Source organism: Crocuta crocuta, unplaced genomic scaffold, assembly GCF_008692635.1.
Source record: "Crocuta crocuta isolate KB4526 unplaced genomic scaffold, BGI_CrCroc_1.0 scaffold77, whole genome shotgun sequence".
Lineage (NCBI taxonomy): Eukaryota > Metazoa > Chordata > Mammalia > Carnivora > Hyaenidae > Crocuta > Crocuta crocuta.
Genome location: NW_027532172.1, coordinates 7,414,010 through 7,482,768, shown reverse-complemented (window position 1 = coordinate 7,482,768; position 68,759 = coordinate 7,414,010). Strand labels below are relative to the sequence as shown.

Genomic DNA, 68,759 nt, shown 5'->3' with positions numbered 1-68,759 from the left:
TGGGTCGGCTTCCTGCCCAGGAAGGTGCCTGCACACGAGAGGGAAAGAAATACCTATTGATAAAAATAAGTATTATAATAAGTAAAACCCAGTCTGGTAGTCTTTATTCTTCCACTGATTTTTCTGTATTGACAATAAAATTGTACTTTTCATTTAAGAAGACCTCAGTGGGACCTCTTTTGAGTTTTTACACACAATTTGTCCCCTTTGATATTATTTTCCCCCACTTTATATCTGGGTCAGCGGGGGCCCAGTGACCTTATGTGGCCGAGCAAGCCCTGCTAGGGGACCCATTGAAGAGTCAGGGGCTCAGAGGTACAGAGAGCAGCCTTCCTTTCTTGTTACCTCTTGCTCCCCTTGGAGGATGGGAGGCAGGAGGTAAAGGCCAGCTGTATTGCCTGCAAGGTCATTGACCAGGTTCCTGCCAGGTGGGGGATGGTCGCAGAGGAGTGCCAGACCGGAGAGATGTGTAAACAGGAGATGTCAATTAAAGACTGGAAGTGGAGAATGCTGGGAGATGGGTGCTGTGGGGGCACCCACTCCTGGGGGCAGTGTCTTTTGAGAGGAGGAGGCCAACAGAGAAATCAGGGCCAGTCGTTCCAGTGAGAAAGTACAGGGAGTGCAAGGGCACCAGAGCGTGACTGGGAAGCTCATATTCCCTACCAGCAGCAAGGAGGCCTGGGGAAGAGTCACGCTATGCAGCGGGGCAGAACAGTGGAGTTGGGGATGGCGGCCAGTAAGCTGGCAGGGTCTGGCCTGAGGTAGGACCTGGTGAGGTTCTGGCACAGGCCAGTTGGGGTTGGGGGACCCTTTCCTCTCACTCAGGGTCCTACATACCAGAAGTAGATGGAAGAGCAATTAAAATGAAAACTCTCCATTATCTGATGGTCTGACTTCGTAATATAAATTTCACTGCAGCTTCACCTGAATAACTCACAGGAAAGCTCCTCTGAAACTCATTCATAGCCTTCTAACTCTTATTTTAGAAATAGACCAGGGCACCTGGGTGGCTCATTCGGTTAAGCATCTGACTTCGGTTCAGGTCATGATTTCACGGTTCATGGGTTGGAGCCCCGCATCAGGCTCTGTGCTAACAGCTAGCTCCAAGCCTAGAGCCTGCTTCAGATTCTGTATCTCCCTGCCCTCTCTGCCCCTCTCCTGTCCACGCTGTCTCTCTCTCTCAGAAATAAATAAAAACATTTAAAGAAAGAAAGAAAGAAAGAAAGAAATAGTGCTAACTTTCCTGTTTTCTTGGGCCTTAGATGATTAGAAGAGACAAATGCTGGCAGATTGAAAGCAGGAAGGTATAAAGACTGGTATGTTGATGACAAGGAAGAGGCAGGAAGGGATAAAAAGCCAGAACATTATGGGCATGGAGATAGTTATGGCAAAGAATAGAGCTGATACTGGATGTGAGTGAATAAGAGGTGAGCGAAGGCTGACTTTACTGGGACTAGTGCCCAGGCCCAGGTGCCCAGCCTGGCACATTATCTGTGGCTGGCCACAGAGTCCGGCAGCACGCCTCCTCCAGGTCATCATGACCCTGCCAGGGTTGTCTGCTGTTCCTCATTGCTTCAGCCTGGATCTCAGCCCCTTTGTAAGTCCCAAAGGGCCTGAGGCAACCCCTCTGTCTGCTCCACCCACAAATCTGAGTCACCAAATGGGTGAGTAGTAGACACAGAGGGGCCAAAGGTAGGGTGTTCCCCACTTGGCCCCACTATGGCCTGGACAGAAAACTGCCATAGCAAGAAGAAGCCCATAAACTCTTCAGGGGGGGAGGTGTCTTGGTGCCTGACAGATGCTGGCAATGGACAAGGGCTTTGCACCTCATGTACTGCTCACCACAACCGTGTGAGTGGGTCTAAATATGACCCATACACCATAGATAAGAAAACTGAGGCCCAGAGGGGGCAAGGCCCTGTCTGAGGAAGTGAAGTACAGAGCAGAGCTTACCTTGAGGGATCCTGCCTGCCCATCTGTCCCTGGGCTGCTACATGAGATAGCAAGGACAGGCATCTGAAGTTGGCAGCTTGCAGGCAAGTTGATTTTAGATGCTGGTTTTATCCCCCTATGTCCCTGCCTGCTAGGGTCTCTGGATCAGACATTGGTCTGGTCAACAGGGTTCTGTCCCCTTCACCTTTACTTCAGCTCAAGCCAGGGTCCATTCTTGCCTGGGGAGGGGCTGCCAGGTACCTCTGACACGTGGTATATTTTCTGCTTAAATCTTTTCTTGTCTCCCTATCAGGAGAGTTAGTGGTGCCTGCCCAGCATAGGGACAGTAGAAGGCATGTCATCAGGCCCAAACCCAAGTCAGAGACCCAGCCTAACAGATGCTGAAAACCCTCTGGTCAGTGCAGTCACTGCCGGATGGTTGCGGGCTAGTAAGGGGAGCATGCCCTGCCAGCACTGGCCAGGGAGAAATAGAGGAGCCATCTGGTTGGGTTTGTAGGACCCTGCACAACATACAAACAATAACTGATGGTAACCCCCCATTGGTTAAGTCCTTTACTAGCGCACATGCTCCTCAGGCACCAATTGGGCCAGACCCCATCTGGGTCTTGGGGACACAAGACGGACACAGTCCCCCTCCTCATGGGGCTCCTGGGCTAGTAAGCAAGAGACAATAAATAAATGAGCAAATGGGCACTCAGGACAAGTCTTAAGAGTGTAAAGAAAGCAAAGCAGAGGGGACAGAGCAGAGAGTGGCTTTGGATGTGGGGACACTGCTGCAGATGAGAGGGGCAGGGAAAGCTCTGGGGCCACTGAGCCGGTACACCCGAGCAAAGAGCAGCAGCTGGCTATACAGACAACATAAAAAAAAGACATCCAGGGAGAAGGAACTGCCAGTGCCAAGGCCCTGAGGCAAGAATAAACCTGGTACGATCAGGACAAAGAAGTCCAGAATGGCTGTCCAGGAGGGCTGGGGAGACAGAGGAAGGGTGGAAAGAGCAGAGGGGGCACGTGAATTTTATTCTACTGTGGTAGAGGGCCTCCTCAGAGTTTAGCAGGGGAATGCTATGACCCTATGTTCATTTCTCAGGGGCAAACCTGTCAGCTGGGTGGGGGATGGCCTCTGACAGGGCCTGGGGACAGCAAGCTGGAAAGGAAGCTGAGAGGTACAGGCTATGGCAGGGGAGGTTGTGGTGGGGAGCAGGAGGCAAGGACTGCAGCCTGGGGATCCTGGGCGGAGTTTGTGCCCCAGGCCTGCGTGGCGAGCCTTGAACACCGGCAGAGGTTGTCCCCATTTACAGCAGAAGAAGTAAAGCTCAGAGAGAGGTGCTGTTTTTTTCTCAAGTTCACAAAGCCTGTGAGAGGCAGAGCCAGGGTTCAAACCTTTATTCGGGAGCTTGTTGGTATGACCACTGTTCTGCTCTGCCACCCAGGGGCACCTTAGCAACTGCAGGGTGCTGAGGGTACACAGAAAGGAAGTTAAGGGGTCAGGAGCACTTTCTGGAGGAGGTGGCAGAGGCAGGGGTGGAAGCTGCGGCCCAGAGGATTCCACCAGGCCATAAGGAGGTGGGTTTGGAGAATGATTCTGTATGGTGCCCCTCACTAGATTCAGCCTTCTGGAATGACTTTGGAACAGAGATACCACTAGGTTATCCAGGTTCCTCTTGTCAGTAAGGTCTTGCTAGGATTTCTCTCTCATGATCACCAAGTGTCCTAACACCCCCTGGATCATCAGTGCCCCTGTACCTGGACTCAGCTTTTTATCTGCCAACTGAGCAAACCTTGCTGGGCCAAAGCTGAATGCCATTCTGAATAGGGCTGAGGGCAGGGCCGGGCTGCTTGCTCTCTCAGAGGGGAGCGCTCCCACCCTGCAGAGCTGCCCACAGTGAAGTGCAGGGGCAGTTGCTTGAAATAAGTACCGACCAAGAAAGCAGGAGAGGATTCTGGGGATCTTGCCGAGGACCTTTCCTCCAGAAGTAGAGCCTGTGCAGGCCTGGGCAGTCCCCTCATACCAACCTGTTAGACCAGTTTTAATATAAAACAGGTTCAAGCTTTGCCAGAAACTCTACAACCTCTCATGGTGAGTGAGTTCTCACCACCCCAACTGCATGGTATGGGCCTTCCTCCCCAGCTTAGGCCACACAGCCAGCTGCCCGAGGGGTCATTGCAATGGTCACCGTTGTGCGCAGGCTGAGCCTCCCATATCTGAGATTCAAGAAGAAGAGAATCCTGGAGGTTTAATCCCGGCTAGCTACCCCCCACACCCTGGTTTTACCCCAACCTCCCCTCCAGTCTGGATTGTATGCTGTGTACTTGGTTCTGGGGAATTTCCCTCAACCTCACAGACCCTGAGAGGATTCCTGGCTGTGAAATGAGGAGAGTGACAGCACCTCCCTCAGAGGGGACATGGGGAGCCCAGGAGGATTAATGAGGCGATGATGAGGAGAGCCTGATACAGTTCAATCTGGCAGCCGCTGCAGCTGTCATTGTAACTTTCTGTCCATTGTTTTCATCTTTCTTGAGAGGTTGGCTGGGTAGGTGTTGATGTCTGCTGAGGTCCATCTGGGCTGGAGGTGGGCTGGAACCACCTGGAGCTGTAAGCAGCCCTTCTCCCCATCAGCTCTGCCCTCCAAGCCCAGCCGCCCACCCTCATGTATCATTTGCCAATGACCTTGGGTTCTGGTCCTAGGGAAAAGACCCTTTGGTCTGGTCTCCGCATAGGCTGAGATGGAGGCGAAGCCAGCCCAACCTTCTAGCAACTGCTCTCACAATGAAAATAAAGATTAGGCCATCTGCTACCCTTGTCCCACACCCAGGGGGTGGTTTCCCTCAGGCCTGTTCCTCTCCCAGCCCTCAGTGGTCTCTGCCCGCAGAGCTACAGGTGATAGAAATGAGTGGGGGAGCTGCCTCTGGGTCTGCCCCATTTCAAAGATGCAAGCCTGAAACCTAGAGACGCAAAGTAGCTTGTCCATAGTCACCAAGAGAGGAAGTGGACACATGGGGTTAGAGCCCAGGACTTTGAGTCCCAGATGAGGGTTTGTCCCCCTCCTCCTAGAACTCTTGAACTGGAGTTAGATGTCTGCTAGCTGGCAACTTGAAGAGCCTGATTCATGGCCTCTCAGACTCCCCATGTCCAGATCTAGACTCTTCACTACTCCCTAGATACGCCTCCACTGTCCCTCCATCTTGGAGACAACCCCCACATTCACATGCCCATGTCCATCCATCTTGCCCCTTGTCCCTCTCAAGCTGCCCTCCTGCTGCTCCCCATGGCTGGTTTGCCCAGATCTAGTCTCATTCACTCACCCAGTTGTACCATCCTGATGGCTTCCTCAGCCCTACTGCCATCTTGAGTGAGGTGCTCACGAACCCAACTTTGCCCTGCCTTCCCCATTTAGTATATTCACAGGCTCCCCCTCCCCCACCATATCTTGCCTGTGCCTTACCCCAGGTTCCAGGATATGGCTTCCAAAACTGCCAAGCCATTCCATTCTCTTCCCTCTTAACAGCCCATCACACTGTATCATTCATATGGGAATGTCCAAGGCAAACTCTTACTCACCCTTCAAAGCCCAACTCAAATGCCCCTTTTCTGAGCATCCTTCCCTAACTTCCCCAGCATTTATTACTGTTTGCTTTAGACACCTACTGCATCCTGGGGAATCTCCCTGGAACTTGAGTCTTCCCAAGTGTCTCCAGCCTGGAGAGGAGAAAACACTTTTGATAACGGATTCAAAACAGCCATTCTTTGGCTTCTTATGAAACATCTCTCTCTCTCTCGCTCGCTCTCTCTCTCTCACACACACACACACACACACACACACACCGTACTTCCCATGAAAGTCCCCTGGGGATATCTTTAAAGTGGCAAATCAGCCAAATTGAAAGCAATAGATAGACAGGGTTCAAATCTCAGCTCCAAAATCACTCTGGGACTCCAGACAAATAGTTTAACTTCTAGGAGCCTTAGTTTCTCCATCTAACAGAAATACTGGTAGTGCCTGTGCCTCCAGGTGGTTGGAGAGTGGCTGGATCTGGCTTTGGGGTGACAGGGAGTAAGTGGGATGATGCTCACCTATGAGCAGATGAGGCAGGCCTGGAGCAGAAGAAGCCTTTTTGGTGTGGCCAAAGCTTCATGCTTAATGGAAAGATAGTTGCTTCCATGACCCTGGACCTGCTGATGCAGGCAGGGCCCAGAGCACTGGAAGTGGTCTCTGAGGCCTAAGGAAACTTGACTCCTCCAGGCAGTCCTCTAGGATAGTTCCACGTGTAGTCCCCACTAGCGAGACCCACACTAGGATGGTACTGCTGGAGGGGGAGCGGTGCCTGGCAAATGCTCCCCAGGCAGAACTCTGTTCTGAGGACTCTCCCTTCATCCAGCATCAGATGAGCCCGATGGGGCTCTTTATGTAACCAGAGCTGGGCTCCTCCTCCATCAGAGGTGAGAATTTTACTTGTAGTCTGGGTCGTGCTAAAGCTTTGTTCTTGAAAGTGCCTCTAGGCCCTCAGCCTCCTTCCAAAGAGTACTTCACTGCTCCCTACCCCTACCAGCCCCACTTCTGAGCGACAACACTGAGTGTGTGTGTGTGTGTGTGTGCGCGCGCGTGTGTGCGTGTGTGTTGACCTTTCCACTTGGCCAACATCCCTTTGTTTTTCTCAGCTCTTTTGGGTAGATGGCCATGGCAGGAGGTGCTGTTAGGAGAGCAGATTCTTAAGAAACCTTTTTTCCAAAGCCCCAGAGACATGGAGCTTGAGGAGACACTGGAAGATGAAGGCCTCCCAGGGCAGTTTGAGGAGTGTGGGTGAGAGACAAGGGTCTCCTTGCAGAGAGCACTCTAACCTCAGCATAGGTGACTGTGGGGCCTGCCCCTCGGCGTTATTGCCACTGCCTGGTCAGCATTGTCAGCCTGGCCAGCAAAGCTGGGTGACCCTGTACAGGTTGCTTTATCTCTCTGAGTCATAGACGTCTCAAAGAAGCCCGAGTCCTGGGTTTGCTGCCAGCTTGCGTGATCTCCCTACCCCAGGGGTGCCTCTATCCATACCCCTTTACCTCTTCGCTTAGAGCCAGAGCAGCACATCCCTGAATGGGGGCTGTGGGCTCTGGGGGCAGTGGCACCCTGTCAGCACCTTGACAATCACCCCCTTTCTCCTCTGGGTCTCAGTGGGCAAACCGGGATATGCTAGGCTCCAGGAGGACCCCTGGGCCTTTCAGAGTGCAGCGAAGGTGTGGTGTGGGCACCACCCCACCCCCACCCCGGGTGAGGTGTTTTCACTAGAATCGCAGCATAGCTGCGGCTGGAGGCCTCTTCCCAGGAAGAAAAAGCAGAGCGCCTCTTCCAAGAACTCAGAGGAGGCCCACAGGCAGGGGAGGGAGGAGCGGGGGAGTTAATTTTAAACCAAACAGCCTTCAACGCTTCTCAGGAACTGGTTGCTCAACGTGATCTGGCAGGTCCCAGGCGGCCAGGCAGGCCTGCTGCCAGCTCAGAGGTGGTGGGGGTGGAGGACTCGCCCCAGAGGAGAGGCCCAGTGACCTTGAGGGAAGTTGGGCCCTGTCCTTGTCCATGAATCCGGGCCTGTCACCCCAGATCCCCACCTACCTGACCTGATTTGCTGGAGTGTGGGGTGGGGTGACTTCCTCTGTCCTAACCAGGCTAGGTGAAATATAACAGGATTAATAATATAGATGTCATGTCCTTCCAAGGGCCTTAGGACTGTCCCATGCCTCACTCTTTGCTTAGAACCTAATACTTATGTCCCCTGGCCTGTCCCTCTGGAGGTTACCTGATGAAGGCCTGCTCTGGGGTCAGAGTAAGGCCTATGCCATTCGCCCCTGGGATGGGACCCGGGAATGCCAGGCTGGTGGCAGACTGAGGAATATGGAGGGTGAAGTTGCAGCAACCAGCAGAATTTCTGGGTCCAAGAAGCAAGCTTCCTGTGTGTGCAGGGAGGCTCTGAGCTGAATACACTGGGCTCACCTCCCCCACTCTGCCCCCTACAGCCAACAAATGAAAGGGGAGGAGAGTCAAAGCGCTTTCACACTCACTGACCTCCTGGCCCCTTCTGGGCTGACAGTCTGGGCCCCCCTCCCAGTGTCTGGTTCCTACAGAGGTTGCTCCCAGGGCACCCTGTCCTCCATTACTTCCACCAGCTGCCCAATGAGACTCCAGCAGCCTGGGCGGGGTGAGGCCTGTGTTCTAGGAAAGGATCCTGAGCTAGCGCTGCCAGGAGCTGCAGTTCTTGGAATCAGCACTGCAGGGTGAGAGGACGCTTCCTGGAACCTGCTGGCCACTCCAGGGAGAGAGGCTCAGAGGAAAGACAGTGACCTCGGTGAGGGGGAGGGTGCTGAGGCCTCAGCTTTGGTCCTTGCCTCCAAGAAGCCCTCCCTGACTGCAGGTGCCTCCTGAGACTCCACCATCTCAGCACTAAGTCTGCTGGGCCCCAAGGGAGGCCCAGGTCTGGCCCAGCCTCATCAGTACCCAGCATCTAGCCCAGGAATAGGCACAGAGTGGACAACCAGAAACAGTAGGGAAAGGAGACGGGGTGCAGAGGTGGGGGCAGCATGCAGGTGTGGGCACACAAGTAAAGGTGGGATATTGGGCACGAGTGTATTGCCCAGACCAGTGAGCAATCAGGGTGTAAAGGGCTCAGGAAAGTAGCAGGGAGAGCAAAGTGGGGTCAGCAATGCCAGGCTGACTCACAGTCTCCCTTCCTGATGGACAGGCAGCCTCTGGCCAGAGATCCTATCATTCCTACAGGCCAGTCTTTTCCTACATGGCCTTTCCCTCAGATCCCTGTCCCACGGTTGGGGTACAGGCCCTGGCTTCAGAGTCAGGCTGTATAGAGTAGAGCCAGCTTAATGCCCAGCTGTGCAGCCTTAAGCACACATCTGGCTGGCTGGAGTTTCAGCTTCCCTGCCTGGATAATGGGAGGAGATGCAACAGGGACCCCAGGAAGCTGTGGGGGCTATGATCTAGGTCTGGGAGAGGGCCGGGGTCCAGATACACTTCAAGGGTATGGCTCGGTGTTCCCATTACAGGGTCGCAGGGTCAGCACCATCAGAGCAGGAACCTGGAAACCTGGCTAAGGGGGCCTGGAGGGCAGCTCAGGATAGGCACAGAGGGCAAGACCTCCCTCTCTGGCTAGGTGACCTTGAAGCAGCCGTCTAACCACTCAGGACATGTTTGCCTTCAGAAGAATGGAGAATTCTCCCTTACCAGGGCTGGACAGCAGTGTGGGCAGGGACATGCCTCTCCCCTCATGCCCTCAGGTCACTCCTTGCCTCTCACTGATCACAGCCCCAAGCCTGCTACCACCCAACCCCAACACATCCCAGAGAATGGGGCCCCAACCCATCCTCTGGGGCCAGTCCTGGGATTGAGAAGGGCTGAGCTTCAGTGCCTGAATGGAGCCATGAGGCAGACCTGTGACAGAAAGATCCTTTGACCCCTGTAGGAGGATTATGGGGCAGCCTAGGGACACAGTTCATCACTGTGCCTGCGCTTGGGAGAACCGGTTCTCAAAGGCTCCTTGAGGCAGCTGGCAGTGTGGGGGAGGCTGAGTCGTCTACTACCTAGAGGCCCGGGCACTTGCAGCCAGGTCAGGCTGGCTGGAGAGAGCCCACCATGGGAGAAGTAGACCGGGAGCCCACCCAGCCGGAATGGGAAGAACTGCCGGGTAGTATCTACAGGGTTTGCAGAGGACACTGGGGGCCTGCTGCAGGTGGTTTCAGAGCCAGGCAACTGTATGACTTGAGCCAGTCACAAATTGTCTGTGAGCCATCCTCTGTAAAACGGAGACAACGTTATCACTTACCTTTATCATGGCAAGGAGTATATATGTAGCTTTCTTTCTCTTTGGGGTTTCCTCCCTAGTCCCACCCCACCTCTCTGCTTCCCCTTAACATGAGCCCATGTAGACATGAGCCACAGCAGTGCTCTTTCCCTTGTTGCAGCAAGAGGGACCCGCGGACACTTGCTTTTCCCACTGGAGCACAGGCCTGACGCTTGCAGTGCTCTGGGCAAAAGGACAAATGAGGCCCATGTTACAGAATCTAAATACTTAAAAATCATAAATCAAGTTATAAACTGCTAATAAAATGTGTTCTATCCTCCTACTCAACAAAGAAACTTTCATACCAATACAAAATCTGCAAATCTGTAGTTTTTCTATGTCTGGAAGTCACATAAAAATATAAGAAAGTCAGGGGCACCTGGGTGTCTCGGTTGGTTGAGCGTCAGGCTTTGGCTCAGGTCATAATCTCACAGTTCATGAGTCTGAGCCCTGTATTGGGCTCTGTGCTGACAGCTCAGAGCCTGGAGCCTGCTTCAGATTCTGTGTCTCCCTCTCTGTCTCTCTGCCCTTCCCCCACTGACTCACTCACTCTCTCTCTCTGTCTCTCTCTCTCAAATTAATAAACATTACAAAAATTTTTTTAAACATCAGAAAGTCAAATATCAAAGGTGATTGAGTTTCACAATTATTGCTCATGTCCAGATGTTTAGTGGTGTTAGATGAAAATAAATAAAGACATGCTTAATTCATAGAGTATTATATATTTATTCTGTAACATTCACTGTTCTTGTTTTATAACAGTAAAACTATTGTTATGTTATTATAATCAAAATTTCTCATATAATTTCTATCCTCTTGGCAGTAATGATTTAAAAGATTAAAGTGATATATTCAAAGAGCACAAAAATATAAATTAAATATATTAAAAATTGAAAAACATTTAAAATATGTTCCAAAAAGCTATTTTAAAAATAATCAAAATTAGTAAAATTAAAAGGCAAAATATACAAGTTATGTGAACTGATGTCAACATTTAAATAAAAAAGGTTTGAAACTAAAACTTTAACTTTTTGAAATTTCTATTCACTGTTAAATATTTCTATAGAAATAAACCTTCCCAATCCACATTCAAATCTTCTGTGAACTCTGAGGCAGGGTCACAACCTCCCTGCATTTCCCTGGGGCCTGAATGGTGCCATCATGAGTGGGTGTTTGGGTCTGTCTCACACTGTGCCAGCACTGAGTGTCAACTCCCCAGTGATGGTGATGCCCATGTGTTTTTTGGCCCATTTATTGTGAATTGGTTGTTTCTGTTTTTGTGATATGTTCTAAATAGCAGGCCCCAGGCAGATGAGAAGAGAGAGGTAACAGAACAGGCATAACTTCCACTAGATGGTATTGGAAAACTTTGGGGAAAAAAAGGAAATCTAGCGTCTCCCTCATACAGACAACCACCATAAATGTTAAATATTTAAACATGAAAGAGGGAACCCAACAAGCCTTTAGAGTACCTCCCTAAGGGTTACAACAATATCGATTCTGGGTGAGGAAACTTCTTCCTTCATGTGTTCCCCTGCATCATTTGCAGGGCAGGCTGGTCTGAGGAAAGGAGAGTGACGGCAGAAATCCATTAATGCCCATTTAGTATCATCTTCCTGTCTTGGGGGCAGAGGGTGGGGGGTTCCCCTAGAAGTAGGCCCTAAGACAAGTATCCGAATACAAATACCTTATTTGAGAGGTGATGCCAGGAATCACCAGTAAGGTGTTGGGAGACAATTCTCTATAGTTCTCTGAAAGTATATTTCTGTATACTTATCTGTAGGCTCAATGAGTCTCTTGTTCCAGGCAAGCCTTTCAAGGGTGATTATTATACCAAACAGCCTTAGAAAACAGAGATAGTATCTCCCTCTAGGGGAAAAAGGCAGATTTGTTCATTGTCCAGCATAACAAAGATAGTATCTCTCTTGGAGGCAAAGGTTTGAAGGTTTGCTTGCAGCCTATTATAAAAGATTTGGGCCCCCTATCCCCAGGGTTCCTCTCCTGTAATGCAAACCACTGCATGTGCAGGCACCATCTGGTGCTTACTGGGTCACCCTGTGGGAACTGGGCTTCAGGGAAGTGGTGCAAGAAAATGCTAATCCTGGGCCTTCCACTGTTACTGTAACAAATTAACTTTTATTTCTGAACCACGAGTCTTGTGCTTTCTGCCAGCATCCGTGGAAGTTTAAGGCGCTAACTTGTTAGCTTGCAAGTTGGGCAAAATCACAGAGCCTTCCCCATTCCTGACATAGAGGAGAAGGGAAGTGAGACAGGGAAAGAAAGGAAACTTAGGCAGGTATGTTAATGAGCATGTTCCCTCTGTAGGCAACCGAGGCTCCGTCCTCAGCTGAGAGATGGAATAGAACACACCTCATCGTTGTCCCACACTTGGAGTGAGAAAGCTGGGATGTGTATCCACCAGCTCCTACCTTCACTGGCTTAGGGCCACTCCAGGGGATGATCTTCCAGTCACTTACCAAGCTGTCCTGTACATCAGAGAAAGCCTTAGGCTGAGCATTGCAACTGCCATATGGGAACTTCAGTGGGAGAGAATATGACCCCACCAGGGGCTCCGAGTGAGCAGGGCCTTATAACTGAATATTGCCCATCCCCAGTGCCCTGCACAGTGCTGAGCAGACTGCCATCAAGTGCATGCCATGTGGCCCAAGGATAAGGACCTGTTTACTTCCCTCCATCCTCCATTAGGCCATGAACTCCTTATGGGCAGCATCTGCATCAATCTTTCCTTCAAACTCTGGTACCACCGGTAGGCCTGGCAATCAGCAAACACTCACTGAAGGTTTATTACATGAATAATGCAAATAAATAAGCTTCTAAAATAAAATGAACAAAACAGAGTCAGCAAGGATAAGATTGAGCCATCCTTAACTAGAGAAAGGATATCTTTCCAAAATCAAAGCAAGTGCACTTGATACAAGGCACTAGAGGCATCACTACATATGTGGGAAACAAGATACAAGTGCTCTAGCCATCAATATTTTTCAATATTATATTGAAGGTCTTAGCCAAGCTATGAGACAAGGAAAATAAAAATAAGAACTATAAATATTAGAAAGGAAAAAAACAAATTTATCGTTATTTTCAGTGGTAAAACATTGGTGTAGAAAATCTAAGAGAAGCAAGGACCAACGGAACTAACAGAAACCAAGAAGTGGCCAGTTATAGGATAAACCACATATATTAACAGCTTTCCAGTGCACCAGCAAGAACCAGTTAGACCATCTCCCTGTATAATAAACAACAAATACTGTATAACTATATAGTAGGTAAGCAGCAAAGCTGCCTTTTCATTAGGAGCATGGACCTGGGATAGCTAAGGGAGGAAATGAGGCGTGAGGAACTGAAAAACACCTCCCCCTCGGCTGTGAGCTTTACCCTCCTACCCCATCCCCCCCATAACCCACCAAACTTTCTCCAGGGCCCCGAGCCAGGGGCATGGGTGAGACCCTGATGACTTTCCCTGGCCCCTCTGCCCTAGAGGCTAGACACAAACTGGCTGTTTCAGAAGGCATGTTGGTTGTGTCCATTCCCTGAGACACAGCAAAGCCAGCAGCTGTAGCCCTGGACAGAGTTCTTAGTTGTTAGGGCTGAGGGCACGGCCAGGTAGCCATGGGGCTTGGAGCCTTGTGGGGCAAAGGCAGCCCCCAAGCTGCCTTCCCAAGACCAAGTGGAAGGGAAGAGAGAACTCGGTCTGGGGCCATTTAATGAAAGAGCAGCACCCGACAAACCTAAGGGCTCTCTATACTTCGTGCAGCCCTCACCTTTCATCCTGCCAAACAGGCACAGGCCTGAGGAGTGCTCTGGGTGTGGAGGAATAAACACAATCTGGAATGGCAAACTCTGAGGGGCCAGTCTTGCCTAGAGTGCAGTGCTCCAGGCCTTCTCTGTCAGCTGCAGTCTGTTCCACCCTCAGAGGACACAGCAAGACTTTGCTGCCCCCTCAGAGAAGGAGCAGAACTGGGGGCAGGTGGTGACAGCCTGGTAGAGGTGCTGTCCCCTCTCCTAGCTCCAGGCCCACCCCAATGACTGGCAAAGTCTAAAAGGCTGAGGTGGCCTGGGTATGGCTCCCACTGTCTCTGCCTAAAGGACCCTCCACTGCCAGCTTTGGCCTCTAGAGATCAATGTTATGTTTAGTAGGTGGGTGAGCAGTGGGTGGAAGTGGGAGAGACGCGCAAGGGAGGCCAGAGACAGGGAAAGTTCCGGGGGTCAGAAAAGATAGAAGAAGCACTTAAGTAGAATATGGAAGTCTGGATTTCATTCGCATAATAGAAAGGGAGAGAGAGAGGAAGATTAAGAACAAGAGCAAGAGAGAGCATTCCAAGCCCCTAAGACAGCCCAACCAAAGATGTGGCCTGTGGGAAATCCTTAGGAATGGTCCGTAAAGCTGGGAAGACCCTGTGGTTGGTCCTCAGGTGAGTTTGCTGGGAGAATCAACAATCTTGTCTCCCAGAGTTTAACGCAGTGTGGTCATCAGGGGGTGTTAAGCCCCAAGAGCCAGGTCAAAGAGGTCAGGGATGTGGACAAGGCACCCACGTTGGGCTCACCCCCCTCCCAGACCTCCCCTAACTTGCTGTGTGAGCCTGGCTGAGGTATGGAGTCTCTCTGGACTTCAGCTTTTTTCCTCATGAAATGGGGGCACAGTACTCAAGCTCCCATGGGCTCCCATGACTCAGAGACAGTGGTTGGGCCTGAGATGGGGTGATACCCTCCCCAACACACACAAGGTCCTGACCTGGCTCCCAAAGCATAGAGCTCCCCCAGCCATGGGAGGCCTTGCACAGACACCTGTGATCATGGACATGGACCCAAGTGCTCAAGTCCCACACCTATGCACGTTCCCATACACATGGGCACCTGTGTAGGGGTGTGCAGGTCTCTATCAGGTGCATGTGTGATGTGGCCTTGTTCCCCCAGAGCCTAAGGCCTCCCACGGCTCCCCGTTGCTGACCAGAGCAAACCTAAGGACACAGCCACTCACTGGGGATCTGTCAGGAGTCCCTGTCCAAATTCACAAGTTTTTCAATGACAGGACCCCCCACCTGAACCACGCCAATCTTGGCTTGATTTATATTTGGTGCTCAGTGCTTGCGGGTGAGCAATGGGCCTGACAATGGGAGGGGAGACAGGACAGATAAGGACCTCAGTCACCCCTTCCCCAAGCTTGGAAAGTAGCCTCAGCCCTCAGTAACTTCACAGAGGATGTTGGCAGGAAAAGAAGACTTGTCCCAGACGCTGCATCCTCACATGACCCTGAATTCCACCCCACCCAAGTGGCCCCAAGAGGAGGCTGAGGTACTGAGCTCTTGGCTGTGACTCAGCGGAAGGAAGGCAGGAAGGGGGGGTGGGGGGGGGGGGGCTGGGCCCTTGGGTTTTGCTTCTCATTTCTCTCTTTCCAAAGCAAGTTCTCAGAAATGAAGGTACCCAGAACTACAGAAACCCCAGGCTTTCAGGGGCACTGGGTTCCCCAGTTCTCCCAACCCTGGAGGCCCCACCACAGGGCCTGGGGAAAAGCCCCTAGTCCCTGTCCCCTGCTTGGTGCCTTCTTCCATGTCCCAGAGTCAGGGATTGAGTACCTGGAAGGTCCACATTGGAGTCGAGAGGGGAATGTGGACTCCTGAGACTTTTCAGAAGCATGTGGCCCAGATTCACTTGCTGAGACAGACACTAGATGAAAGGAGGCACTGGGGATCCCCAGGTTGTGGGGGTAGAGCAGCCCAGGGCAGGCTTCCTGGGAGAGGAGGAGTCAGAGGCTGCTGACACCAAGAACCCAAAGGAGCCGCACATAAGTTTCTTCCCCCTTCCCTTCCCTCATGCCCTTCTCTTCCCTTTCTCCTTTCCTTTCCTTCCTCTCACTTTTCCTCTCTGTTCTTTTCATATTTTTAACTATTGTAAGGAGCCCAATTTAAAAACACATGTGTAGACTCAAATGGGCACACCACCAACTTACAACACATTAGAAATCCTCCTTATGTGTCCAGAGAACTGGGTTTCTTTTTTCTTTTTTTTCTTTTAATTTTTTGATATTTATTAATTTGTGAGACAGAGCACAAGTGAGGCAGAGGCAGAGAGAGAGGAGGGACAAAGGATCTGAAGTGGGCCCTGTTGAGGACAGAGAGCCCAATGTGGGGCTCGAACTCACCAACAGTGAAATCATGACCTGAGCTGAAGTCAGATGTCCAACCAAGCCACCCAAACGCCCCAAGAGAAAACTGGGTTTCTACTGAGATTGAAATAAAGCTTCTCCTGCTGTCCCTGTGAATGAAAGAGACTGCAAAGTGGCCTTCAGATACACTGCCACCACTTGAAACCACTTATCTGTGGAAGTCAGGGGTCACTTGGTCCTGTGCCACTGAATCAAACCCTGAAAGAAGCTGGACACCGAGGCTGACCTAAGACTGTGATTCCTATCCCAGCCCCCAGTTCAGACGTGTGTTCACTGCTGTCCCCCTTGATGGACTTAACACTAAGAAAATGTTGATAATTTGAACTTTAAAAATACATTTATGTTTAAGGTACTGCTTTTATCTTTATAAAAATACATATTTGAGTTCCACCTGACGCTTGCTTTGAAGAAACAAACTCCACGGCTCTAAAGGGCAGGGCAGAATGAGGAAGAGATGGTAGGCTTCTGTACAGGCAGAGAGAGAGAAAGCTGTAGTTAGTTCTTGAGCTGTGGAATGCCTTCAAGAAGGGCTTTAGGCACATCTACCTGGCACCTCCTCCCAGGATCTCCCGGGCCTGGAGATCTAAAACGTCTCCCCCACCAGGCAGGCTTCACATCCCTTATGCTGAGATGGGACTCACCTTCCCACCCACTTGTCAGCTCAGAAACAGAATCTGATGTTTATCAGTCCCACCCCACATGCAAAGGACATCAGTCTACTTTCGGTAGTAGCCATTCTCACTGCCCTCCCCTCCCCCGCATGCAGGGGTTCTATATCTGGTTCCTCTGCTGCAGAGTGTGAAAGCCAGGCACCTGAGAGGGAAGGAAGCTTGCTCCACATCTGGTGCTTCCGTTTGATTTGCCACTTTCCCCTTTGTCTGGAAGCCCAGATCAGCCCTGCCGCTCCCCCCACTCCAGGTATCTGAGCCTCTCTAGAAATTGAGATCCTGGGCTGCAATCAGCCTCCCAGGGGCCTGCTCATGGTCCCCACCCCGCAGCAGGGACATGAGGACTGGGTTCAAACCCCAGCACAACCACTTCCTGGTTGTGTGATGTTGGGCAACTTAAGCCTTAGTTTCTTCACCTGTCTAGTAGCCAAGGAAGCCATCCCTGATGTGCAGACAGGATTTATGCCAGCAGGTGCAGCACCTGGCACCAGCTGGCACATGGGGATGCCTGGTTACTGTTATTGGCAATGTTAGGGCCTGGGAGGGTAGTCTTCCCAATTTTACCTCAAGGGCTACCTCTGATCTATGCCCCCACTGGTGGCATCTGAATCTCCTGACACCCCTGTCCATTGCCTGACACTGCCTTTGGCATGCCCTAACGGCATCCCACACTCTCAAGCTGACTATCCTTAGCATCCCACTCTCCAGTTTAGGGTGGCTCCAGGTTCTAGTCAGAGTCATGGGCCCCATTGTGGTCCTGGACACCTCCTCCTCCATCCAACCCATCAGCAATGGTTGAGTCAGTTCTGTTTAGGAGCTACCTGAAGAGCCATATGAAAGAGCCGCACCATCCAAGTAAATGACCACTGGCCCTTGGCAGCACTGGAGGTGGAGAGCACCATGAGTCAGGAGGCAGATGCTATGTGACCCTAAATGAACTCCTTCCTTGGAACTGTTTGGAAAGAGGGAGATCAAGGAGACCAACCTGAGTCTTGCTACAATTCACCCCTTCCAATATGATCAGGCCTTCTTGGCTTCATCGAAAACATATTAGAAGAATCCAGACTCTCAGACCCACCTTGAGGCATATCAGCCCATGCCTGGCCTCCCAGTAGCTCTCCCTGTGGCTCCTGAGTTGTGATCATGGCTTCAAGAGCCCCAGTACTTGGCCATCCTGAACAGGGACAGGGTCAAGGGCTCTAACTGGCCCCTTCAGGTTTGGTGACAAGGCTAAGAATCCCAGGAATGACTCAATTCTATCTGAGCCACAAAGCCCAGTCCAGGCCTATATCAGGAGCTGCGTACTGGCTGGTGGCTAGAAGGAGACAAACCTTCCACAACTTACACAGAGAGTTCAGGTCCATCAGCTTGAAGTGAGGGACTACTGTGCTCATTTCACAGATGTGGTACCAGCAACCCAGAGAGTGCAGGGTCCCTGTTCATCCTCACATACTCAAGAGGTACTGGATCCACTGCCTAACATCCTCTATGAAGGCCTGGGTGGTCCCCATGCCACAGAGATGAGCCATGGAAGCCAGCCTTGCCTCCTTTCCCCTGATCACAGTCCCATTCCCTAGCTGCCCCTGGTGCCAGGCCAGCCTCTCCAGGCCCACCCTGACCAGTCTTCCAGTCTTCTCTACCACGTTAGACCTGTGGATAGGGAGCCTGGGCAGCTCAGGTCTCCAGATGAAGGGGGGTTCCGTACCCCCTACCCCAACCTCTCAGAGCAGATGTATTCAAAGCAATCTACCATGCACCTCAAATTTCCTCCAGCTCCTGCCCATTTCCAAAGCCACTTCTATTTTTATGTATTTGTGACAACAGCACTTCACTTCAAGTACCAAAATCTGTACTAGTTTCCTATTGCTGCTGTAACATATCACCACAAATCTGGTAGCTTAAAACAACACAAATTTATTATTTTATAGCTCCAGAGGTCAGAAATCCAAAATTAGTTGTACTAGGCAAAAATCAAGGTGCTGGCAGGATTCTATTCTTTCTTGAGGCTCTAGGGAAGAATCCATTTCCTCGCCCTTGCCAGCGTCTAGAGGCTGTCTGCATTCCTTGGCTCATGGCCCTTTTCTCCAGCACACTGCCTCCCTGTGACCTCTGCTTCCCTTGCATCTCCTCCCCCGCCCCTGTCTTATAAGGACCCTTATTGATTACACTGAGCCCATCTGAATAATCCAGGATAACCCATTAGCCCATTCAAGATCCTTAACTTAATCACACCTGCAGTTTCTTTTGCCATGTGATGTAACATATCCACAGGTTTGGGGGATTAGGACACAGGCACCTTAGGGGCCATTTTTCTGTCTGCCCCAGGAGGGGTAAGGTTGCTTTGCCAATCCCAACCCCCATCCAGAGTCCTAGTCCAGGACTGAGGAGTCCTGACAGGGGATCAGGCCGGTGTTCTGGCCAAGACTCTGGGTGGGGTCTGGCCAGGGCCCAGAGCTCCAGGAAACCTGGTGCCTATCCCTGTTGCCGCCAAGGACAGCTTGTACTCCTGGCGCAGCCGCTGTGCACAGATCAGGTGCACTTGAGCCCATTAGCATCCATGGTTCAACTCGGACAGCTGCCTAGCTCGGATGGGAGGCCGGGCCATCATAGCTTCTTCTCTTCCTACTGACTAGAATATGCAAAAGCAGCTGTCAGATCAGACAAGAGCCACACAGGAAGTTCTGGCTCTATTCTAGAAAATACACACATTGTTGGTTTATGAGTGGACATTACTGACCTTAGGGTATGCCAGACCCATGTGGGGCACCAGAGAGATGAGGGAGACAGGAACGTTTCCAAATGCATGGGGCAGAATGTCATCGGCGCTGGCAGAAGTTCAGGCTAGCAGCATGGTATGTAAGAGGGAGGACAGAGGGGTCAGGGCGGGTGTCCTGGAGGAGGCAGCATTTATGTTGGAGCTTGAAGAAGGGATCATCTGGACTGGCAGTGGTGGGCAAGGCATTCCTGATGGGAGACACTGCCTGGGCGAAGGGAAGGAGGTATGTTTAGGGAATGGAGAGTTCTGCGAGGAAGCTGCAATCCAGGGCAGTGAACAAAAGAATCCAAACACGAACAGGGAAGGACATGCTGGCCTGAAAAGGTTAAAGCAGTTCTCAAAGCCTGTCAGCACTGGAACACTTTGTTCTGATGGAAGCATACTCAGAGCCCTGATGGGATTCTGAACAGGGTCCACACAGGGTCTTTCCCACAGCCATCACCCCCTGACCCCACCTCTTCAAGTCCTGGCCTCTGCAGGACACAGTGACCACACTCAAGTCATGAGGAGACAGTCAAGGGTTTAGGGCAGGGATTGGCAGCAGTCAATGGCCCAGGATCCAGGTACAGGGTTGTGGTAGAAAAGGGTTTAGGGGTAAGGCACCTAGGGTGGCTCAGTCAGTTAGGCATCCGACTTCGCCTCAGGTCATGATCTCACAGTCTGTGAGTTCGAGCCCCGTGTTGGGCTCTGTGCTGACAGCTCAGGCCTGGAGCCTGCTTCGGATTCTGTGCCTCCCTCTCTCTCTGCCCCTCCCCCACTTGCTCTCTCTTAAAAATAAACATTTTTTTAAAAAACTTTAAAAATTTTTATAAAAAGGCTTGATGGGTTTAGAGGTACATTTCAATAGGGCAGCTAGATGGGCCCCATGGAGAAACCCAGGGGCAGCTAGAACAAGCATCCAACTGTGAGACAAAAATCTTAGTTTCTTCAACTGTCAGCAGATGGGATGGAACTCCTTTCCGAGTACATCAGTCAAGAACTCCTACACCTACTTAGGGTCTGGCTGAAGGAAGCTAGGAGGGCAGTAGGCACATCCCTCAAGACCTCAGGGGGTCTCAAGAGCCTAAACTCTACCATCAGTTCCATAACACATGCTGGGCGTGGGGCGGGGAGAGGGCAACTCATGTCTTGCTCTGGCCCCAGGAAAGAGGGAGGAAATAGGGCAGGTAAGCCTGGCTTTCCTGGGCAGAGCCACTAGCTGTTTTGGCCTGGACCTCAGGGCATTAATGCCCTAGTGAGGAGGGAGAGGAGGTGCTGAGGGATATCTGGGCAGCCAGGCTACCAGCCTCTTGGGGGCTCTGTCTCCAGAGAGCAGGTAAATGTCAAGAGCCCAAGAGTGAAATCCTTGCCTTCCCTCCTTTCTAAACTGCCCTGTCTCTGCCTGCTTTGTTTTGGTGTCAAGCACCAGACAGATGCATAAGGGTACAGGCCCTCCCTGTGTCTCCTTACGTGTCTTCTCTCTAGAGCAAACAGTGAAAGCACAATGCCCCATGAAAGGTACATCCCACAGACCCCTCAGAACCATCCTATGAGATAAAGCACAGGGTTCCACTTATCAAGTATGAAAGCCAAGGCTGAGGGAGGTGAAGTCATCTGCCCAAGGTCATATCCTGGTGAGCACAGATGCCAAGATCTGAACTCAAGCTGGTGTAGCTCCAACATCAGAGCTCAATGTCCAAGGCCCAATCAAGCCAGTAGCTGCAGGCTTGAGGCCCGGCCTGCCAGTTCACTCGGCCTGCATCTCTTTATCAGAGGAGTCAAGCTTCATGTTTTTCTAGGAAGGGTTGTCCCCAAAGGTTGCTCCTGGTTCTGTGACCCCAGCTGCCCCTACACTGTCACTCCCATCATTACGTTCTCTTAGGGTGCCATATCCACATGCTTGCCAAGACCTTTCCTCAGTGATGGGTCCAAGGCCAGGAGGGTGAAACCATCAAGGAAGCCATTACTGGCTGAGGTGTGGTCCAGGCTGTGGGACAAGGGGACAAGTTGCCCTAAGATACTGCTGAAGACAGCAGGAGCTGAAGGGCACAGGCAGGAGTAGATGGGCAATACTGGTAAGGACCTAGGTGGGCAAAGGTTGGAGAGCACAAGGGGGCTCAGAAAGCTAGGAGCCTCTCTCTGGCTCTGCCCTACCCTCCCAAGTTCTTTCCAGACAGCCATGATGGGGAGTCCCTACCCCTCCTCAAAGGAAGTCAGGAGCAGCATGGAGTCCATGCAGCTGGCATTGGGCAAGGAGCAGGACACAGGAGTCCTAGGAGCTGCAGTGTGGCCCCTGCTAAGGCAGATGTGAGCCTCAGCCACAGTAGGGGAAGGAGTGGGTCACCCAAGCCAGGTATGAGCCCAGCAATACAGACTCTCCAAAGGCAGGGACCTAACTTCCCATCTCCACTTGGCTATCTCCCACCATGGCATGTTAGGCAGGCCACATCTTCTCTTGGGGAGTCCCTTCTGGAGGAGTGAGCACTCAGATACCAGCTCACATCCCACCTGGCTGACCGAGAATAAAATGAGGCTGCCACCTAACACTGGCCTTGGAGCCAGAAGAGCCAGCTCCTTGCAGGGAAAGGAGCTGCCCAAGGTCCCGGTGCAAGACACAGCCCTGGAACCTGAATCCTAGCTCTAGCAGAGGATGCTGCCCACCAGACCATACTGCCTCTGGCCACCGCACCACCAGGTCAGGCCCTTGAAAGTGCCAGTGGGCTGAGCCAGCTTGGTCTGGCATGTTCCTCAGGATCCGCTCTGATGTAGAGTCACACCAGCACTTGCCAACCTGGAGGTTTCCTGTCACTGTGGACAGAAGGGGTGGGCTTTCAGGCCTCCTAGTGGCCACAAATTTGCACAGACCAGAGCTCAGGTGGAGGTCATAACCTGCTACCTGCTCTGTCTGGGCTTCTTACTCTCCCCAGCTCCAACCAGGGACAGATGGGTTACCTGAAACTGCAAGGTCAACTTGGAAGGAATGTTTTAGCCAAAAGCTATGAGAATAAATAGTAAACATAAACGCTGATTACTCCTTACTGGCTCAAGCCCTCAGTGAAATAAATGTGGACAGGTGACACCAGAATGGTGCACGAAAGACCCTCAGCCTGATCTCCTCCAGCAAGCAGGCAGCCAGCTCTAAGTTGAAGTTCATATGACGCGCCTGTGCTCAGAGCCTAGACCCAGTCAGAGTGTGTGAGAATGTACCTAGGGCAGTTGAGGGCTAGGTCGAACCCTAAGAGTGAGCTGATCAGTCCCAAGCCCCTGGCATCCAAGGCCAAGAGGATCACCCATGTGCCTTTCTCCACACTGCACTTTCACACTCCCACCAGGTGGGAGACTGATGGCTAGTCTTGCTGGGGCAGAAGGAAGCTCTTACCCCCAGCACTGCCTGGGCACAAGGGGCCAGGGGACCCACAAATCACAATACCAAAACATTAGATGACTACTTGTTGGTCTCTTGACACTTTATTGGCCATATCTCCCAACATCCCCAAGGTAATTCCACCCACAGACACATTGAGCAACCTATCCTTGGCCACACTGATATGATGGAGCCCAGAATGGGAACCTAGGTGTGCTCAGTTCTGAGGAAACTATGGATGCCATTGTTCTTTGCCAACACAAGAAGGACATCCCACCCTTGCTTCTATCCCCAAGACTCCTAGAAATGTGGAGCATGGGTAATCACAGAGCCATAGGAAATATCATAAGTATCTGGGTTCAGGAAGGTGCCATCACCTCCCTCCAAGCATTCCAGGAAGAAGGATCAGCCAGCCACTCTGGCAGGCTGGGGCCCCGGCATGGCTTCTGCAGGCCAGCCACGCTGTGGCCCAGACCTCCGGATATGCAGGAACCTGGGCCTAAAGAGACAGGGACAAGAGGTCAATTATTGCCTGGATCCCACGGGATGAGCAGAGCATGGGAACAGCATGCTCTCCCTACAGCCAGAGCTGTGGATGGCCTGAGTGGAAGGACCAGTGTGGCTATGGAGGCAGGGGTGGGGCAGGTAGAGCTCACCTCCCACAGAAGTCCTTGTGCACAGCCACAAGATCAAGGGACAGGTCAGGCCGGCTCTGAAGCCAGCTGCCAACAAGCTCTGGATGTCTTGGTTCCACTTCCAAGAAGATGCTCCTACATGAGGGAGAAATGGGTCCGCTCAACCAGGCAGGGCTAGGACCTGCACTTCTGGGTTGCCTGGACTAGGAGGGGTGGGGGCAGAATGACTGTCAGGGCAGGCCTAGTACACACTGGGACAGATCCAGGAGACCCACCCTATCCATACCCAGAGTCCTTCAGGAGCCAAGGTGCCAGGGCCAAGATGTGGGTAATGATGTCCATGCCCTCCTCTCCACCATCCAGGGCTAATGGGTCTTCATAGCTGAAGGGAAAACAGTGGAAGGTGAGAGCCTGGGACAGGGGGTAAATTAAGCTGAGCAGGGCCCTCCACAAAAGGAAGATCTGAGGACATAGAGGGAGACCCCAAATGGCAGCTCTGATTCCCCTACTTCCTATAGGCAGCACCCTACCAGGCAATGCTAAGCGTGCTTAGTGAATCCCACTGACTGATAGCGAAGTGAGGCTGTTCCTATGCTTGGGCGGGGGTGGGGGCGGGTAACGGGGGCTGGAGCTGGCTAGACCATTCCTGAGAGTCTGGAAAGAGGGAGCTAGCACCTTGACCCACATTATCACTGCCTCGTTCAAGGGCTTCTGGGCTACCCCTAGTTCTCAGCCCTTGTTTGAGAACAGGATGGCTCACTACAAAGCCTGGAGAAGGGTCTTAGTCCCAGCCTTCCTGCTAAGCCCCTACATGACCTTGGACCAGGCACCTTCCCTCTTCGGGTCTCAGTCTTCTGTAAAATGATGTACCCATTTGAGCACCTTCTGTGTAATATGTTAGTCATTGCTAAGTCCTCCTCATGGCCCTGCAAAGGTCTACCACTCCCCTTTCAAAGGCAGGAAATGAGGCTCAGAGAAGTTTAGTGGTTATCTAATGGTCTTAAGTGGGAGGCAGAAGCTGAATCGAGTAGGTCTATGGGCTCCTGAGTGAGCCTCTCTTTCAACATCACTGCCTCTTTCAGTCCCCTCTCCCTCCCCGGCCCTCCCAATGCTGTAGTTCTTCCAAGGCAGACACATCCCCCAAGGCCTTCTCAGGCCTGGCCTCCCTCCTACCACACCCTGCACCTGCGGATTTCAGGGGCCAGCTGCTCCATGTCTTGCTGGAAGATGTAGGGAGGGTTGCTGATGATCAGGTCCATGGGGCCCCAGGGCAGTAGGTGTGCCCAACTCCCCTCTATGGTCAAAGGAAACACACAGCAGATAACAGGTGGCAACTCTACCTGCCACCATATCCCTTGGGTAGTCCCCCTCCCCAAGCCACACCATGGGCCTATCACTAGACCTGACAACCCAGACTTGCAGATTAGTGCCCAGGGTCTCCAGCCAGCAGCCTGGTCAGGAGTGTGTATACTCTAAGATGGCAACTCTTCACTTGGAATATCCTTGCCTTCTCTCCTTCCTGTCAAAAATCTCAGCTCAAGTGCCACCTTCAGGAAGACCTCTCTGACTGCGTAGTCAATACAAGAGCCTCTGTCCTGTGCAGCCCTACTGGCCATGCCATATGCTGCCCCATAGCCAACATGGACTCAGTGTGTGGAGGGCATGCCTGGTTTGTCAGTCAATTCCTGGCAACTCTGCTTATCAGCTCCATCCAGGTGCCAGGTGCTACACCAGGTGTGTCACACTCTGTGGAGGGTGCATATGAGGCTCGAAGATCTTGTGGATACATAATAAACCGGAACTGCAGCCAGAAACCAGGGACACTCTGCAAAGGTGTGGGTGAGCTATGCTATGCCTGGGCCAGGTAGGGGCAGGGTGGGTAGCCACTAAAGTATTAAAGTATTTTGGTCTTAAAGCTTTTCTCCTGAGCTTCTGCTCATCTCTTGACAACAAGCAAGCCCTAGTTAAACTCACTAATTATAGGGGTTCAGAAAGTAAGAAAGACCCTGTGGCTGGTCCCTGCATGGGTCAGGTCAGCCCAGGAGGCAGCAGAGACTTGCCTGTCCTCAGCAAGGATTGGTCTAAGATACCCCGTGTGTGTGTGTGTGTGTGTGTATGTTGGGGAAGCCCTCCATCCATCTCTGCAGAGTGCCTTATCCACCATTTAGCGCCCGTGCCCAGGATCCCCACCCCAGGGAACATGGGTAGGGAAGATACCTAAAGTCACATCCAGGGGAATGATCTGAATTCTGTCCAGCAACCGAAGCCTGGAGAGATGGGAAGTGAGGGTGAGCACAGGTGAGGCTCCTACTGGTGGCTACCAGGACTACGAGAATAAACACTTCTTGGACTGTCAGTTATATGGTACCCATCGTCCTTCATAACCCTGTGGGACCCATGTCAGGCCACCCCTCCCCACCTCCTCTTTCTTAGGAGTAGAAAGCAGACATCAGTGAGTTTGAGATCTGAATAGGGATTGAGATCAGGTCCCAAAGTCAGACTTCCCCAACCCTAACCCTCTGTCCTCCCAGCACACCTACCTCTGAGCATTCTCCTGGGTCAGGCAGATGGCAGCTTCTCCTTTATCCACAGCAATGACTCGGCTCTGCCCCAAGAATAAACGATGGGAATGTAGGGAGCAGGGTGCCTGTAGAGGCCAGGGCTGGGGATCAGAGCTCTCCTCCAACCCCCTACCAGAGAGGAGGGAAATACCCAACAGCCATTCCCCTCTCTGTAGCCAGGGTCTGGCCAGAGAGAAGGGGACAAGACTTAGAGGCTATGACCATGATGGGCTGGGGGCAGCCCTGTCTTTCCACATCTGGCCACCTCCTCAAGTGCTTCCAGCAGAAATGGGTGGGGAAAGGATCTGTGGGATAGTGAGTGGTAGTCCCAGTCTACTCATGGAGGGGCACAGGGATGCAGAGGGGGCTCACCTGGGGAAGCTGACTCAGCAGGCTAAGGGAGATGGCTCCCGACCCGCAGCCCACCTCCAGGATGAGGGGGCCACCTTGGGTTCCCACTGCACAGGAACTCTGGGTCACTTCCTCCAGCACCCATTGAACCAACTCCTGTGAGGCAAAGGGGTCTGGATTAGAATTAGAGACAACCTGGTTCTCCAGGGGGTCTTGGCACAGAGACCCAAGCATGGTTAGCCCCTATGTGAATGTAGAGGGGTGTCTAAAGCTAGACTGAACTTTATGTCAGGCCATGGGCAGGTCACTCTGCCTCTCCATGCCTCAGATTCCCCATCTGTAAAACTGGGCAGGTGAGATAACCCACCTCATCAGAGTGTTGGGGAGATTAAACAGAAACGCATTTGTGAGACATGGGTCCCATTCCTGGTACATGGTAAGTGTTCAATAAACCCCAGCAAGCCCTTTTATAGATAGCCTCCTGTTTTATGCTCATGACAATGCTAAGAACCATGCCTGATGGTCCTTAGCCACTTTCTCTATGACTGGCCCTGCTTCTAGAGCTTTCCCTCCATTAGTTTGTTGGAGCCTCACAACTGGCCCATGAGGAAGGCAAGGCCCAGGGGTCAAGGCCCTTCCTGGAGCCTGGTTTACACTCATGATGGTCAATTATCAGGGGCCAGAGCATCCCCAGCTTCTTTATAGAGCTGAACTTAGGAGGCTCCCAGGGAGGGACAGGGACTTGCCTCCATGGAGGTGGGGCATAGTAGGAGGAACACATTCCTCTCTAAGCCCCATATCCAAAGGGGGCTGTGGCATGATACATAGGGCATGGGGATAAGTGGGTATGGTGTGGTGGGAGGTGCCTGATTGCACCACACCTGCCTTGGGGGCCCCGGGACACTTCCATACATTGTTGTTTTGGAAACAGCAGGCTTTCAAGTCTTGTCTGCCCATCTGGCACCTGCAGGGACTGTGCATGGAAACCAATACAGGGTAGAGGTGAGGGTGAAGGGCTGCTGTTGTCCAGTAGCCAACCATTTCTAATGAGCAGTGGAGTGAGGGCCTAAACAGCCAGGCATGGAGCTGGGAAAGGGCAGTGTGCTTCCTTCTCAAAGGCAGCCCTTAGGAGAAGTCTCCTACTTGCGACTCCTGGGATCCTAAGCAGGGCTGGCTCAGGGAATGGGCAAAGGGGTCAGCAAGTGGGTGCTCCCTTCATCTATAAAGAGGTCCACCTCTCCAGGAAGGCTTCTTCACCACACCCCTGCCAGGCTCTCTCTACCATAAGTCTACCATGGCTCCTCTCCATGAGTCTAAAGTCCAGGATGCGGTTCGCCTCTCCCACCAGACTGAAGGCTCCATGATGGGAAGACCAGGAATCTAACCTATCACAGTGTGTCCTACAGGCAAAGCCTGACTCTCAGAGGGGCCTTCTGGCTACTTCCCAAGTACTGGGCAAGCCCTCATGGTTGTGGAAAACCATCCTCTAAGCCTCAGACCCCCCAGATTCCCCCAAATCCCCAATATCAACAGTCAAGCTCAATGGCTCCAGATCACTTAGACCCATTTGCCATATAAGCTCCTCAGTGCTGAGCCCCAAAAGGCATTTTATCCTTCCAGGCCTCCTAATACCCTGTGCCAGGGTAGCAAGTTCAAGGCAGAGAGGACTTAGCCAATGGGTCCAACCCTTCCTGTTTCCCTCACTTGCTCCCACCAGTACCAAGCACTACTGGAGAAAGTAGGAGTGCTCGCAGCAACCTGGGCCCACAGCACTGGGACTGCCATAGCGCGAGCAGTCTAGAGCTGTGGTGGAGAGACTGCAGGCTCAGCACTGAGGCCACTTACTGAGCAGCTGGTAGGACAGCTGAGGCTTGTCAGGGGTGTAACGTCTCTTGGTTTCCTGGCCACAGACAGACCTACTCTGGTTGGAGAATGACCCGTTGGCCAGCCACACTGGCCAGCCGCCTCATAGAGACACCCCTGAACTCAGAGAGACATGTCACATATGAATGGCCACACCAGGCAGCGTGTGAAGCTGAGAGACTGGGCCCCACTCCCACCAGTGTCCCCTGGACCCTCTATTACACTCCAGACCACTTGAGGACCAACTTGGCTATGGGACCACTGTAGGGGTAGAGACTATATGCAAGAAGCCCAGAAATTTTCCTCCTCACCGAGAGAAGAGCCTCCAGCCTCCAACAGCCTGAAATTGGTGGCTCTTTACAGGAGGCTGAAAGCTGAGCTGTCTCAGACCCAGAGCTCTTCTTCCAGGTGAATAAGGGAAGAATCCAAAACCATGATGGGGTAGGGATAGAAGAGAATGTGGGGAACAGGCAGCTTCCCTCAAGAAGTCAGCCCAAGGCCTCAGCAGGACCTAAATGCTGTGAATACCCTCCATTCAGATGCTCTGAGACAGCAGCCCCATGAAGGTGGCACTGCCTCTCTCAAGCCAATCACAGACAAGGCACTGAGCCTCCCACACCCCACAGAGCCTCACCTTGCCAGGTTCAATATGAATGGCTCACACTTTCGGCCTTGGGTTTCCCACTGTACACACTGCCAGCCTGGGGACTGAGCCACCTTCCCACCCACGGGGAAAGCCCAACTCATCAAGCCACATGCCACCTACAACTTTGCATTTCTGACTTCTGCCCCCGTCATCAGAAACTGCCCTTCAGTGGATAAAAAGAACACAGGCATCATGAACTCTTCCCTGCACCCATTCTCCCTACTCCCTGCCACAGGCCACGTCCTCTCAAGTTCTTGGTAAAGCACCCCCAATGTGGCTTCACATTGGGGCAAACCTGGCAAGTTCTCAGAAATGTCTGCACAGTGAGGTGAGGACCTGGCCTTCCAACCACAGCCTCCCCCTCTGTTCCCCCCTCCCCCAGCTCCTTGCAACAGAGCTGCTCTCTGGCCCAGACCTGCACAGGAATGGGGGCGGGGGGCGGGGGGGACACCCATGTGAGCCAGAAGTCCACATCCCACATTCAGAACCCTGGAGTATATGGCTGGTGCCAGGTCAACTCTGAGGGGACTCAAAGGTCATCATGGTAGCTTCCCTCCCATGTCCTGACCCTTAGCAGCCTCAGGAGACAGTGAATGACTCCCAGCCAGAGGTCACATGCTTGGGAAAGACACCGGGTAGCCTCCCAAGAGCCTATGGGTGGCAGACCACCACTTCTTGCTCTGGATCTCTGCACCCCATCCCAGCTCGTCCAATCCCAGATGGGGCAGCCCTATGGGAGATGTGGGGCCCTGACCCAGAGTCAGGAAGTCCAAGTGCTGCCCCCATACTCTTCCACCTGGAAGCCCTGTGACTTTAGGTAGTTCTCAGATTCTCTACTGTCCTCCCAGCACTGGGCTGTAAGGGGAGGACCTGGCCTCTGAACCACATGATGTGGAAATGAATGGGCTCAGAGGGTTTCTTGGCCAGGGGAGAGAGGCTAGGAAAGAAATGGAACTCTGGGTCCCTGTCTGGGCAGGTGAATGAGGCCTGATCTCTCCTAGGAATACTTGTATGCCTGGGTGCCTTTTGAGAAACACTCCTCAAAACCTGGTGCCCTCTAGCTTGCCCATCAGCCCACACACAGCCTCATCGACCTGCTCTGCTCTCTCTTGACTCCCTACAAGGTCAAGGGGAAGCCCAAGAAGGGCTACAGAATGTATCTGTTCCAGAATAAGGGGGCCTCACCAAGGACCAGTATCCCTAGGCCACACAATCCCTAGTCCTAGTAATTTGAGAGACACAGGTGATTACCTGACCAGACAGTGGATCTAAGAGAACCAAGTCACAGATTCCCTGACCCAACCCTCTTATCATCTGGGTCCAGAGGAGTCAATGACTTGCCTGAGGTGACATAGCTGTACCAGGCCTGCAGGCGTCCAGCTAGAGCCCTATCCACTTCACCCACACCTCCTGAGGAGGAGGGCATTTTCCCCCCATGGAATGGGTAGGCCAGGCTGGGAGCTGGAGCAGTGGTCTGGGATGTGAGGACAGTCAAGGAGGCCAGCAGGAGACCTCTGCACGCGTGGCCCCACCTATCAAGCCTGCCAGGAGACACCAGAATGGAAGAGGAAGGCCTCTGAGGACAATAATCATGAGGTCCCAGCGCCCTCTGGAGGAAGTCTTGGGCAAGACAGGTGCCCTAAACCCCACCCTAATACCCATTCTGCTCTGTCCTGGTGGCACACCTACCTCGGTTTCCGGGCGAGGGATGAATACTGGGGGGGCCATCTTCAGAGTGAGCCCTTGAAAGTCCCACTCCCCAAGGATGTACTGCACAGGCATCCTGCAGAGGAGGCAGCTACGTGACATCAGTGCCAGAGCCTGGACCAACAGGACCATGACTGATTTGAGGGATACCACTTGTGGGATACCAAAAGTATCAGGGTCGTGCCTCATGTGCCTCAGGACTGAGCCAAGGCCTCCCCTCCCTTCCTTTCTTTCTAGTCGCCTGATTCCTCTCTCATCAATCCGTCAGACCAACACCTTTCTAGTCCTTGGACGCTTTCCTCCTCCCTGACCATGAACTAGTTGGGCTGGGGGAAAACCAGACACCTGTTCCCCATGCAGAACCCTCAGGTCTGGCCCGTGGGTGCTCACCTTTGCAATCGACAGCTACTCAGCTTCTGGACATGCTGTAGCTGCCAAGGGGTCAGGGGCTGGGTCCGAAGTACTGGCCTCAGGCTCTGAAACTGCCCCACAGAGAATGTGAGTGGCTGCCTACCCTGGCCCAGGTGTAGGTGGGCAATGCTTGTGGGCCCAACACTGACCACCTTGATCATCCCTGGATCCCTACTGCCTGGCACACACTGTAATACTTAGCTGGATGAATAAATAAGTATCTAAGACATCCCTTCAGAAAAAACCCATCACTCTTAGCTTAGCATTCTCAGTGCGGCAGTAAAGCCTGGATGTTCTTCCCTAAGGTTTTCCCTCCCTTATCTTCTGCCCTCTTAGCAACACTGCACTTAACTGTTTTGGCTCCAAGGACATGAGCAACGATGTACTCACTGGATGCCTGGGCCTCAGGAATGCCCCTCTTCTCAAAGACTGCAGTCCAGTGGCTGACCAGCTCTGTGGCACTCAACAACCCAGCCAGGGGCAGACAGGGTTGCCATGAGCTGAAGGCCCAGTCCCTGGTGCCTCCCCTCCTCCCCAGGCCAGACAGGAGGGCCCAGAGCATTCGGCCCCCAATCTCCATGTCTCAGGGAAAGGCTCTCCTGAGTGCTCCCAGGTCCCTAAGTCTTCCTCGTGTCAGCCACCAAAGATGGTCACTGGCTCTGGCTCCTCAAGGTGGCTCTGATCTAGATGTGACTGCCAACCTGGAAGAGAAAAAGAGAACCAGGAGAGCAGCTGAACCTTGTGTGACCCACTCTTCGCTGACCTGCTGCCTGAGAGAGGGCATGCTCTTGCTCTGCTACCTCCTTGACTCCATTTTAGACCCTCACCCACCTATTTGATTCTTCTTGTCTTGACCAATTGTTTTCATCACGTTTTTAGCTGAAGTGGGCTGAACCCAGAGCTGAGTCCCTGGTGATGGGTCGGGGCTCAGGTTTGAGGGTTGAACAGATCTGCTCCATCTAGTGTGTGTTACTTGGGAAAGTCATTATTTCTAAGTTTCAGTGTCCTCCATAAAATGTCCACGCGAACAGTGCAGTAGACAATGAATGTCAAGGGCCTGAGAGTCAGCTCAACACACAGGAGGGATTCAATGTTACATGCTCTTAACTAATATTGCAAGAGAAGAGACTGCCTTTGCTTGGGAACTTTGCTTTTGACATTTTACATGTATTTGACTGATTTGTATGCTAAAATTCTCTGCCCCTCCTGCCTACCCCCCCACCCCCCATTTAACCCATAATCCTAAACATCAGCATAAATTCCCAGGTTAAAAAAAAAATGACAATTACTTGTTAACTTTATACTTCAGTCATCACAAACAAGATTTAACAGAAATTTTAAAATTAGTGGTCCCCTAAGGTCCACTGTCGCAGGGACTAAGGTCCAAACTAGCATATACTGAGCACCTTCAGAGACAAGCTGGGAGGGAAAGCGACTTGCCTAAAATAGCCTCGCTGGAACTGTCCAGGCAGGACACAAACCCACGTCCTCCGGACTCCAGAGGCAGCTCTGTCCACCTGAGCGTTGCCCCAGGAGGAGCCAAGGCCTGCAGTCTGGGACGCAGCTTCCCTCTCAGCTCTGCAAGGCATCGTTAATGACCCAGGCGAGGTCGCCTCTCCCCCGGCCTGTTTCCTCATCTATATAACGCGGAGTGAGGGGGTCTCGAGAGTGCTGCAGTTCAGGGGCACCCGTCCCGGTTCCCATTTCTAGCACATACCGGCCTGAAGAATTACCCCGCCCGCCCGTCGGGATGAAGACACCACCGGGGCATGGACCCCGGATATGCAAGACCGCGGTGAGTGCCCTCGGATGACCTGCTTCCGGGGTCGGTGCGTCTGAGAAAGGACTCGGGCGGACCCAGTCGCCCAGTTCCAGAGTTCCTAGTGTTACTGGGCTCCACGCGGGAAGCCCCTTGCGGGCTGTTGTAGCCCGTAACACAGGTTACGCCCGTAGCCCACGGGCGGGAGAGTGCGTGGATATGTGGGAGGTTGCCCTCTGGGAGCTAGGTCCCGCCATTCTTCACGGAGGGGACATGGCCCCAGCCCGCGGGGACTACTACGAGCTAGTGTTTCGGTACCCGGCCGCGGTGGTATGCTGTCAGCCCCAATGGGGGCGTGCCAGCAGTCAGCCAGGGTTTGAGAATTGGAGCGCGACGTCCAGGGGCGTGGTCTAGCCTAGCCTCTGCGCAGGCCAAGCAGCACTTGGACGGATTCCTGTACTGGGGGGCGGTAGCAGTTTGAGGGCGGGACCCAGTGTTCAGGACCTGGCGGAGAAAGTAGTCCGAGCCGGGCTGGGGGCCAGAGGCCACTAGACCCCAGGGCCGCTTTTGACCCTCTTGCTCCCAGGTTTTAGGATTTGGACGCTGGAGACCTGGGTTTGAATTCTAACTGTTGGCGGCTCACTCTATGGGCCTCAGTTGCTCCTTTGACAAAACTCATGGCAGTGTCCCACAAAGTGTGACCTGCTGACGCCCTCCCACCAACCACCAGGATCTATTGTTAACTAGATCACTGTTTACGATTATTAAACATGAAGTTTCCTGGGCTCGGTCCCAGACCCATGGTCCTCATAAACTCCCCTTGTAAACCCGAAGATTAGAAGGTATCCGAGGGTACCTCCCCTGAGATGATCGCGCTGTGGAGGGAGGCTATTATGAGGGGTATATGTAGGATTGTGTCAGGATTCCCAATAACAATACCAATCTAATAATACCATTCTGCTTCCAACTTCTCTGAACTCAGCTACCTCATTTCTAGCCTGGGGTGGGTGTTTACCCAAGAGCCCTCTCGGTAGAGCTCATCTGAGCAGGAAGCCGAGCCCCAGGGAGGGGAAACATCTTGCTCTAGGTCACAAAGCCATGGAGGGGCGAGCCAGAGTTCAACGGAGGTCCCAGGACTCCCAATCCAGTGCTCTCCCCCAGCCTCCAGCTTCTGTCTGCATTTTGGAAGCACGCGTCTATCTCAGAGGAGGTGGAGCTCGGCCTGAGTTCTAGTGCAGTAAGAGCTTGGCCATCCAAGGCCCTCTACCCTACTTCAGCAAAGGCCATGGGGAGTGAGGGGTGGTCTGCAAGAACCGACACCCAGTGTCCGGCTCCTTCTGGGGGCGGAGCCAGGTCCGAGCGACAGGCAATCAGGCCAGTGCCGGGCGGGCTCTGGACCTGACAGCCAATCGGGAACCAGGGGCGCGGAGCGGGCAGGGAAGGGAGGCACTGGAGCGTGGGGGACCCGTGGGGCTACTCGCCTCGGCCCCACCCCCGCGGTGGGTCCAGGCCCTGCCTGTCCCGGCCCAAGCTGCCTGAGCCGGCACTCGCGGCTGCCTGCGGTGCGCTGTAGCCGGCCCCGCCCGCGGCTCCGAGCGCACTGGGAGGGCGGACCTGGGGTCGGACCCGCAGCCCCTGGCCCTGGCCTCCTGTCGATCGCCACCACCCCTAGCCTCTCCAGCTGAGCTCGGCGTCCCAGAGAGGATTAAGTAAGTGCTGAGGTCGCAGCTTTTGCGCAAGAATGGAGGAATCACCGAGTCGCAGAGCGGGGATGGGGATTGGAGCAGGGAGGACTGAGGAACCTGGTAGAGAATGGTATGCGGGTTCTCGGAGGTCGCGGTGCCAACGCATTTCACCCGATTCCTTCTCTTGCCCTTTGGACCTTCAGGCAGTCCCATACAGTGATGGGCAGGGCATTTTCTCTGCTTTGGATTGAGGAGTAAACAGAGCCCAGAGCAAGAGTTAAGGGTCTGGCCCAAGGTCATGTCTGGGGTCAGAGGCAGAGCCAAGAACGAACCTGGGACTGCTGACGCGTTCAGTGAAGCTGGAGGGAGAGGGAAGAGAGGGATGAGCCCCCATATGTCTCTGCCAACCTTACCCCTTCCTAAGGATCCATCATTAGTGTATACACTCCGTACACACACACATGCACGCACACACACTCACACGGGTGGTCAGTGTTTAGATTTTAGGGAAATCTGTGTGGCCTGCACAAGGAGGCACCCCACATACACCCATGAGCTAGGACAGGAAGGTACGTGTGCAGCCATGGGCTGTGTATCTCCCCCTTCTCCCTAGGCCTGCCCTTCTGCAGCTTGGCTGGGACCCCTTCCCACTTACCCGTACCCTTACCCTTACCCTTACCCTTACCCAGCACCCTCTGGCCTGGGAAGACCTAAGCCACACCCTGTCGTGGGCACACCTCCCACCCTCTCCTCCCAAGGGAGGAGGGAGGGGACAAGGAGCACCTCAGAGTGGGAGCTCCATCCCTTCATCTGAAGATACGCTCCCTGCTCACCTTGTTTTCCCTTGTCCCTGGCAGCTCCTAGCTCTCCCATGGAGGTCCATTGACCCTAAAGGCCTTCAGAGAAGTCGTGCTAGAGGACCTGACCTTAGCCTCTCTCCCCTTCCTGCCTTCTGGACTCTCCATACCTGCCCCGCCCCACTGCAAACACAGCCTGGATCACACAATGGGCTGGGTCCAGGGGCTTCTGTGGCTCCCCTTTCCCAAGTGTGCTGGCCATTGGTGAAGGTCTATATATTGGGTGCTGACTGTGGGCAGGGGTTGCACTGAGCTAAGTCTTTTCTAGGGACCAGTTCATGCTGCCATTTTAATGACCCTGTGAGGGAGGTGGGGTTTTGTTTTTGTTTTTTGTTTTTGTTTCTGTTTTATCTCAGACTCAGGAGAACTGAGACATAGAAGTGGAGTGACATGCCTAGAGTCATCTGACTCTTGGGCAAGTGTTTCCCTCCAGGAAAGGAAAAAGCTGCAGTATTTTTTTTTCTTCAAGCAGGAGGTGAGGGATATGGGGGGGTCACGGAGTGAGGAGATGGGAAATGCAGGGAGTAGGGGTGGAAAGGTGGCTATTACTCAGAGGAGAGACTTTTTCTTTCAAACCTCCCCATCACCTTTCTCATCTTCCAAGTATGATCACTATGGTTATCATACCCTTGAAGAAGGGGCAAGGTGTTATTTTCACCTTCCTAAATCCACGTGGGAACTGTACATAAGTAAAGCACATGTCCTGATGTCCCTTGAACTTGCTTTTGCCCTCAAACTTGTATTTCCCCAGTACCTTCAGAACTTAGGAGTACTTAATGTTACCACTGAGTCCTGTCCTAAGCCTCATGTTTTTTATTCTTTCTTTTCTAGCACCCAAGGAGGAGCCAGGGAGCTCCCTTTATCCAAGGAGGTGGCAACCTGCAAGTATAGTGGGGGGCCACAGGCTGGGACACTACTGATGTCAGAATCAAGTTGGTGGGTTGGCTGACCACAAGCAGTGTCTCAGCCAGGGCCCTCTCAGCATCAGCATGAACTCCAGGATCCCATCTGCTAGGGGCTGGTTCAGCAGCCACCCACCTACCTCTGAGCCTGACCTGGAGGCTACCACAGATGGGCCAGCTTCTGAGACCACTACCCTCAGCACAGAAGCTACCAGCTTTAATGACACTAGAATCCCTGATGTGGCTGGTGGCACAGCTGGTGTGGGCACAATGCTTCTGTCCTTTGGGATCATCACAGTGATTGGCCTGGCTGTGGCCATGGTAAGAGCTGGCAGGCTGGGGCTCACTCAGGTAGCTGTCAATCGGAGGCGGGTGGTCAGTGTTTAGATTTTAGGGAATCTAATCAGAAGATGATTATCTGTTAATGATAGCACAATCTTCCCCTTCTCCAGGGATTTGTCCACTGGAGACCCAGAGACCAGAGAGGCTGCCACCAATTGGAAGAACCAGAGAAGGTTCTCAGGATACATGGGGGTTTTAAGATGGGCCATGGGGGCCACGTAGGAGTTGGAGAAGAGGTTGTTCCAGGTGGAGGGTCCTGATGGGCAAAAGTTTGGAGGCAGGGAGGAGGTTTGAGCAGCAAGCAGAACAATGAGGCAAGTGGGAGGAGGGGTACAATAGGAGTAGAGGCCAGAAGGCCATGGGAAGAGATCCTGGGCTGCAGAGTAGGGGTGGGATGCTCCAGGCATGGCAGGCTGCTGGCCGCATTCATTCACTTAGCAGTTATTTACTGGGCATCTGCCCTGGACCAAGCCTTCAAGTCTCCAGACACTCAGGAGACAAGGTCCTGCCCTATGGTTCTTCAGGGCACTAGGAGACAGGTAAACCAAGGATGCCAAAGCCAGCCCAGAGGGACTGAGCTGGGGAGTTGGGCAGGAGGACTTTCTAGGGTAGGTGGTCAGGGACACCTGAGGAGGCAACATTACAGCTGAGACCCCAAGGTGGAGGCCTGGCCCCAGTATCACAAGAAGGGGCAGAACTGGGCAGACATCAGGACCGAGGTGAACTGGGGTAAGAATCGAAGGTGTTCCCTGATAGTGGATATGTTTCAGGATCTGGTGTCTGTCCCTGCAGATATGGGCCCTCCCCCTGATATGCTACATGGACACTCAGAATGTCACTGAGGGACTGCTGGAGACTGTGTTGGTTAAGACCAGGAAGAGTGGGGGTGCAGCTCTAGTCCCCCAGGTTGGCTCACATCCTGGCCACTGCCCCACGCAGGCTCTGATGGCTAGCCTTAGGCTCAGGAACATGTTGCTCTGGCTAATTAGGGCTGTGGATGGTCCATCCATGACCTGGCTGGAGCTGCTGTTAAACCAACGTTGCCATATGGGCCCTGTAGGCTCCAGATCGCTGCCAGGGAACAACTGCTGGCCAGCAAGCAGGGCCAGGATGCAACACACAGAGTGAGCAGGCTCCTGGGGCAGGGGCGAGGCAGAGTGCCAGTGTTTCCCCATGGCACCCATGTGGCCGTTAAATAAACTGAAACAATCTTACCTCAGAGAAAATATAGGATCTGGAATCTGCCCTTTTGACTCTAGGCAAAAGATTTTGACCCAGGAATTTTGGAGGACTCCCTTACACTTCATTGTGGAGGAATGTTCAGATGGCCAGGAAAAAGGGCCTTCTTGCCCAAACCAGAGAGGTAGGAAGATTGTGGGACAAAGGCAGTGGAGGGCAGGAAACAGCTCGTGGGCACTAGCGAACAGGTTCAGAAGTGCTCCCTGAGTGCTGCTTCCTCTCCTCTCTTGTCAGCAGGGCCAGGCTGGGTATGGGGAGGGGCAAATTGTGCCGGGTTGTGTGCCTCACACAAGAGTGGTATGGGCAGGCTTCCTGCAGGAAGCAACACTGCACCTGGATGGTGAGGAGTGGGGAAGATTTGGAAAGGAAGGTATGTGGGAGGGTGGTGTCAGTAGATGGGGCAGAAGGAACAGCAGGGCCAAGGCATGGAGATCGGATAAGGGTTCTGATATCTCGTGAAGACCTGTCTGTAGGACAGGGCCCAGGACAGAGAGGAGGGTTTGGGGCAAGACCAGAGCAGAGGGAGGAGAGGGAGGAGAGGGAGGAGAGGGAGTCCAGGTGCTGGGGCTAAAGCTGCTGGTTCAGGGCAGATAGGGGCTGGGCCTGAGACCTGGAGCTCCCCTGGCATCCTTCCGACAGGACAGCAAGGGTATCATCCACATGTGACCCCTGAAGGGATGGGAAGCAAGGGGCACATCAGTTTCTTTTCAGGCCTTTGGGGTTTCCGAGGAAACAAGCAGCAAGAGGAACTCTGGGTCAGGCTGGAAACCCAACTAGATTTGGGCTGTGAATGAGGCACAAAGGATGTGAGAGCCACAGAGGGTTTGGGACAGACCCTAGAGACATGGTTTTCCCCAAGGTAGAAATGACCATTCTCTTGGCAGCCAGAAACCACCAGTTTAGGGAACAGTCAGGTGGTGGCAGAGGTCCCTGGAGTCCCTGCCTTGGTGGCCAACCCTTCTTCCCCCTCTCAGTGCTTTGTATCAGGATGTTTTGCTCCCTCCCAGAGTTCTTAGGTCTTGCATGTTTCCTCAGGCTGCCTAGGCCTTTATCTTTGAATCTGTACAATGGGGGTTAGGACCCAAGAGCTTTCCTACATTCCTCCAGCATCTGAGCTCTGGGGTTTAGTCTGGGCTGCTATTCAGGGGCTCATGCTCTTCTCCCCAGGCCATGTCCACTGAAGGCCATCAGCCTCCCACGAAAACCTCAGAAGCCCAGCCCAGAGCCTTGCCTGGAGCCACTCCCCTGCAGAGTCTGGCCACTACCTGTCCCCTGTTCTTTTTGCCCATCCATGGCTCTGTACTCCCTGGGGGGAGTTGAGAGGAGGAGGTGTGCTGAAATCTTCCCTCCCCCTTCAGCCCTGAGGAGTCCGAGGCAGGTGCTGAGTGGCTGGAACTGCAGTCTGTACTGGCAGAGATAGGGTCCTCCTGTCTGCAGGCCGGGTCTGCCTGTGTGGTTCTCCCAGGCTGGGCTCCTCGAGCATGAACCTGCTCCCCATCTCGAAGCCCAGGCACTGTCAGCAGCTGATAAATGTCAAAAGGAGGCACAGATGTAAGATGTATGTGTCCCTGGGAGGGAATACCCTGAGGACATGGGGATCCACAGTTCTCCCCATCATCAGCCTCAGGATGTACCCTGTCCCAAGGGACTGCTGGCTAATCCATTCCCAGCCATTTGATGCTGCTCCTTCTCTTGCAGGTTTTATACATCAGGAAGAAGAAGAGGTAACTCCCCAGTTACCACCCAAAACTCCAGCCTGTTGGCAGTGTTGGGTTGGACTCTAGAAGACGTGGGTGGGAAAAGAGAGTCCCAGCAACATTGGGACCCCTCTCCCTGGTCAGGGAATCAGGTCCTCTTCTGGCCACTCGTAGTTGGGGATGAATACTTTCCCTCCGGGAGCCCTGAGCCACCCTTGTCCCAATGCCCTGAGCTCCAGGTCACTGACTCCCCTTCCCTGCCTGGCCCCCAGAGGCTGTGGACCACCCAAGGCCCTGGCCTAGGCAGTCCCATGGACCCCACAGATGATGCCTCCATGGTCATGGCCCCATCTGGTCCCAGGAGTGGGTAACTATCTATCTGAGGGGTGGTACTGCAGGTATAAAAATAACTTTCATTCAATCCCAGAGGAAATCTTGGGTCCCCTAAACATAGTTGTGTGCTATGGCTCAGCCGGGCATCAGGCAGAGCCCGAAGGGCTGGGGGGAGGGGAAGGGCCTGCCATGCCCCCAGCAGCCTTCCCCTTACCCCCAGGCTGGAGAAGCTCCGCCACCAGCTAATGCCCATGTACAACTTCGACCCTACGGAGGAACAAGATGAACTGGAGCAAGAGCTGCTGGAGCACGGGCGGGACGCTGCCTCCATGCAGGCTGCTGCCTCTGTGCAGGCCATGCAGGGCAAGGTGGGCACTAACCAGGCTCCCCACCCAGCCTGCAGGCTGCTCATGAGACCTCTGCCCCCACCCTCCCTCCTTGCTCATGCAGCTTTCCAGCACCTGCCATGTGGTCAGGTGGCAGCTATCGGGTATATGGGTTTTGTCAGGTTTGTTTAGAAACTGGCCAAGTTTCCCTGTGGCCACCTATAAACTGACTGCACAAGGCCAGGGCAGCCCTGGGGTCCAGCCCGGCTCTGCCCCTGCTAGCTTAGTGATCTTGGCAGCCCCCTTGGCCTCTCTGAGCCTCTGCTTTCTTGTCTGCAAATGAAACCCCCAATTCTTGCCCTCTGTGTCCCCACATCTTGGCTAGGAAAGCAGGAGAGGACTGATGGAAGAGATTATTGGAAACAGGGAGGCTGGTGCCTCTGCCCCCCTGAGGGCCCTGGTCCTGAGTGGGTCATGGTTGGGGTCAGATTCTGGAACAGGGCACCTCCGAGTACACTAGGGGATTCCTAGTAACTGACAAACCCCTGGTGGGTAGAGACCCCAGCCAAACTTGCTTCCTATGTCCAAAGGGTTAGGTACCTGTGTGGTCACCCTGTCAGAGCCACTGGATTGCCTGGCCACTTGCTACTAGTCCCTAAAATCCCCAAGGGCCAGAGCAACATGACGAGGGCTGGTCTCTCCCTGACCCATGAAACCCCTTTGCATTTCTCCTTGCCTTGACCCCACAGGTTGCTGGGGGAGAGGTGCTGGCCCTGCCAGAGGGAGAATTAGGAGATTGGACTCAGGAAGAGTCCAGACTGGGAGTCCAGAGAACTCCTGGTTTTGCCGCCAGTTCTGTGGCAACTGATCAGGCCACATTCCCCACTTGGGATATTTGGGAAATCAGGCTGAGAACCTTGGTCCACCCAGCCCATAGAACTACTGACAATTTGACAGTTGTTTCCTGTGCGCCTCCCTGCCTCCCTTGGTCCAGCCCCTGTGTTAGGGCTAGAGGGATACAGAGGTGAGCCCCTTCTGCTGGGAGAGAGTGGTGCATGCATAATTAACCCAGCCTCTGGGCCCACAGGGTAAATGCATGCTGGCCAGTCGGTGATGGCTGTGGGTGGGGAGGGGCCATCAGAGCCAGATGGTATATCCAGGCTGAACTTAGAATTCCAAATGGAAGGCATAGCTGGTGCCAAGTGAAAACAGGCAAACCCAGAAGCAAGGGTGGAGGTGGGCCAGAGACTGAATGGCCTTGGTCAAGGTCCCTGATGCCCCTGTCTCTCTGCAGACCACTCTCCCCTCTCAGGGCCCACTGCAGAGGCCCAGCCGGCTGGTGTTCACCGACGTAGCCAATGCCATCCATGCGTGAGTGGCCTGGGGACAGGCCTGGACTTCTGATGAAGACACCTGCCACAGTGCCCATTGAGCTGCCCACTCTGTGATTGTTAAGATCTACTCTCAGGACCTGCCCTGCCAAGGCCCAGCTATTCCCAGGACCCACCTGCTGACTCTCCAGGCTCTAAGAGAGGCCCTGGCCAGGCTGGACATCTGGCTACTGATGTCCCCTGATCTGAGGGCCCTGGCATGGAGGGCATCCCTCATGTCAGGAAGGTTGAGAGCCATGCTAGCTTCCTTGTGTCCTCCCCAGACCCCTCACATCATGGTCTGCTCCTCTAATGTGGAGGAAGTGGGGGGAGACATGGGATGGGAGGGGAAGGGGGAGGAGAGTAGGGAGGCTTTCCCCTTTGTCAGGGAAAAATTCTGACCTGTCTTCAGAATCTGGAGCCTCCTCTGGAGTGGGGAGAGGCAACAACCAGGTCGCCCCAGGAGAAGCCCAGGGATGATGCAAGACCTGCCAGGTGGGCAAGGATGCCAGGAAGAGGGCTGCTCCTGCCCAAGGCCCATCTGTATTTGAGAGGATCGGTGAGGCCTCCCAGCCACCTTTCCTGGCAGCCAGCTGTTGGCTGGGAAAGAGGAAAGGAGGTAGGGGAATGGGTATAGAGGAACGCAGTGCCGGGACATGCTGAAAAGCCTCAGGCATGTGTGCAAATGTGCCCAAATGCAGGCATGTGCGTGTCCCAGCGCAGAGTAGGATGGAGACCTTTTGCATGTGCCCCACCCTCCAAGTCCACCCCACCCCTTGATGTGCGTGGGAGCATCAGAATAGGCCACCTTCTCTGCCTTCAGTGTTCAGGACTGAAGGAAGAGGAAAGCCAAGGTGAAGGTCCTGCTGCCCATCTCATCTCTTCACTGGGCTCTACAAGCCAGGTAACCTGCTTCTGAAAACGGTTTCCTGTCCTGGTGTATATTGGGGATCTAGGGCTGTGGGAGAGGCTACTGGCCTGAGGGCAGTGGTCACAGGCTGTGGGCTATCTGGGGACATTCTTGCTGCCTGAAATGGGGTGGGGATAGCCCCATGGGAAACAGACCTATTTTTTGAAAGCATAGACCACCCACCCATTGTCCACCCACCCCACACCCCTCAGGAATTCTACCAATCTGGGCATGTGGGCAAGGCATGGGGCCAAGCCAGACCCCAGGAGCTGGGCAGTTGTCTACTCTGGGCATGCATGCGCACATGAGCATGCACAGAAGCATGCCCCCGTGCCCAGCCTCGTCACCATTGCTGTCCTCCGCTGGCTGGAGGGGATGCGGGGGCAGCAGCACAGACCTTCTGTCAGGCAAATATCACATGTCAGGATGTGAGGGCCAAGGAGGCCCGTGTGGGGAAGATTTGGGATGTATTCCCTCCTCTAGATGCTATAAATACATTAGCACTTGAACCAACTGGAGGGCTGTGTGTAATTTAGGATGCACAGACGCTGTAATTTAACTCACAGCATCTCCATGTGAGAGCATTAAAGATGTAATTAAGATGTTTACACAAAAAGAGTGTGAGTCTGTGACACTTGGGGTGTGAAACCCCAGGAGGGAGGGACAGGATGGGTGAGGGGTTGTGTGGGGGCCTGGCGTAGTCACTTAGATCCCAGCTATGAGCTGGCAGCCTCATTGGTTTTCCTTGAACTATCTGATGAAATGCCTCTGGCCCTGAGTTCAAGCTGCTGTGGGGCCTCATGTCTCAACTCTGGAATGGAGTCACAATGCCTACCGTCCCCTTGGGTGGAGAGGCTAAGTGGACAGGACCTTGTGGGACCTGAGGAAGGAGGGAGCTTAAGCCCCAAAGTCTAGGGGGAGGTGTGGTGCCTCAGGATCCATAAGAACTGGGTCTGAAACACAAAAGAGAACACAATAATGTGGCCTTTCCCAGATCACAAGGGTGCAGGGGGTAGGTGGGGTTGGGAAGCCTTAAGGTCATTTGCGTGGAAATCACCTACAGGGTTCAGAGGAGTTTGGGAAGAATGACACCAGGGTGACCAACTGTCCTGGTTTTCTCAGGACTGCCCAATTTTAGCATTGAAAATCCCACAAACCAGGACTCTAAATGACATCCAGATCCTCCCCTAAAAAGCTGAGCCTTCAGGTCAGCATAGGAAACAAGGACAGGGTGAGCACCTGTTCCATGGTGGAGGGCTGGGCTGCAAGCCAGGGTTGCAGGACAGGGCCCTGGGTATATGTGATGCCCCAAGCATTCCACAGGCCACCCTCACTGGGGTCAGACAGATGGGCCTGTCAGTGACAATCCTAGTCTTGTGGACTAGCAGAAGGATTCCTAAGGGTAATGGGGTGAGAAGAGAGGGGTCGATGGGCTGTATGCCCCCATCCTATCGGGTAACCCCTCAAAACAAAAATGTGGGGGCTACAGAGGACTTGGTGTCTGAGGGGCCCTAAAAGAATGAGGCCTATGGAGTAAGGCTAGCACCTAGGGACTAGGGCCAAGACGAAGGCTCCAGGAGGACCCTGTCCCCCATCTCTCCTGCTGCCTGCCCCATGCCCTTTTCCATGGGTGAGCCCAGGTAGGTGGACGGTGCAACTTTTTGAGGGTGACAGGGCCACTGCCTCATCCCTGTCCCTTTGCAGATACCTCCTACCCACCTTCTATTTGCTAGCTCTCTCTCTCCCAATCCTGGAAGAGACCCAAACTGCCTGCACATTCCCAGGCCTTCCACAGAGCATGGGATCAATAAATATCAGGATGAAAGGATTCAGATGATGTGTCCTTGTGACCATGGGCTTGGCGGGCTGACCAGAACTCTCCTCACTGCCCTCAGCCAGGCCAACGGGATGAGAAAGCCAGCTTGCCTGCCCTTACTGCTCCTGAAATTGTCTGTTAAAGGAGGCCCTTTGGAAAAGCCCCTGCTAGACACACACACATCGATAAGTGAAACCTCTATAAATGAATAGCAACCAGGGCTTTGGGGCAAAAGCTGCAGCAGTTTGCAGTGGGTGCTATCGCATGGACATGGATGGGCACCTTCAGAGGAAGCCATCTTGTTTAATGAAGTGAAGTGTCAACTTCCAGCCAAAGTGTATACAGTAACCTCATTGCCTGGCTGCAGGGATACCTTCAGAATGTAAAGGTGGTTCTTGTGGAGGTAAGCCCAGAAACCAGTAGAGCAGTCTAACCTTGCTATGGATTCCTTCCAGAAACATTACTGAGCCCAGCACTGTGGTCCTATCAGTGGACCAGCTCCATTGGTTGGTATCTGCACCTTCATTTGAGATGGGAGGGGGAGGCAGGTGCCAAATAGGAAAGAAGGATGATTGTGTGTGTGTATGATGTGTATATATATACACACACTATGTCTATATATCTTCATATCTACATCTATATGCAAAAGAAGGCAGGGATAAGGTCCAGGTGTGCCTGGGGGTATTCAGAGGCTGAGGGTGGATAAGCCCACCCTATCCTGTGCAGCTGCACCACTCAGCAGTCCTCAGTGTGGAGCATGTTGGCTGAGGGTATCCAAAGGAACCCCAGGAGCCTCTGGTGTGGCACCCCATCCAGCCTGGCCTCTGTGGGCTCAGGACAGGGGGAACTGCAAGCAGAGGTATCTATGGTTGTACAGAGGCCTCTTTTGAAAAGTCAGTGAAGCTGAGAAATGAACAAGAAGTACATAAGCAGAAGGTGCAGGGAGAGGAGGAGGGGAAAGGGAGAATGTGGAGACCCTCAGGTACAGTGGAGAGGGGTGAGGCTGGGATGCTGTCCCACCTGTACCAGGGCCTGCCCTCTCTCACCCCTACCTCAGAACCCCTTGGCAGTGGTCCTCACCCCCACTCATCACGCTGGCCTCTTGGATTCTGCAAGTGGAAGATCAGGGTAGGTGTCTGTTCTCCCCAGGGGGAGACCACCTCCACACACCTGCCGGACCTAGAGGAAAGTCAGCAGGCATGGGAGGGGGGGGCAGGAACAAGAAGTAGGGATGGTCTCCTCCACCACAGAGGAAACCCAAGGTCTAGAGGCTCAGCCCAGGAGGGCATTTGTGTGGGGAGCAGAGAGGTAGCTAGGGCTGAGACCTGTCTGGGAAGGGAGTTCCTTTTCCCAGCCTCTGGCTGGAGGAACACAATCTGGGTCAGAACATCAATCTGGGATGAATCTCCCTTCATCCCAAGCAGGATTTCCCCTCGGCTTTGGAGAGTCCATTTCTTTCTCACAGCTCAGCTTGAAAGGTAACTCTCTGGGTGCCTGGATGGATCTATGAATGTGGGAGGCCCAGGATTCCTGTGTGGGCTGGTGGTTAGAGGAAGGAGGGAGGACCAGAGTGTCTCTCACTGGGGACTAGCATTCATCATGTTTGATGCCCACAAATGGCTGGGCAAGGAGGGTTTTGTCACTCCCATTTCATAAGTGAGGACCTTGCAACTGAGCAATCAGAGGCAAGCAGCCCAGGGCTCCGTGTACAGCCGGTGAGCACATCAGAGCCTAGATTCTAATTTGGTACAGGCTGGGGCCAGGGCCCACAACCCAAGTGGCCCTGGCAGCCCTTGACATGGAGTCTCTCAGGACACAAATCTGCCTGCACCCACCAGGGTGGCCCAAGATGCTCCAAGCCCCCACCTTCCTGGTCTCTTTAGCCTGGCAGGAGGCTGGGCATGCCCCAGACCTCTTACACAGAGGAAACTCAGGAGAAAGGGCCACAGATTCATCCCAGCTTTCATAGGTGAGGGCTAGGACTGGGTCACTTCTGAGGCTTCATGGCAGCCTGGATCCTAGCCCCATATCATCCAGGAGTATGTGTGTGGTATTGCATGGGAGGATCCATGGCCTTGTCTGCTAGCCGTCTGTTCTGATACATTGTCACTAGATGTTAGCTCTCCCACCTGGGGCTGCCCAGTCCCACAGGTGACTGTTAAGGAGCACCCGGTCTCCCAGTCTCTCAAAAGGCCAGCTCCTGCCTTCGTGGATGGTAGCTTCCTGGATGAAAGTGCTCACTTGCTGGGGTTTCCCCAGGGTCTCCTGACTGAGGCCCAGCCAGTCCCCTCAGCCTCTCTTTTACCTAGCTACAATCTGGGGTCTGGCCTAGGAGAATGTAGGGAGGGGACAATGGCAGACATACCAGCCATTGGGGCTGGTGGGCCTCCTGTCTTCTACCCACTCGTTGAACAGGGGAGAAAGGATATGTTCACTCTGGCCATTCCCATTTGGCCAGCTTAGTACACTTCCTTTGGAGGCCTGGAGGCCTGGAGGCCTGGGTTAGGAGGGGCAGTCAGCTCTACTTCCTGGGGTGTGACAAGAGATAAAAGGCTTCAGGGTAATAACAATGCCAATAATAATAATAGCAATAATAAACCATAATGATGTGTGATTTATTGAGCTCATGCCATGTGCCAGACCCAGTGGATCACTCATGGAGGGAGGGTCAGGTCAATCTTCACCAGCGCCAGCAGGAGCGCCATTCAGCTCACAGGCACTCATTGCTGGACAATGGCCAGAATCTGGTCCTAGTATCAATTACCCTTGATTGGCACCATCCTGTACGATCTCACTTTATTCCTAGTGTCCGTTGTGAGGGCCTACCGTCATTCATCTTACAGGGGAAGAGATCAGCACCCAGAGACTGAGGTCATCAGGCTCAGAGCCAGGCACTCGGCTTTTCTGCTACACCATTCCAGAAGGAGTCTCAGACAAACCCTAGAAACAGGAAGGTAATAGGGCCTGATGGGGCACCCAGAAGGCACTGCCTACTTGAGTCCCCAGTCTGCCTCCATCTCCAATGCCAGCCTGTACTGCTACCTGCTGGTAGCTGCAGGCACTACAAGGGGACTTCCTGCTTCCAGCCTCAGCCAGGTCACTTGTCAGTTGTCTGGAGCTCAGTGTCCCCCACCCGCCCCAGTTCTCCTCAGGCCCTATCCTTGAATCCCTCCTTGCCCTCAGCCTCTCCTTCATTTGGTGTGGAGAGCAGCCCTCAAGCTGCCCTCAAGCTGCCCTCAAGCTGCAAGTCCCACGTCAGAGGTTCATCAGCTGGCGCTGAGACTGGGGTGAGGTGAATGGGGGCCTAGGGTTCCAAATGTAAGGAACCACTCACTCAGGTGGCACGTGCACCAACCTGAGCGTGAGTGCCTCCTTCAATTTGTGCCCTGGGTGCCTCACTCGCCTCATCATAGTCCTGACCCTGCTGCTGAGATACCTCTTGGTCAGCAGGCCAACACTGGCCCCCATCTCACCCACACTCCCATGCCAGCAGGTTGGAGGCCTCAGGAGTCCATGCAGCGAGAGGGAGGGCCCCTGCCCTGGCTGGAGCTCATGGAGATGCTCTTCACCGGGAGAAAACTGAGAACACCAGATTATGAAAGATTTAAGGGACTTAGCAGCAGCTCAATAAAGGGTCAATAAGGTGACACTCAATAAGATAAAGCCTGGGGTGAAGGAGGAGGGCAGGGTTCCTGCTGTAAGTCCCTGCAGGTAGGTCAGACCCAGAATCTGTGTGTGGGAACCTCCTGGGACACTCACAGGCAGAATCAGAACCCATAAAATCCCCCAGCCCAAAGTGTGGGCACCACTGTGCGTTCATGTTACAGATGGGGAAACTGACACAGAGCAGTAGGATTGCTCAGCATGAGGCAGGGCCTGGATTTGACCCCAGAAGGCCAACCCCAGAGTTCACACCCAACACTCCCAAGGAAGGAAAGAATGTTCTCTGAAGACAGACCTGCCCCCTCCTCTTGCCCCTTACTCATTCCCTTCAAATGGTCCCAACCCCCCATGCCAGACCCTCTGCTGGATTCTGGAGCTGAGGGGGCATCCAGAAGGGGCTGGTCATGGGAGAGTCCCACCTGGTGTGCAAACCAGAACAGCGACACTGACAGAAACACCACACCTCTCCCCAGGAAGTGACGAAGATGCAGGTCAGGTGACAGGAGAATTCAAAAGAGGTCATCACTTCTGGCTGGGGGCTAGGCAAGGCTTTCACTGTGCTGGACCTGAGCTTGGACACAGGTGGTGGGAGATGTTCCAGGGTGGGCAAGGTGTAAGGAATGATGGGATTTCTCACAGCCAGGGCACTGGGGATAGGGATCTTACCTGGCAACCCTGCACACATGGAAGGCCTACATTATGCCAGGCCAACCCTACATGTCATGACCACACTGCCTCTCTACAAAGTAATCCCCCTGCCTTCCACACTGGTTCAGGTAGGAGTAGAAATGCATCCGACACTGCTCTGCAAGAATCGCCAGGGTAGTGCTGCTGCTTAAAGACTCCCCTAGACAGACCACACCCATCTCCACTCCCCTCAGAGAGCCCCGGGTCGCCCAAGGGAGGACCTTTCCCTGCTTGAGTGGGTGGAGTCAGCACTGTCCCTCCTGAAGACAAGGGCGCTCAGTTCTGAGCCCTTTCCCAATGTGACCACTAGGTGGCGGTGCACAACCAGAGTATGGGGTTGGTGAGGGTAGGCAGGCGGAGGTCCGAGGAGCAAAAGGGGTGGGAAGAAGGGGTATGCTCCGAGTGAAATTTAGCCTTGAGGCATTTTTCAGGACTCTTGGATGGCTGGTGCTATGAAGCTGTTGGCTTCCTCCCCGCCAGGAATAGGTCTGGACGGGGCCTGGTTCAGGGAAACTGTTCATGGCTGAGGCCTGTGCCTCCAGAACGGAGCCCCGTGCCTAGTAGGTACTCAGGGCTATTTACTGACTGGAGGATTGATGAGTAGTTCTTGCATCATTGAATTTAAATGAGTTAATATATAAAAAGCACATGGAAAGTCTTTAATAAATATATGTAGTTATTTGTTCTTTTACTATGAAAGATGGCTCTGTCTTTCCAGAACACAGACACCAGAGACCCTACCCATCTTGGGCCTAGGGGTCAAAGCTGTGGGCCTCACCCCAGAATCTAATTAGCCATGTCCACCAGGGAATAAAAACTGAACCCCAAGGTGCTTCACCATTCAGCAGCAGTCTTGTGGATATTTGGGGCCAGCAGGGGTCTGTGCCAAGTGCTGAGGATGGCAGAGGGCCTGGGCCCCCCCTCACCTTCACCAGGGGTCTTCCATAGGGAGGAGAGACAGCCAGCCTTCTCCAGCCCCTGACAGGGCTGGCCCACTGGCAGGTTCAGCTGGCTGGAGGTTGGGCAGGGGTGAAGTGGGGGACATGCCCTTTGGTGGTCATGGCTCAAGCTCACAGATCAGCAGACCCCTCCTTCTAGAACTTTCTCACTGCCACCTGTGTCTATCCTGACCTCCACTGTAAATGCCTGTCCCACCTTTACCTCAAATCCTAGCTCCTTGCAGTGCCCCACCAGGGCATCACACAGAAAGACAATAAATGTCTCTCCCCTCACCCAAACAAGAAGGCTTCCGCCCCCACCCCCCACCCCCACTGAACTCTTCTGAGATTAATCAGCTATCCCACCTGCACCTGAGTTTCAGTAAGGTTGAGGACTTAGATCATACAGGGTTTGAACCCAGTTCTGTGACCATCCTCGGAATGGATCTGGTTCATTCCTGCACCCCTCATGGCAGGTCCTATTCTGGTCCTGGGCTGAGGCTGGTTCCTGGGTATATCACCAAAAGGCCCCCTCCTTTTAGCTCTGATATCCCCATGAGTGAACACATGAGACAGAGCGTTTGCTGCCTGCAGCAGCCAAGCTGTGTGGCTGGGGAGGGTGGGCGCTGCACCATCTCCTCCCCATACATCATCTCCAACAAGGCAGATAGCAGGAAACACGCAGCTCCTGCAATGTGATTACTGGTGGTCAAGTGCAGCAGGCAAACTGACTCCGAGGAGGAAGTGGTGGTACAACTGGCCTGGGACCCTCTTCCAGCTATCAGGAGGAGGTATGACTCGTGGCGAGTCAGCTCTGCCTTCCACCATGGGCGTCTGTGACAGGGGTCCCAGAGACCCCTGCCCAGGGACCCTGGGACACCTGGACTCACCTGAGTACACCTTGCTGCATGAATGAGCTGGCCTGAATCCCAGCTCAACCACTATGCAACTCCAGACAAGCCTCTCCACCTCTTGCCTCAGTTTCCTCACCTGTAAACTGGGGCAGATCCTCCCTACTTGACAAAATTGAGCTCGTATTTGTAGAGGGCCTCAAACAGTGCCTGACACATAGGACACACCAGGTAAATAAGTAACACACTAAAGATCTAAAGGGTGGCCCAGAGGAGTACAGGGCCTTTGCGGGAGTGAGAGGAGTCACATATAGGCTCAGCCCTCCAGCAGCCCTGGGGTCCACAGGGACTGCAGGTCCACCTGGTCCAGGTCACGCCTCCTATGGTCTTGCCCTCCAAACCCTCCTTTGTGGCCCAAGTCCTAATGTTGCCTCTGCCTGCAGTACAAATGGCCCCACCAGGTCCCCCACTGCCAAGTGGGGACAGGGGTATGGGCAGTTCCTTCCTCCAAAGGACTTAGGGCCTGACCTGACTTAGGGCCTCCTAGGAACACAGCTCAGCCTCTGGGATATGGCCTGGGAAGGACAAGAGGTAGCAGGTAAAGCAGGCAAGAAGGATAGGGCAGAGCCTGAGCTCTGGGACCAGAGAGCCCTCTGACCTGGTTCCAAGAGGCCACCTTGAACATTTTTCCACTCGGACAGATGGGGTCCCTCTGGTTTCCTGTCAGTTTCAGAAAACCAGAGGATGGCAGAGGCTCCTTTGCCACTCCCCAGTCACTCCTAATACAAGAGCCACAGAGGAGCTCAGGGCCCAGGAGGCCTGGGGGTCCTCAGGCTGCAGAGGAGGGGCTGGCCCCTTGTCCCAGCATGTTCTCTGTCCAGCTTAGACATCCAGGTACCTCCCTCCCCCCATGTCTTACAGTATGCCCACACAGACCACCTAGTCATCTTCCCTGGGCCCCCCAGCCACCTTAACCAGGCTCACAGCCATGCCTACTTGCCACACTGCCCCCATGGCCCTTCCATCCTCCACTCACAGGTCATCAAGGGTTCCATTGAGCTCTGGAGCCCTCTAGTCTGGCCTCCAAGCCCTTTAGCTTGCTGCTTCCCCCACAGCCAGCCCTCAGCCCTCCAGCCCCATACGTGGGCTGGGGTCACGCCCCACCCTGCTTCTGGCTGGACCTTGCCCCTGATGGGTACCAGCCTCCCTCCCTGCCCTCCTCCCAGCTCCCTGGCAATTACCCGAGTGATTAATTTAGTAATTAATTTGGTAATTAATCATGCTCTGGCTGCTCAAGATGCTTCTCTTCCGCTGGCCTGGCCTGGAATATAGATCTGCTCGGCTTTACTTTCCTGGGAAGGGGGGCCGATCCCCGAAGGCAGGAGGGATGGAATCCACTTTGAGTCCATTGCCTGCCCTCCCCTGGGCACTACCAGGCACACAGGGGCTGCTTGTAAAGGTAAGCAAAATGAGATTTAGCTGAGTCAGGGGGAGAGAGAGAGAGGCCCAGCTTATGCCCCTCAGAGGCCTTGGGGGTGCCCTAGGATGCTCTTTAGCGCTGCTTCTCAGCCACAGGGAGCTCTCTACCCCTGTGGCAGCTCCTCCCCTGGCTCAGCCTCCACTCAGCCTCCTCCTCTGGGCTCCTGGGGGAGTTGAGTAGGGGACACAGAGGTTCTGTGAGCTGGGCACTGGTGGACAGCCATGGTCCTAGTCTTTGGTGAGGTCCCAGCCTCTCAAAGCCTCCAGACAGACCAAATCTCCCCCACCTCCATCTGGCTGGAGGAAAAAGGTGACCTGTGACAAAGGCACCAGTTCAGGTGGGCTTTAATCAGCAGCAGGGTTCAGTGGTTGGGAAGAAACTGAGTCCTGGTGCTTGGTGGGGTTTAGGACAGGTCCAACCCAGGTGGCCCTGACCTTGCTGTGGGCTCCAATGGGGCTAGCCACCAGATGTGCGGCCCTGCAGGGAGAGCTACCAGATTGCACCACCAGGCCGGAGCCCCCATGGAGCCAACCCAGTGGCATTGATTGAAATGGCCCCCTGCCAATTAGGATATTTTAAAGAAATGTATAATGATTCCTAATTGGCACCCTCATTAGGTGCCAATTAAACACTTAAGCATTTCTTACAAGTTTAACACATTAATAAGGCAACTCATTACATGTTAACGAGATTTATTTCTCATATTTATTATATTGTTTCACCACTGCTGACAGCAGAGTTATTTTTAAAAACATGGCTTCTGGTTGCACACAGCCCCTTTCCTACCCTGTCTTGATGGACAGCCTGTTCTACCAGGGCTCTTGCCTGAGTCTTGGTCTCCAGTCCCCTGGGTCCTCCCTCACCTCTTTTGGTCCAGTCTCCCATAGGTGAGTCAAGCAGGGCACCTTCTCTCCAAAATCTGGAAGGACTGGAGCGCCTGGGTGGCTTAGTCGGTTAAGCATCCGACTTTCGCTTAGGTCATGATCTCGCGGTTCGTGGGTTCGAGCCCCGCGTCAGGCTCTGTGCTGACTGCCGGCTCAGAGCCTGGAGCCTGTTTCAGTCTGTGACTCCCTCTCTCTCTGACCCTCCCCTGCTCACGCTGTCTCTCTCTCTCTCAAAAGTAAATCAAACATTAAAAAAAAAATCTTCAAAATCTGGAAGGACCAGAGCACTTACCCTTCTTTTAAAAAACACGAGGTTAACATCCTGAACATATACTATACCTCATCCTTACACCCCTACATGTGGCACCGCCCCACCCTCCTCTGTCCTAATAACTGCATAGACTGTACAGTGAGACTGCTCCATATTCACTCAGCCAGGCTCCTCCTCAGGGTGGGCTGTTTCAAACCAATTACTCTTAGAAACATCACACAGTGAATGTCCTGGGGCATAATTTCACATGCATGTGAGTGTATCTATAGGGTAAATTCCCAGAAGTGAGCAGTGCTAGATCAAAGGATACGTGCATTTGTTTTAAATGTGTATTTATTTTTGAGAGAGAGAAAGGGAGGAGCAGAAAGAGAGAGAGAATCCAAAGCAGGCTCTGAGCTCTCAGGGCAGAGCCCAAGTCAGGGCTCCAACTCAAACCATCAGATCATGACCTGAACCGAAGCTGGATGCTTAATTGACTGAGCCACACAGGCGCACAAAGATCTATGCACTTTAAATTTTGGTAGATATTGCTAAGTTGCTTTCATGGAGATTATACAATTTCCACTCTACTAAGCAGCTACAAGTTTCCACTACCCCCTTGCTCTCAGAGAAATGTGCATTGACCTTTCACAAGTTTGCCTATCAAATTTGCATTTCTCTCAGAGTAATGAGGTTGAGCATGGTTTCTTCTGTGGTTGACTCTTGTGGATTCCCTTTTGTGTGAACCATGTATTCATCTCCTTTACCCATTTTTCAATGGGATTGCTGGTCTTTCCTTCTAGAATATAGGAGCCCTTCATATATTATTGAAGTCTGTGACTTTTTTCCTCAGTTTTGTTTATATTTAAAAAATTTTTTTTCACATGGAAATGTTTGATTTATATGCAGTCAAATGTATCTGTGTTTTTTTTCTCTTGTGGCTTTTCTTGTTTTTGCTTTGTTGTGTTGTTGTTGTTGCTGCTGCTGCTGTTATAGTTAGAAAAGGTCATATGAGATTAAACTATGCAAAGACCCCCCTTTTTTCCCCCTGGAAGTGTGTTCTTCATTCTTTGGTCCCTCTAGCTTTGATCCAACTAGAATTGATGTTTGTTTTAAGGTGTGAGGTAGGGATCCAAGTTAATTTCTCCCTCAGATTATCATCTAGTGATTTCAGCACCATCTTTTCCTGGAGGTTATTCTCGATGAGTTATTAAGACTTGGGAAATGTGCCACTGGGGAAATAGTATGTCCTGTGGGCTGGTGAGTGGACAGGGGCAAACAATGTCAGGAGACCAGCCCCATTAGGACAGGATGGCAAGGCAGGATATGTCCCTTGGAGGTTAAGAAAAGGGAGAGGGAAGTCCACATTAGGTGCTGCATTTGATTTTTTTCTTGGATTCCAGAAATAGTCATTTCTGATACCCAGTTTTAACTTTGCCTACCACACCAGAATTCCTTCAGTCAACTGTGTGACCTTGACATAACCTTGATGCAGGCAGAGTGGTGGGGAATTAAGGGATAGAAGGAATGGAAATCTGTTCCTTCCTGAGAACCCTTTGAGTGGCCAGATGGCCAAGGCCTAAGGGTCCTGAGCAAGCCTCCCCAATTCTGGAGCAAGGAGAGGGACTATTACAACACATCTGAGAAGCTGCATGGTGCTGAGGAGAGCTTCATGGGACTCAGATCTGCAAAGGGTCTCAGGATCTCGGGTCCTGAAAAGAGAGAACCAGCTGTTTGGAGAGTAAGGCAAGGAAGAGCAGGGCTTAGCTGGGCTACACCTACCTCTCTGCTCCCCCTTCACTCTGCTCCTCCTTCTCCCTCCTCCTTCTAGGCTCCTATTCCTCCCCCTCTTCTCTGCAACCAAGACCCATTGGCTGTGATCTTGGATATCGTTCTGGCCCCCAACCCTCCCTTAATGCAGTAGAGGCCAGATGGGTCATCTCTAAAGAAAGATCTGCTTTGAAGGCATTCTGGAAAGTGGTACATGTCGGATGGCACCTGGGGTTGCTCTGAGCCAAGGCAAGGGAAGGTCCAGGTTCCAGGCCAGAATACTAGAGGAGGGTGAGAGAAAGAGTGCATATTCTAACCCCCTGTGCCTCTGCTGTCAACCCTAAGGGAATGTCCTCCCTCCATCTCCTGGAAATTGGATTCACAAGTGTTTTGCCTCTTTCAGCCATCAGGTGGCAGCAGTGGAATCCACAGTGTGCCTTGTTCTGTCCTTTCTCTTTGGAGCTGTAGACTTGACCTCCAAAGGGACCCTGAGGTTATCTGGTGGCCTTGGACCACCAAAGGTGAGGCAAGATGGGGTCATAGTTCCTTCAAGGTACAGGACCTCCTTCCATCTCAGAGGAATGAGGGAACTTTGGCCCTGACTCCTCTCTCAGCACCTCACTTGTAGGGGCTACTGGAGCAGTAGCTGGGTAGGAGGAACAGAGACTGGGGGTTCCTGGGGTGAGTCTCAGGAGCTTGGCTATCCGAGACACCCACAGCCACACCCTGACCATGCCCACTGATTCCCAGCCGGTAACCAGAGAAGACACTTCCTGAAGACTGAGGACCCTGGGAAGGTGGAGGGAGAAGGAAGAGGGTGGGGGTAGATGAGGAGAGGGGCCAGGACTGTTGGGCAAGGTCCCACTGCCCTCTACCTGGTCCCCCATCCAGAACGCAGCACCAAGGTGGCATTAAGGACTCTGTCACTGTCCATCCATGGGTTGAGGTTGAGCTGGGCCCAGGAGCCACCCCCTCCACCCCACTCCCCAGCACATTTCTCTTCTTTGCCATAGAGGGATGGTGTCCTGGAGGGTTTATGAATTTTTCCAGCATTTCACCCTCCACTGTCTTGTCCCCCTCCCCAAGCCCTGCATCACTCAGGCTGTACCAGCTTCCTTGTCATCCACTCCAGCTCCAGACATCTTTCATTTATCTCCATCATACTGGATAAGGAGGTGCCCAAACTTGGTGGCAATCTCCGCATGCACCCTCTCTACACCTGGCCATGGGGCTTAACCCTGGCAGAGCTTGGGAACCTGCTTTCTGAGTGTAAAGGGTCCCTGGAGCCATGGCCATTTGGGCCCCCTCTGACAAGCTGGATCACAGCCTTAAGCCTTTATGTGAGACCCTCAGAGATGTGCAGTCAATTGCCCTGGGAACCATCTTCTTGTTACCGGTCCATGAGCAGGGCCTACCTTACTCTGACCTGAGTGCTCCCCCCTTCCCGGGGTCCTGGCCACTCATGGACCAGGAGGGAAAGCAGCTGAGACCTTGACTCTTAGGAAGGGCTTGGTGAGGTGATGGCTACTTTGGGTTCCCCAATGCCTGGGAAAGACAGGTGATAAACAGGAACCCAATATACAAGGTATTTTTAGGCTCTGAAGGAAACAAAACAAGACTTCGTGGAAATAAAAAGTGGAGGGGGAGCTTCAGATGGGCACTCAAAGAGGGGAAACTCCTGAAGCACCGGGCTGACATCCGAATGTTAAGAGTTGCTAGCCATGCATGCACCTGGGGCAGGAGGGTTCCAAATGGGAACAAACAACAGCAGCAAAAGCAAAGGTCTAGAGGTTTCTTAGAGAAACAGCCAAGAAGCCAGTGAGGCAGAAGGAGAGTGGCACATGCAAGGAGAGGCCAGGGTGGGGAGGGCTTGGCCTCACTAGGTGGAGAAGGGTTTATGGCAGGCCAGAAAGGACACCAGGGGCAGACATGGGAATAAATGAATGGATAAATGAGCAAACAAATGAGTCCTGGGACTAGGCCCTCCAGCAGCCTGGCGCTCGCCCTGAGGTCTTTGTGAGGACAGTCTTGACAAATAAACCCAAGAAAACCCACCACCTCCTGCCTAGACAAGGGATTGGCCCACTGGGCAGTTGTGGCCCCAGCAGGGCCTCAGCTTCCACACCTGTGACAGGGTGGGCAAGCCTCTCCCCTCCCCAGACTCTCAGCCCTCCCATGGAGGTGGCCTGGGCAGGCTGGAGGCAGCTGTGTCCCTGATACAGGGGCAGATCCACAGCAGGAGTCCTCCCTGACTTCCTGGCCCAGCACTGAGTCATCAGGCCCAAGGCCACATTACCCAGCCCTGACCCCTACCCAGACAGGGGCCATTTATCTCCATCAGCTGCTCCCAGCATCCAGGCTCTTGGCCAACAGGTCCTATCTCTATTCCATTGGGCTGATACTGGGTAGCCCTTCCCTAACTCCCAATCTCATCAGCTGGACTCCCCCCAGGGAGGAGGCTATCACAGGCAGGTCTCTGCATAGTTCTGCACGGGTCTGGAGAAGTGACCCCTTCTCACTAAGCCCTTGGGAAACCCAGCTTCTAAGAGCTCAAGATTCATCTGCTCCAGACATCTATGAGTGCCCACAACATGCTCACATGTGTTGGGTAGTGGGCACAGCACAGTGAGCAAGGTAGGGGTCCCACCCTCACCCACAGTGAGCCGTGTTCCTCTGCCCAGGAAGGACTTGGTTCCCAGGCCCAGCCTTATGACCAGTGCAAACTCAAGAATCCTCAGGCCTGGGCTCCTCCAGCTTGGAGCCCAGGGAGCACACAGGCCTCCACAAGAGGCCAGCCTCATCCTGCCTCAGGTGGTGAGGAGGAATGTCTTCAGAATCTAGCCCTGAGAATGACAGTGTGCCATGCAGGGCCCTTACCCCACTTGGTATTGGGGCCCAGCCAACTGACATGGGCATGTCTCCCTCTGCCCCAGGTGAGAGGCCACAGGTACCAAGCAGAGTATGGGAATCAAAGAGACTGTGCATGGCCATCAGTAAGAACACAGCTGCATAGGACACATGTGTGAAGGGTAGCCAAGCTCCGCCAGGGCAGGGACAATCCCTGTTGTCTCCATGGCTGGCACACATGCCTGCTAGGGTATGAGCATGCCAGGTTGGCATGCAGTCGATGGGCCATAGCCATGAGTTGTCTTTTTTGATTGGGGGTGATAGGGTTCAGGGCAGGCCACCCCAAAACGTGTCATTTTGGCATACTGATTTTTTAAAATTAAAGTTACTTAAGAAACAGCTGGGGCAGGAAGGACACTCTGACCGTTCTCTGTCCCCCTGAAAACAGGAAATGCATCTTCTAAGTGTAAGGTACCCTCCCTGTACCAGGAGGTGGAGAGATGCCCTTCTCACCAGAGATGGGAATTCAGGGCCAAGAAGGCTGCATAAACAACCCTTGTCCTTTCTTCACCCATTTACTACCCCTGCCCCAAACTTTGCCTTGTCAGTTCTTCACAAATTTATTATTTCTTTGTCCAAAAGGTATAAAAGCTTCCTGCTGTGGTCACTTCTTTGAGTCTCAGATTTTATGAGGTCCTGTACACATGAAATTAAGTATTTTTCTCCTGTTGATCTGTCTTATGTCAATTTAATTATTAAGCCAGCCAAAGAACCCAGAGGGGAAGAAGGAGGAAGTTTTCTTCCCCTACAAAAGAGGGCTCTGAGCTCAGGGTGTCTTCCACACTGCCCTGTCCCTCTGGCTGGGCCCTGGTCCAGAGGCCAGAGACCACTTGGATAGCTCACTGGGCAACAGAGATGAATGGGGGTGGGGCTTTTCTCTTCGCTCCCCAAGGGCACAGGAGTCCCTTGGAGTGGGATTTCTCTTCTCTCTCATCCCTTCTCATAGGACAGCCTCCCTTCTGAATTTCCACCCACAGGCCCAGGATAGGCCGTTGGAGCCCCTAATCCCTGCGTTCCCATCAGCCACGTCTTTCTCCCCAACCTTATCTGTCTCCTGCAGCCACCGCTGCCTCCCCTGTGGCCAGCCTTCCCCTCCCTCCAGCCTCACTGCAGGTCAGGTTGTGCCTCCTCCCCTCCCCTTCCCTCCTTTTTCCTCTCCTCTCCTCCCTCTTTCTCTCCTCCCTTCACCTTCCTCCTCCCTCCCTTCCTTTCCCTGCCCCCTCCCTCCCAGTCAGTCTCCTCACCCTCCTCCTCCCTTTCTCCCCTCCCTTCTCCCTCTTCTCTTCCTCCACCATTCCCCCTCCTCCTCCTCTGCTCCCCCCCCTCCACACACACCATGCCCTCTCCTTTGGGGAGAAAAAGGAGGGGGCTATGGACAGTGGTCACTGTACTCACTCATCCAAGGTCAGCCTTCCAGGGCTGGCGCTGGACAAAGACCCCTTTGACTATTTCCATTCAAAGGGGAGGAACAGCTAATGGCACCCCACAAAGAGAGGCTCCTGGGGCTGTGGAGATAAGAGGGTCTAGTAATGGGCATAGGATGCAAATGTGAGCTGTGGCCTGGGAGAGTTTGCATCCCATCTCCAAGCAGCCTAGACGTGCTCCCTGTAATCTGGAATCCAATCCGCAGGAAATCCTCAGGAGGAAGCTTTGTCCTCCAGAAAGAATACCATGTATTGAATATCAGCATGCTGCAGTGCACAGGACCACCATGCACCTTTCCTTCTTGGCCTCAGGGCTTCAATCTTCCTATCTGTCTGGATGATTTGCAAAGGAGTTGGGTATCAGCCAGCCCAATGATGACCCAGGGTCAGTTCCTTTCCTGCCTTTGCCACTTTCTACCTGTGAGCTCCCTAGCAAGTCGCTTAAACTCTCAATGTCTCACTTTCCCCATCTACATAATGGGATCAAGTGGCACATCTCTGCCACAGAGACTCTGAGGACCTCAGGGGTTGCCTGGCACATGGACATTGTCCAGAGGAGGCAAGACCATGGTGGACCTAGGTTAAGAGTGAGCAGAAGAGACAATCGAGCCCATCCTGGGGTTCCTGCTTGGCCCAGAGAGGAGATGCAACTGGGATTTATCCTTGGCCTTGCAAAAATAGCCAAGAAATGCTGGAGAGGGTCAAGCCGGGAAGTGTGACTTGGGAAGGGCACTCCTTGAGGAGCTCATTGCTTGTTGAAAGGGGAGGAGGACATGGAGGGTGTGCAGGCAGGGGACAGGAAGGCTAGGATTGTGATAAGAACCAAAGGCAACAGCAACAGCGGTGTGAAAGCTCCTCATTTGATAGGTACTCAGTGAGGGCTCATCCTCTGACTTCTGCCTCCTCCAGAAGGTGTCTTCCTTGCCACCCATCCTCCTTGCATACTGTCTGGGGTCAGCTCAGGGCTGGGCAGAGTTTAGGTGCTGCCCAGTGCAGATTTGAGAGAGGAAGGCAGATGGCGTGTGAGAGTGAGGCCTGGCCTACCCCTGCTCACCCTGTCAGGCTTGGAGAGAAGTGCCTGTAGAGGGGAGTCCCAGAGTGACTGACGCCTCCACGGACACACAGACAGACTGATGGACAAAATTAGAACACCTCCTCCTCTGGTCAGCCCCCAGTGTGTCCAGGGATACCTTGAGGAGGTGTGGCTGGCATGGTCTGTTGAGGCTTGATCATGGAGGCCTTGAATGCCAGGCCCAGGAGAGACAGTGATAACAGCTGTTGGCTGCAGCTGGAAGCACAGTCTGCCAGTGCATGTGTGTTGTGTGTTGGTGAATGCATGTGTGGGTGGGTGGGTGCACTCCTCTCCTGCTGCCCTGGCCTCTCCCGGAAGCACATCTGTACTGCTATGCTCCCAGGTGGGCAGGCAGGTGCCCACTTAGGCATTGAGACATCCCAGCTCTCTGTGTGCCCACCACCTCAGCCACCTCTACCAGTGAGTCACATGGGCAATGAACACATCAGGCAATTAAACAGCAGATCAATTCAACTTAACTTCTTAGAGGAAAGCAGCTGTACTCAGCTGAGGGAGGGCAGGGCTACAGGAGAGAGGCTGCACAGGGAGGAGATGGGAGCTGGCAGGCAAGGTGTAGGGGGTGGGGTGGGGCAGGAGGCTGCCAGACACAGCTACTGAACTCACCCCAGGGAGGAGAGCAGAAGCCAAGGGGAGGGGAATGGAACTATGACCAAGGTCACTGACCAAAGGGACTAGGACAGGACTTGGTGGTGGCAGAGGGAATTAGAAGGATGGAAAGGAGACCCAAGGTGGGCAGAGTAGGAGCTCATGCCCTCTCAGCTTCCCAAGGGTCTTCTCCTCGTGGGGGAGGGGCCCATGGTAAGAATACAGACATATTACCACCTTTCAGGATGTTTTAGGACCTGTTCAATTGACAATACTGATCTTGAACTCTGCCAAGGTGCCCTGGGAGGCCTTTTTGACTGACCACATTCTGCACACAGAAGAACTGGTCCAATGTGCAAAAGTCCTTAGCACTGGAAAGTCATTCATTTATTCATTCAGTGATGTGTACTGAGCACCCACTAAGCACCAGGCTCAGGGTTTGACACAGGCAGACACTGAGAAGAATCAGTGCACACATGGGTGAAATTCTACAGTAGGGGAGGAGACAGGAACAAGAGTCTGGCTCAGGGAGGAGGGCACAGAAGGCTCCCTAGAGTGGGTGATCTCTGAGCTAAGGTGCAAGAATAAGAGCAGTTAACAGGGGGAAAGGAATGGGTGTAGGGAGAAGACAGGGAAGGCACTTAGGCATTGGAGACAGCAGGGGTGTGGGCAGAGGGCCAATGAGAACATGCTCAGAGATGGAACTTCGTCTGTCTGGGGGGACCAGGGGCCAGGGGCAGGGCATGGGGGTGGGTTGGAGCAGTCAGTGTGGTGGGTGTGGGAGGGAGGAGCTTAGGCTGATCCTGAGGACAATAGGGAGTCAGGGATGGTTTTGAGCGGAGGTGGGATGGGAGGGCCCATCTGGAGTTTGGATTGTCCAAGCCAGAGTGTTGTAGCCTGTGCTCTGTAGGGGGTGCAGGGCTGGGAGGAGAAACAGATTGGTTGTAGGTGGGAGCAGCACGTCTGGGGATAGATCCTAAGCTCAGCGTGGGAGGTGTCTCATGAGGTGACACGAGTTAGAGGTCAGGATCCAGGAGAACAGCTGCGCACTATGGCCCAAGGATGAGAATGAGGCCACAAGCAAGGACGGACTCGGAGAGAAGGTATGAGACCATCAGTAGGGACAACAGGCATGATCCAGGGATAGCAGGAAGAAGACATGTCTGAAGGGACTGAGACAGTGAAGCCAGGGGGCAGGAGGGGAGGCAGGAGTATGGTATGGAAAGCAGTTGCTAACAAGCCAACAAGCCACATGCTGGTGAGGGGCTGCTGTGTGCATGTCAGAATCAGTGGGAGGCCACCAAGGTCTTAGAGCTGCATATGGCAGCTTTGGGACTGAGGAGTAGAGATCAGAGTGAGGACACCATGGGAGGAGTGTAGGAGAGATGAGTAGACAGGCAGACAGCTGGAGGCATGTGTGGGAATGGGGGTGATTTGGGAGGGGAGAGATGGCTGTGGGAGCACTGGGATGAGGGTGGGGGAGGGGCTGGTGGGAGGGTAATGGAGATGTGTCATAAGGAGCAGAGCATAAGGCACCTTAGCATGAACATAGATGTGTGATCTTAGCCAAGCCTCTGCCTCAGTTTCTCCATCTGTAACATAAGGGGGCTCCCCTTAACTCATAGGCACTGGGGATCCTATGGTGTGAACAAGACAGCCTGATCCCTGCCTCAGGGTTCACAGCCTAGAGGGGACCAGACAAGAAGAGAATCACCCCTCCTCCCCACCCCAGGAATGAATCAAGGAAAGGGGAGTTAAAGCAGCATGTAGGCTCAGGAGTGGCTGGGCCTGATCACATGCTCACTCCCAGTTGTCCCTGGGGAATCCATGACCCCATCGTTCTCTCTCCATGGGTTGGAGACAAGCACACATCCTCCCCCCTATCTCTCTGTCTTGGTACAGGCCTGGCCAGTCAGCTTTCCTCCAGCTTCAGGACCATAGTGACTTTCTAGGATGGTCATCTGACCAAATTCGATGCTGACACTTCTGCTGGGGGTACAGGAATGAGGTATTCTAAGGGGACAAGACATGGGAGGTCCTGGAGGGGCATGGAGTTCACAGTCATAGAAGTATAAGATAGAGAGGCTGTGCTCTGGTAATAATATTTGAGCACTTGTATCCAGCTATGCCTGAAGCTCATAGATCTGGACTTTTCAGTTACTTGTGCCAGTAAATTCCAGTTTGTTACTACAGTAACATGAATCATGGTTTCTGCCTCCCAATTCGTGACCTAAAGGATGAAAGTACCCCCTGTGCCTAGGCAAGGCCAAGTGGTGGGGGGCGGTGGCGGTAGTTTCTCAGCAGAGAGAATGACATGAGCAAAGCTTGATGCTATTGAGGAATTGAAAAAAGCTGTCAGGGCAGGGAACCTGAGAGTGGAGGCAGGAGACAAAGCTGCTGCTGGAACTGCCATGTTGGTGAGAGCTGAGGGGGTCTGTGGAATAAACTGATCAGGGGTTGAACTGAACAAGAAGGGCTGGTGGGTCCAGTGAAGAGTGAAGAAGACTAGCCAGCAAGGCTTTCTATCTGGAAGAGCCTAGGAAGACTGGAGCCTTGGAGAGATGGGAAAGGGAGTATTGAGTAGGCTCCAGATGGAACCCCAAGTAACAGCCAGACATGGGGCAGAGGAGGGCAGTGGGGTCTGGAGAGGCAAGCCACCTCATCCACTGTGTGTGATCTGCCTGGTGGGGTCTTTGGTGGCCTTGGCCTGAGCCATTTCTAGGATGTGGAAGGGTTCCAGCCAGATCTGGGACAGGGGAGTGAATAGGGATGAGAAGCGTGGATGAAGCTGTAGACACCCAAGCTTGGCAGAAGGCATCAGAGAGGCTCAGCAAGCACTTTCTGGGCATCAGGTCCAAAGACTGAGGAATCCCTCCCCACCGCTCCAACCAGGGATGGAGCAGATGAGCCCCTCAACAAGGGCAGGGACAGGAGACGCAAGACCAGTCAGGAGGAGCCAGGAAATTAAAAGCAGGGCATCCAGAGACTCAGCCTAGAGAGGAGTCCTGGGAGACGTTACCTACTACCACCACTCCCGCGCNCCCCCCCCCCCCCCCCCCCCCCCCCCCCCCCCGTGCTCTTCCCAGGCTGTGTGACAAGAGCTGTGACGGTACAGGGGGGCGGGCGTTCCAACAGTCAGGAGACAGACAAGAGAGGTGGTGAAGCGGCCAGCCTGATGGCAGGACCCAAGAGACACCATGAGGCAAGGCACGATCCAGGAGGAGTCTTGGCCGCCTTCTCTCTTGGGGAGATGGATGGGCTGCCCCTAGGGCTCCTCAGAGGAGGAGCAGGAGACCCAAGCCCCACCCCGAATCAAAGCTCTCCCAGGCCTCGCCCTACCCCACCGGGTGCCTAAAAATAAAAGCAACGATAATTTCCCTAAATGAAACCTCCACTTAAACACTTAAAAAGCAATAAAAACTCAATTTTCTTTCTCTCAATTATTTTACTTATTCCATTTTCCAAAAGGTTCACCCTGTTATGAAGATGTATTTTTCCCCATCAGCGGCGGCGTTCTCCGCCATTACTCAAACTGACTCAGCCTCCCTCCGCCGGGAGGGTCCTCTGGTCTCCGCGGCAACCGGGTGCGTGCTGGGGAGGACTGTGACTTCACCACTGCTGTCTTGTCGGCAGCGACACTGAAGGGGTGATATCTGGCCCCCTCGACTCGTGCCTCGGTTTCCCAGACTCCTGGACCTGTCCTCCTCCCGCCCCCCCCATCTACCCCCAGCCCTGGCCCTAGGCCTCTCCGCCTTCAAGCTTCCCCACCATCTGGTGCCCTCTGCCCCCTGGCCTCTGTGTTCAGGCCCCTCTGTGGTGTGCAGAGGGAGACCAAGTGCCACCGACCTCAGACAGCATGAGGCTGGTTCAGGGGAGCAGGCCCAGTGCTTCATCACGCAGTCCTGACACCGTAAAAATTAGGTTTCCCGATGTCATTAGTGCTTTGTGATCAGCTCCATTTGTATCGTGCCTGCCCTGTTGCCTCATCTCTGCTAATTGTTGTACTCACTCCTTCCATTTTTAAACTGCTGTCTTGTTGGCTTTTAATTTTTAATTATTGCTGTCTCCCCTTCCTTCCTAATTGGTCCAGGCCCCTACTTAGGCTCCCTGTGCTGTGGCTGCAGCTGGCTCCCTCAGGGTGGCTGTCGCTTGCCCACCACCTGCCCTAGGTGGCCCTGGGTGGTCACAGCCTTGCTCTGGAGGCCAGCCTCACACCTGGCCTCTGGTGCAGCCAAGCCATCTCCATTTGAGTCCTTTCTCCAAATACATATTGGGCACCAACTGTAGGGGGCTTTGGGTATAGTGATCCTTAAGGGATGTGAATGACCCAACCCACCCTAGAACCACCTTTGTTCTGTTGTGGGCTTGCCTGGGGTTGACAGGGTTCTGGAGGGGGATGTGACCATCTCCTCTTCTACCTCCCAACCACTTGCCACTCAGCCCTGCTTTCTTCATGCCCTTGGGCCTGAGATTTACTTCCTCTCCAGCTTCCCAAAGCCCTGAGGTCATTCTCAGCCTCACCTTGGAGCCTTTGCTCACACAGGTACTCCTGCCTGGGATACGGGGATACACTTCCTCCTCTTGGCTCTGCTGAGTCCTGTTCAGTGCCCTCAGTGATCCTGTTCATTGGTCTGTCCATTTGTCTATCCATCTATCCATTGTCAACCTATCTATCCGTGTATCCCTCTATCTCTATTCTCTGCCTGTATCACTGTCTGATTTTTTTGCCCTTCAGTCTCCCCAAGCCCCTCTTTGCAACTGCCTTAGTCTTGTTCCCTTGGTATTTGTCCTCTGAGACCTCTGGTGTTCGTCTCCATGAGGCACAACTCCATGGAGGCTCCTCCTACATTTCACTTAGTCACAAACAAGCCAGAGCCAAATTCCTGAGAAGTTTAGAAATTGACCCTAACTGCCATTCCCCCCAGCCTGTATCATACATATTCTTGTCTCTAGATCTTTGCTCCCATCAGGCATCCCTGCCAGATGTGCCCTCTCTTCCTCTTGACACATCCAATGACTACAGACTATCCCAACCTAGAATCAGTAGGCCTGGGCCCTCTTCTGGGTCTGCCTGTCTTTTGCTGTGTGACTTCAGCAAGATCCTTCCCTTCTCTGAGTTCCAGTTGTTCTCATCTGTAAAATGGGAACAAACCACAGTTTCTGCAAGGTCCCTCACAGAGCTTTTGGGAAGCTCATAGGGGTTCAGGATGGACATCTAACCACATAACTAGTGGGCAGGGAGGCCAGGGACTCTGTTTTTAACCTCTACTTTGGGGCATCTAGCCCAGGCCCACCCTTCTTTCTCTGAGTCCTTCTACCCTCTCCATAAATGGAATCTTTACTGGGTTGCAGGAGCTAGACTATCTCATGCCACTTGATCCCTAGTACAACCCTATGAAGTAGAGGCCATCAGCCGGCCCAAAGAGGGAAGAGATATGCCTAAGCTCCTACAGTGAATAACAGCAGAATAGAATTTGAACCCAGTGCTACGGCACCTGGTCTTGGGGTGGGTTAGTGGGTGCTAGTGAGCCTGGGTACTCCTGAGGGTAGGGATGGGCAGCACCAGCCTTGGTCAGCAGTTCTAGTTCACCCGAGCACCAGACTCATGTTCTAGATACAGACACCGGGGTCCAGAGAGGGAAAACACTTGCCAAGGTCATGTGTGAATCCTGGTCTGGCAGAGGCTCCATCCGCCAAAGCTCCTCAGCTTCCTGGTTGTCAGGGAGCTGAGTCCCCACTCTGCAAGAGGAGGGCTAGCATGGCTGGCTGGTCTGGGAAACAGCGTGGCCACAGGTGACTTCTCACACTGTTATCCTTCCTCCCTGCCCTGGTTTGTTTGCTTCTTCAGTGGGCTGAGGGGCAGGGCACGGCCAGGATGGAAAGGAACAGCTACACCGTGCCAGGCACAGTGCTGGGCACCACTTCATTCCTGAAGCTACTCTGTTCAGGGAGCTATTATAGTCCTGGTTTTTAGATGCACAATCTGATGCTTAGAGGGAGCAGTGACCTGCCCAGGGCCTACCCCTGGAAATCTGATGCTCCTCACTCCCCTGCCAGAGCTGCCTCAGTCTAAGAATTATCTCTGCTCCAGGCCCTTCTGAGGAGAAAGCAGTGTGGGCCTGTAGGATGGGACCTCACCCATGCCAAACCCCCAGCACAGGCCTGGCTCAGAGCAGGTGTTCTGACATGTCTGGTGACTGAATGCAAGAAGAAAAGAATGTCCCAGCTGGGAATGAATGTCCCAGCCTCACTTGGCCACTACTGAATGCAGCCCCAGGCACTAAATGGACCCCTCATCCAAAAGTACCTTGATTTCAAAGGAGGATCTGGAGGTGAGGCACTGCTAACGGAATTGCCTGTGGGAAAGTTAGGAAAAGACTGGAACAGGTTGCCTTCCCGGTACCACTGCCACCACTCCCCGCAAAGGCCCAGAGGACTGGGTGTGCCAGCACCCGCTTGGTGTCCCAGACGTTGGACTCCTGCGGGCACTGGGCAGCCCTGCCGGGCCTGGTGGCTCAGCGGAGGGCACTGCCACCTAATCCGATGCACATGCGCACAGCCGCCGCCTGGCCCCGCAGCCGCCGCAGCGCCCCCCGCCGCCGCCCGCGCCCCAAACACGCGAGGAAAGCAAACAAAGACGTATTGGTTTCTGCTCTATTAGAGGCGCAGGAGGGGGGAAATCAATGTTTAGTAAATGGGAAAAGAGAAAATCGTTCAGGAAAGACAGTCTATTTCCAAGCCAGAGAGAGGTTCGTAAACAGCACAGGCCATTGCGGAGGAAGCCCCGCGGGCCATCAAACTCCCCAAGCGGAGGAATGTGCACTTAGCGAGCTTAGGCGCCAGCGCTAACCGGGGAGCCGAGCACTCCGACAGCCCGCGCTGGGGCTCCTCAGCCAGGTTTACACATCCAGAAGCCACATCCAGAAGCCTCGGTTGGCCATGCTGTTTCCCCTTAATCCCTTGCATGGATCCCCATTGGCTGGGTCGCATCTCAGCCCCCTTCTTGGCTTGCCGGGGCCTGCCTGGTGGCGCCCCAGACAGATGCTCTGTCCTCTCTCACCGTGTCCAGCCTCATGGCCCTAGTCACCCTGACTGACTGGGACTCGTTTGTTACGAGGAGGGTCAGGGCTGGCTTCCTGGAAGAAGGGCCTTGAATGGTGCAGATGAGTTCTCCAGGTTAAGAAGGAAAGGAATGGTGATCCAGGGTGGGGAACATCTTATGCAGGGGCCACGGGTACTTGAGAAGGAGCCTCAGGCTCTAAGGGAATGGAGTGCAGGCAGGAATAGGGGAACTTGTTTCAGAGGGGGTAGCTGAGGGAGCGAAGACGCTGGGGACAGAGAAGTGGAATTGAGTGAGGACTGGCATCCAGGTAGTTGGAGAGTCTCAGCCCATCTCCTGGTCGGGCTGACCAGCCCCAAAAGGCCCAGAAAAAATACAGCACCAGAGAGGGGCCACCTGAACCTCTGAGTGGCTACAGATGGTAGACAGATGCAGAGGAATTCCTGCTCTGGCTGTACCTGGGCTGCTAAACTGTTAGAATCCCCTTTCGGAATGGACGGACTGCTGTCCTACTTCTCCAGCCCCACTTGGACCCTCACGGCTGGTTTTTAGATGTGCCAGAGAGCAGGGGGTGTGGGTCGGAGCCTTTGTCCTCTCCATTCATCAAGACCTGGTGGGCTGCACCCGGAAATATTGAATTTTAGCTTAAGATGGATGGCACAACTGAAGTCTCCTTTACAAATGAATTACGTTCTGTTTACCATTTGTGTGTGTGTGTGTGTGTATGTGTGAGCATGTGTGAGTACTAGATATGAATGTGAATTTGGGGAATTGCCCCCCCATGGGTGGACACACATGTGTAGGAGTATGTGTGTAGAGAAGAAGTGGTGGCTGGTGTGCAGGCAACTCTTGCAAGAAGTTTGATACAGAAATTATCCTTAAGGGTGGGGCCAGGGATGGGGATGCAGGAAGGACAGCAGCTTTATTATTACCATTGCTGTTACTATTATATTGGTATAATATAATATACCTGTTCCCTGTACTAAGTCCTTTGCAGGTAAGTCTT

The 68,759-nt window shown here is 53.4% G+C and overlaps 3 protein-coding genes across 12 annotated transcripts in view; 2 read left to right on the top strand and 1 right to left on the bottom strand.

Annotated features, from left to right (window-relative positions):
- CISH (cytokine inducible SH2 containing protein) overlaps positions 1–172 on the top strand; it is a 6,081-nt gene extending 5,909 nt beyond the window's left edge. The window contains exon 3 of the mRNA XM_077777303.1: positions 1–172. This exon is cut by the window's left edge and continues 1,442 nt beyond it. The gene's annotated coding sequence lies outside the window, so the exon portion shown is untranslated.
- Positions 173–22,829: 22,657 nt separating this feature from the next.
- On the bottom strand, positions 22,830–32,722 carry HEMK1 (HemK methyltransferase 1, mitochondrial release factors N(5)-glutamine). 8 transcript variants are annotated; one of them, XM_077777249.1, is made up of 11 exons: positions 32,643–32,722; positions 31,278–31,626; positions 30,905–30,996; positions 30,497–30,590; positions 26,320–26,454; positions 25,927–26,033; positions 25,604–25,653; positions 24,572–24,680; positions 23,673–23,768; positions 23,408–23,521; positions 22,830–23,250 (listed from the first exon to the last, which is right to left on the bottom strand). In XM_077777249.1, the coding sequence occupies exons 2-11, from the start codon at positions 31,503–31,505 to the stop codon at positions 23,157–23,159; spliced, it is 1,119 nt and encodes a 372-aa protein (XP_077633375.1). In that variant the 5' UTR covers positions 31,506–31,626; positions 32,643–32,722; the 3' UTR covers positions 22,830–23,156. The 8 variants fall into 8 exon arrangements, with proteins under 8 accessions (XP_077633375.1, XP_077633376.1, XP_077633380.1 ...); XM_077777250.1 differs by having other exon boundaries at positions 25,927–25,991; XM_077777254.1 differs by lacking the exon at positions 31,278–31,626 and having other exon boundaries at positions 30,497–30,628.
- A 1,488-nt stretch (positions 32,723–34,210) lies between these two features.
- CUNH3orf18 (chromosome unknown C3orf18 homolog) lies at positions 34,211–42,945 on the top strand. Of its 3 annotated transcripts, XR_013338313.1 has the most exons (6): positions 34,211–34,393; positions 36,058–36,449; positions 39,408–39,433; positions 39,960–40,107; positions 41,360–42,054; positions 42,259–42,945. XR_013338313.1 is itself a non-coding variant. In XM_077777066.1 (5 exons), the coding sequence occupies exons 2-5, from the start codon at positions 36,216–36,218 to the stop codon at positions 41,438–41,440; spliced, it is 489 nt and encodes a 162-aa protein (XP_077633192.1). In that variant the 5' UTR covers positions 34,211–34,393; positions 36,058–36,215; the 3' UTR covers positions 41,441–42,945. The 3 variants fall into 3 exon arrangements, 2 of the variants coding, with proteins under 2 accessions (XP_077633192.1, XP_077633193.1); XM_077777066.1 differs by having other exon boundaries at positions 41,360–42,945; XM_077777067.1 differs by lacking the exon at positions 34,211–34,393 and adding an exon at positions 35,649–35,701 and having other exon boundaries at positions 41,360–42,945.
- Positions 42,946–68,759: the final 25,814 nt, after the last annotated feature.

What these genes read in the sequence shown, in the direction of transcription:
- CUNH3orf18 (XM_077777066.1), top strand. Translation starts at nt 36,216, where the DNA reads ATGAACTCCAGGATCCCATCTGCTAGGGGCTGGTTCAGCAGCCACCCA. An exon ending in TTGGCCTGGCTGTGGCCATG is followed by an intron (nt 36,450 to 39,407) that starts GTAAGAGCTGGC and finishes CTTCTCTTGCAG; the next exon opens with GTTTTATACATCAGGAAGAA. An exon ending in TGCAGGCCATGCAGGGCAAG is followed by an intron (nt 40,108 to 41,359) that starts GTGGGCACTAAC and finishes GTCTCTCTGCAG; the next exon opens with ACCACTCTCCCCTCTCAGGG.
- HEMK1 (XM_077777249.1), bottom strand. Translation starts at nt 31,505, where the DNA reads ATGGAGATTGGGGGCCGAATGCTCTGGGCCCTCCTGTCTGGCCTGGGG. An exon ending in TCCCCTGGATGTGACTTTAG is followed by an intron (nt 24,681 to 25,603) that starts GTATCTTCCCTA and finishes CTTTGACCATAG; the next exon opens with AGGGGAGTTGGGCACACCTA. An exon ending in CTGGCCCCTGAAATCCGCAG is followed by an intron (nt 23,769 to 24,571) that starts GTGCAGGGTGTG and finishes TTTTCCCTTCAG; the next exon opens with CTATGAAGACCCATTAGCCC.